Source organism: Pinus tabuliformis, chromosome 7 (assembly GCF_031772625.1).
Source record: "Pinus tabuliformis cultivar Carrire ecotype Pingquan chromosome 7, CPIR1, whole genome shotgun sequence".
Lineage (NCBI taxonomy): Eukaryota > Viridiplantae > Streptophyta > Pinopsida > Pinales > Pinaceae > Pinus > Pinus tabuliformis.
The window spans coordinates 1,255,341,433-1,255,413,521 of NC_142293.1; the positions used below are offsets into that span (position 1 = coordinate 1,255,341,433).

The window sequence follows — 72,089 nt, forward strand, 5'->3', positions numbered from 1 at the left end:
TTCTTACATGCTGGCATCTATGGAAATGGCGGAATGGATGCATCTTCCAGGGCTGCTCTCAGCCTCTCAATTCTGTTTTGACTTCAATATCGGCGTCCATGCCTTCTCAGGACTAGGCGGGCTCCTCTCTATGCTCAAATTTTGCTTTTCACTCCAATATGTAATCTACGGGCTCTGATCAAAGAGTCTCCATTACAGCTGTTTTTTCCACTGCTGTTTTTGCACTGATCATTTAACAGATTTGGGAAAATCGATATGTCTTTATTTCCACTGCTGTTTTATACTGATCATTTAACAGATTCCATCTTAGGGAAAATCGATATGTTTTTTTCCCTTCTCCAAATGCTGTTGCTTTTTTGGACATTCTCCGAACAGCAGATGTATCTCTGAATGTATCTCTGATATTTATATATCCTTAATATAAATCATACTGCTTTTTCTCTCTGAAAAAAAAACAATTAGAGCCCTCCATGTTGTACATATTATCAAATTATTGGCAAACAAAATTTACAAATCTGATATACAATGAATATGTAGTTGTTTGTCATTTTGCTTGTCTTTGTATTATATCTCAAATGAGTAATATCACGCTCCACGTTGTGGAGAAATAAATCTCTGATCAAGCACAAACTCTTATCATGAGCATTCAAGCACAAACTCTTAAGACAAGTTCCTAACGGTAAATGCATCTATTTAAAAAGCAATTGAACAAATTACTGGAGAATTGTAAATGTATAAATATATTTTTTTATGGTAATTGTGAATCAGTAATTTCGGAGTTTTGGAAGGCTCTTTTGGGTAAGGATTCTTGCAAGTAAAACTAGAATCTAATCACAAGCAATGTCGTTATTTATTTTAATATCAAAATATTTAAATTTTTTGTTATTATTTATTTCAATATTAAGATATTTAAATTTTCTCATCAAAATTATAAAAATTAATCTTAAGGTTTTTCAAATGGTTTAATTTTTTGCTACAACACATCTCTCCATAATAATAGGGAATTAAACTATTCAAATTTTCCTTCCCAAATTATAAAAGTTACTTATCAAATTAAAGTTATTCAATTTTTTATCACACAAACTAACCTGTCTACACAGAATAAAATCCAAATAATAAAGAATTAAAATCCCTGGCTACTAAATAATAAGGAATTAAACGTTATGCTTTAACAGAGATAATTACAGGTCAAGAGAAAGCAATAAAGGACAAATAAATCAGAGAATCCAACGATAGAGAAGTAAGTATTATTTTGCCGGAATTTATACAAAATAATGCAATTCAATGTATTTGTGAACAGTAAATTAGAACAATTTGTCAAAGGATTTTAGATTAAGTGACCTGTTAAATTAAGTGTCCTGTCAACAATTGGTTTTCTTAATGCAATTCAATGTATTTGTGAACAGTAAATTAGAACAATTTGTCACAGGATTTTAGATTAAGTGACCTGTTAAATTAAGTGTCCTGTCAACAATTGGTTTTCTTAACTCAGTGGATTTTAGATTAAGTGGTTTAAACCTGTTGTAACTAACTTAATTGTAATAATAGTTATACGTAGTAATAAGGAATATTTCAAAGTTTTCAACATTTTAAAATTTAGAGTATAAAATGCCCATAGAGGATGGCAGGAGCAAAGCCACTTTTTTTGCAATAACAGATAAAATGACATATACAAGACTGTGATCATACATGTGGGCATGGTACTAATCGTGTCTGTAATTTTTAGAGTAGCACATACATAACCTGGGTGGTTGGGAGGGTTTAATGATAACTTTCTCATTGGGTTCAGTTGTACAACATGGCTATGTTGTAATATCTTGAAAAGGGTTTTATGTACGTCTTTCATAAGCGGGGGTTTCCTCATTACTGAAGAAACAAAACAAAAACAAAACAGGATAGATGGATACTTACCATTCCAAGAATAAAGGTATTTGTGCATTTTGATTATCATTTATATTTTTTTAATGAGATTTTGTTTCTTTTATTTTGGAATTGAGTGAAATAGATTGGAGTGAGATTGTAATTTTTTATATTTTTAAAAATTTATAAATAAATTTAATGTTTTGAAATTTCAGTTATAAAATTTAAATTTATAATTAGCGTATAAGAAGTAGATTAATTAGTGATGGATTTGTTATAAGGTATTATATAAATTATGACATTCTTTTTTTAAGTTTCTTGTGGGTTAAGTTAGTAAAAAAAAATGTTAATGACATTTTAAGTTTATAGACAATTCAATTGGTGATAGCCTGGTGAAGTATTATATAAATCATGAAACTTAAGGTTCAAATATGGATTGGAGAGGTAACACTTTTATGAGGCATGGAAGGCTTGGTGGGATTCATCAAGTGATGAGGTTTTTACAAATGTTCCTCCACTCATTTGTTGAGGGGTTTGGCTAGTGAGAAACAAAGCTACATTTAGGAACTCTCCATCAACTCCTAATCTCATTACAACAGAATTGGAGCAACTTTTTCTCTCTTACATGTAAAGGAATGTGTCTATGTACCTTGCATCATATTTGAAGAAGATATTAATCGACAAATTCCCTAGTCATACTTTGTCGGAGCTTCATCTGAAGACGACATTTGTGGGCATGGTCTCATTCTTTTCTTCAATGATCAACATTATCTGAAATCAAAAATCGATTTAGGAAGGGGATCCAACAATTTTGTAAAACTTCTCTCTTTAAAACTTCTTTTGTGTTGGGCTCTAGAATATGATTGTCACTCTCTTCAATTCTTTGGGGATTCTTTAAATGTTATAAATTGGTTTAATGAATCTCAAAGTTGTCAAAACCACACACTGTTTTGTAACAGTGCCTGGTTGATTTTCCATGTAAATAAAATAAAACCAAGGTTATGGAACATGTATTCCAAGTTGGATGGTGGACAAAACATTATAGTGGGCATCACTTGTCATTAATAATGGTTATCAAAATTGGCAAAGACAAGAGGCAATAATTAGCATTTTATAATGAAAATAAAGGAAAATAGAAGAAAAGGAAGGTGAAGAGGCAGAGATTTGCATGCAAGGGAAATTAGAGGGAAAATGAAGGAAAATGAAGAAAGTAGAGGCATCAATGATAAAAATGCTTCAAAGAAATAGTTCACAGCTTTTGGCTTAGATTTTGTTGGTTTAGCTCTCTTACAGTTTTGTGGTGGAGCTCTAGTTCATTCTCTTACACTTTCATTCTCTCATACTTTTGCACGCTTAGAGAGTTCTTGGAGCACTTTGGGATTCACTTGGATTTGGAGAAAGAAGGCAAAGGAAAGCAAGGAGCGTAAGGAAATAGTTGGATCAGCAATTATAGCTAGATTGCTTTGCAGGTAATAGGATCATGTGTGTTCCTTGTTAATTTTTGGATGCATGATATATACATGTGATTCATTAGTTATGCATTGTTATCGGCATGGAGATTTGTTTTGGTTGATAGTGGTTTTAGCCTTGCCTTGCCATTTCCTAGGTAGTCATAGTGTTGTGGGTTTTTCCACTTATTTTTTTCTAATTAGTGCTCAGATTCCCGAAGGTTGTGGGTTGGAACAAATGCTCTGGAAGCCTTGGAACAGTTTGGGTAGAGTTATTAATTCCTAGAACCGTAGGTTGGGACAAATGCTAGAGAGCCCTTGATGGGTTGAGTTACTAGTCCCTGGAGCGGCGGTTGGAACAAACGCTCCGAAGCCCTGGAAGGTTGTGGGTTGAGTTACTAGTTCCTGGAGGCCTAGACAACTTGGGTAGAGACTGATATGGTTGATGTTAGTGATTCCAAACGTAGAGGTGGAATCATTGTGGTTTAGGGTTGAAGTGGTTTGGCCTCTAGAAGCCATGGTTAGTTTTTTCTTGGTTTATTCCATGAAATACCGCATTCATGCTTGGAATATGGCATGAGGGTGATTGGTTGAAATAGATATTTGGTTCAACCCAATCTATGGTTGGGTGGTACGTGAATGTCCCTGACTTAGTTGGCATTTTCATATGTGAATAAAAATTATTTTAATATTATGATTTATGCATACTTGCATTGGTTATGATGTTAGTATTATAATTGATTTGTCATAGTTTATATGTTGGTTATTTTTTGGTTATAAGTTGGTTATATGATGTAATATATCTATGGCTCTTGACATGTTTTGATAAGTTATTGATTGTTTGATGAATGCATGGACTAACAAGTGCTATTGTAGCTAGCTAGAGAGAGCTTAGAGCCTTCTTGGTGATTCTCAGATGACGACTATCAGTTTATGATCAAATATGCATTCTTGACCTGTAGCTTACATGTATGATGAAATGTTTGTTATGGATTAGGCAGTCCAGGTCCAGTTCTTGCTTCAATTTTGAATGTTTGGCATTGTCGTCATGTTAATTATGATTCCAGAAAGTTATAGGCAATTTTGGGTAGTGGTCTGGAGGCTAGCCTGGAAAAAGTGGCTCAAATCTTAGAACCGTTGGCACTGAAATAGGGATTTTAGGTCATAACCGCATGGAAGCAGGCTTTTGTGTGTGGTTGGGGCCTCGTAACTACACTATTTTCTCGTTGTGCATGCGATTGGGGTGCTAGGTCAGAGAAAAAGGTTCGAGCTCAAGGATTGATCACCTGGGGTGGTTGTTGAACTACTGAGTGACATGTACTCCCTATAGGATGTCAATAAGTGTTTAGTTATAGGCCCCACTTCCTTAACTGGAACTTGGAGGTCAAGACATGTCATAGTGACATTCATCTCATGTTTGCCCTGGAGAGTCTTATAAAAGTGGGTAACTATGGGAGGAGTCGTTTACATGCTTCTAATTCTCAAGCTTTTAATAATATTTCCTGATGTGACATCTATAGGGAAAGGAACTCTAGACCAGATATTCTATCCAAGGAAAGCTTCAAACAGGTTATGGGAAATTGACAAGTGACTGAACATGTAGATGGGGCAGATTATAATTTCCAGCATTAGTCTTTCACCAATTTTTAATGGCTTTTTCTGATCACTCTTCTATATTAGCCCCGACTATTTTGGTTTCTTTTGGATTAGACTTCCTATATGCATTAGACTTAGATATTTTCTATTGTCAAAATTTATTTTGTGTGATCAACAAGATATACAAAACCACTTTATGATTTCAGGATGTTAGGAAAAACAATTATTTTCTATTTTCAAAATTTATTTTGTGTGATCAACAAGATATACAAAACCGTTTTATGATTTCAGGATGTTAGGAAAAACAATTATGTTGTGGGATATAGATTTGGTTTTTACTCTAGCGAGTTCATTTTGAGTTCTTCAAAGAATTTATTTGTGGGACAGATTCTCCAAATGCATGTATTGATGTAACTTTTTATTTTCCTTAATATAAAGTTGTGATTTTTCTTAGGAACAAAATAAATAAATGAATAAAACTATATTAAAGGAAAATGTTGTACTTATAATTCTTAATTCTAATGCAATTTAACTTCTATTCTCTTATTATTGAAGTTCACAAATTCTATTATTGAAGTTGGTAAATTTTGTTAACTATTTTTAGTATTGAATTTTATTTTATTTTAAATTGATTAAGCTTAGGTTGGGATTAGCCCTTCTATTAGATGGAAGAAAGATCTATCCACGGTCTATTTATAGTGAAATGTTATCCAAAAGATTGTGTGAAATTGGGTTGAGCTTGGCTACCTCTTGGAATAACCAAATATACCAAAAAAATATCACTTAACCTATCTTAAAATTAAACCTAATAAATTAGAAAACAAACTATACTCCCAACCACTATAATTACTATCTCAAAACTTATAACAAAAATATTATTATTATAATAACACTTATTATATTTTAAAATATATATTTATATAAAAAAACAAATATTAAAAATAATGTTTAATTTACATCCATACACCTCACTAAATAACTAACCAATATCATTGATTTCATTAACTTAATGCCCTACTCCAATTGACAAGTCCAACCTGTGTTACTGTTTGCTTTATTGCTATTAATAATGGATAAATAAATTAATTATAACATCGAAATATATCATCTAATTAAATATATAATATTTAATTATATTTATAAAAAAAATATGGCCATTAATATAACATTTACTATCTTTGAAATATATATCTATATAAAAAGTATATGTTATAGATAGTTTATATCCATTACCCGTAGATTTTCAATATTGAACTATCAACCAATACCATTGGTTTCATCAACTTCAATGCCGTACTCCAATTTGCAAGTTCAATCTGTTTTGACTGTGTGTCTTAGTGCCGCTTAAATAGGAGTTGAACCGATCTTTGTATTACTACAGTTAGTTGATTTAATAACATTATAATATATCCTTATTTAATTATATGAAGTTGTATATTAAAAACAATTTTTACTTAATATCTGTAAATTTGACCTGACGATGAATCATATTGGTTAGTTCGAAAAGCGTCGACAAAATTATATCTCTATGTAATTTTGGCCAAAAATTCTTCTCAAAAATAATAATCAACCAACTAATACTATTGATTTCACCAACTTCAATGCCTCACTCCAATTTACAAATCCAATATGTGTTACTCTGTGTCTTATTGCTACTTTAGCCACAGTTGAACCAGTCTGTGTGTTACTACAGTTCGCTTTTGGTTTGTTGAATCAAAATTAAAATCTACTAAAATTTAAAAAAATAAATCAATAAAATTATAACTAGAAAGTGTGATGTGCTAAAAATTTTAATGTTAGAAGTTAGAACCCAGAAATTTATGTTAAAACCTAGCAATTTAATGTTGCATCAAACTTTTTTTAGCCCACAGAAATTTAACATTGCATCAAAATTTAGCACTCAGGAATAGCACCAATTTGCTTAACTTAGGTATCCTTACTGCTATTTGTCTGATAGGTTAGCTCATCTAAATGATCAGAAAGCTTTCGAGATTTTTCTTGAAAAGTTAAATTTTTTTGTATTTAATTATTTTATCATAAATAATGGATTTTTCTTTGAATGAAATTTTATGATTTGGTATTCTCTATTTTCTCTGATTATTTAATAGCAAGTTATTATGGAAATTCTGTTTATGAAAATATGTGAGATTATTATATTTCTTGGTATGAACTTTTATGATTTGGTAATTTAATAGCAAGTTATTATGGAAATTCTGTTTATGAAAATATGTGAGATTATTATATTTCTTGGTATGAACTTTTATGATTTGGTATTATCTATTTTCTTTTATTATTTAATAGCAAAGTTAATATGGAAATTCTGTTTATGAAAATATGTGAGATTATTATATTTCTTCCATGAACCTTGAGTGTGTACTCTCTATTTTCATTTTAATATTATATTTCTTCATGGGGAAGTAAATTTGTATTCTTTGCTTTGCTTCTCCTTTAAGAGATTTGGTGTCGGCACTCAACAAGTTAGTGAGGGTTTGAGTAACATAATGAACTGCTGTGATCAAAGCGATGAGAAGGCAAAACGGGGCAGAGTGCAAAGTCAATTAAATTTTTATGATGAAAAGTTTTTGGATTTTTGTTAATTTGAAATTTTCCGGTTGTCAATTATCACGTCGATGACTTTCCATTCTGTTGCACGTTATGTCGGCGGAAGGTTTTGTTTTCCTATATTCAACCTCATCTATATTTTAATGAATACTTCAAATAAATGAAGTTTTAATGTAGTCAATCCCAATTAACAATTTTGAATTTGAATTTGGAATTCACATTACATAATATTAAAAATATATTTTAGAAAACAGTTTTTTGGATTAATTACATTATAAGGATTGGATCAATTTTTTGAACCAACTAATGTGGTTTATTCTTTTGGATGCATCATTGTTCTATGTTTACTTCACCAATGGCTAACACTGAACAATGAAGCATCCATGCTATTTATTCTCTTAGATCGTCTGATTTCTCACTTTGTCCTCAGGATGAACCCCATTAGTTGGTTTGAAACGTAGACTCAATCATTACAACGTGATTAATCCAAAACACTGTTTTCTAAATTATAGATAACAAAAGTCTTAGATCTAACATTAAAAATATATTATATCAAATAATAATATGCAAGGCTATTTTTTACTACGGTTTATTATAAAAAATAATAATAAAAATAATTGAAGTTATAGTAATTAACATTATAAAAAATAATATTACTAAAGAAAAAAATTAATAAAATATTTTTAAATTAATTTTATAACTATAAATATTATTATGAAACTTATTTAAAATATATTATAATTAATATTTTTTAAATATTTCTAATATTATAAATGAAAAATAATTGTTAGCATTATTTTATTATGAAATTAAAAGATCTCTTTATTATGAAATTTGTATAATTTATATAATGTATAATTTAATTAATTTCTAGAAAATATAAAGAAATTTAATTAATATATAATTTAATTAATTTTTAGAAGATATAAAGAAAAGTATAATATAATTTTATAGTGAAATTTTTATTTTTCATTGTAAAATAAAAATAATAAATTATATTACTTTATCATTTTAATCAAATTTTATTAAAATAAATTAATTTAGAAATATAAATTGATTTAATTTAGAAATATAAATTGATTTAAAGTGGTTTTTATTTTGGGTTAAATTTATAATAATAATAATTTGAATCATATATTAAATTTTGATTGATTTATGATTTTAGTTAAATTTTATTAATATAATTTGATTTAAAATTAGTTTTATTTTTTATTAAATTTAAAATAAAATAATAAAATATTTGAAATTATAATTATATGTTTGACAAAGGGAAAAACCTAAGGGGTCTATGGCAGAGGGGTATGTATCATATGAGTCTTTCTATTATTCCAATGAGGAAAGAATTCAAACGGTAATACGGTGCATTTGGTCATTACCTGTGTGTTGAAGAGGATGCGTTAAACACAAGGATTGGGTGCACCAACTCGGTAATTATATTATCTTTCTGCATAATTTTAACTTCATACCACACCTTTGAATTGTAACATCTATATATATTTTTTTATTTTTAATTATGTTCAGGTTATTAGACACATGAAAGTGTGTTTTTTCACCTTTTTATAGGTGTATTTGTTCCCATCTATGTGGGCATATGGACATCATTTTCGCATGGAGGATATCGATGATGGATGCATGACACAATATTGTGAAGTGGAAGTCTAGTTTGACCAATCTAGTCATGCTAGCCACCACAATCAATACCTAACGTAAGGGACATTAGGTTACATTGGAAAGATACAAGAGCTCATTCAAGTGGACTTCTCTTCATTCCAATGTGTTATTTTTGGGTGCAAGTGGTGGGACACCTTTGATTGGAATAATGTAAAGGAAGATTGCAATAATGGGCTTATATCTATCAACTCTAGAAAGATGTAGCACAAATTTAGGGAGCCTTGTGTTTTCCCAAAACACTGCAACCATGTGGTTTTTTACCCAAATGTGTTGGATAAGGATTGGTGGTTTGTATTAAGACACGACCCTAAATCAAAACATATTTTTGAGAAAAACAATGTTATCATGACAAGTGTTTTTTACCCAAATGTATTGGATAGGGATTGGTGGTTTGTATTAAGACACGACCCTAGATCAAAACATATTTTTGAGAAAAACAGTGTTACCGTGTCAAGCGAGGAAGATAATCAGGGTGATGACAATGGACACTTATATTTACTTGTGTTATTTCATCATTTATACTATTGTTGTATGTTTTTGTTATCATTGTTTATCTAATTATATTATTTTTGTATTCATATTGTTGACATTTTATAATTGGTAAGATTCACAAACATTTTTACACGTTTTTTGCAGTGGAAACATTTTTATAGTACCTAAAACTAAGTATTTCCAATTGTGTGCATTATCTATGATAATAAGGATTCAAGGTATAGTACCTAAAACTAAGTATTTCCGATTGTGTGCATTATCTATGATAATAAGGATTCAAGGTAGCAACCCTTCTCAAATAGGAACACAAATTTGTGATAATGATTAAGAAGCATTTGTTTGACTTTCAAATAGACTTGGTGATGCATTTTTGTCTCCTAGTTACGTTATGTGAAATAAATATCTATTTTTTAAGTATTTATAACAAAATTATTTAAAGTATACATGTCTTTATCATTATGAACATGATGTAATATTAGCTACTAGAAATTTGAGAAACATGAATTTTAGTGACTATCTCGTGATATATATGTGTAAAAATTAATATTTTCTGAATTGTTCATTAAGAAATAATCAAATATATTATTTGTCAAAAGTTTAAATTTAATTTATTATCATTTTTGTGTTATTTAACTCATATTTATTATTAAAAAAAAAAAAAAGTTAAATTTAAATCATAACAATAACAAATAAACAACCAAAATAGCATCAAAATGTTATATCTTTATTACTAGAAAAATAATTCACTTGCCTCTTTAAGGTAGAACTTCCAATAAAGCAAATTTTCAACTACAAGTAACTTCACATGAAGAATTATGATGTTACATTTCTTTATCCTTATCTTTAGATAGTGAAATTTCTAATTTAAATTGGTAAGAGTTACTATAAATATTAAATTTAAATTACTTGAAAATCTCATAACTTTAGCAATGAACTAAATTTAAAAAAAAAAACAAAAAACAAAAATCTAAATCTAAATTAATTATGCCGAGAGGAGCTCTACAGCTGAGTATGATAGAGATGTTGTCACGTAAGTTACAATTAAAAATAGTAAAATAATAATTTAAATTAACAAATTAAAAATAGTAATAACAAAAGAAATTAATGTCAACCATAATTACAATACTTCAATTTGCACCTTAATCTTATATAACTTTATATATAGATATAAATTAATGGAAAGTAAACTTTGATTATGAGGAAGAAATGTAATGAGTAAAAAAGTATAATTTACTTTTTACTACAATGAAGAAATGTAATTTTTTCAGGGGACAAGAAATAGTATTATTGATATTACATTATGTGTAATTCATTCTATGTTCCATTTACATGTGATATTTAAAACAAAAATATATTTATAACAAAAAATATTTTATTGACAACCATAAGTAAAATATTTCAATGTCCATATTAAATAACATAATTTTATAGATACTTTATATAGAGAAAAGTAAAGTAATTTAAATTGAAATTTTTCTTATATTTTCACTTTAGTGAGAAAGATTGAGAGAATTCTTATTCCATTAATAGTTTCTTTCTAATTCAATGTATGAGGGATATTTGTAAAATTTTCAATGTTTAATATGGATTTGATATGTAATATTTTACAAAATATTAATAATAAAAATAATTAAATGTAATTTTACAATCATAGTTTCAATCATACTTAACTTTGTAACTTATAGAAATATCTTTGCATTTTTTTAAGTAAGTCATTTAAAATAAAAGGATGAGAAGATAAAAGAGGAGGATGCAAGGAATAAGTTCATCCTACTAAGGACCATGGCAGAACCCTAGGGTTTATTGTTTTTGGCAGAACTGCGGCACTGCAACCGCGAGAGATAATGGTGGAGGCAGCATGGGTACGCTCGCAGTTCTGACCGCGGTCTTTTTCATGCATCATTTTTTAATGGTCCCTGCTCTCTACTGTCGAGCCGGTCGGCGGTTTCCTTTTGTTTCATTCGCGTGACTGTGCCGTGGGTTTTGGACACATCCGGTTCTACGACTGTTTACCCCCGTTCAACACTGCCTGCTCCCCCCTGGTCACGACTGACAAGCTTGTAACCGGCTAAAATGGTGGAAGAGGACCTCGTGGACTACGAGGAGGACCCCATGCCGGAACAGGAAATATGGGCGCACAATTCCACATCGGTCGAGGGCCCCTTGCAGGACAAGCTGGATCGGTCGACAGCTGCCAAACAGACGAAGACACACTCGCCTATCTCCGGGAAGCGCCAACACCCTGCGGTAAATGTAGCGGACCTTCCGGGCTTGGAATGTCCCCCCCTTTCCCCGGCTACTCTGAACCTCCTCGGCTCCTGCTTACAGGCCTCCCCTACTTTCGACTCCCCCTCGCCTTACCATCTGCAGCAACCCCCTCCTCCTCCCCCGCAGCTCCCTCTGCCTATGTACCCTCCCTCCATCTCCCTGGCTCAGGCTGGCCCGTCAAACCCCTCGCGACCGACGCATGCTTTTTCTCACCCGGGTGAGTGCAGTCTCAATCCCCTCTCCCCGATTCGATCTGGTTGTTTTAGCACACCTATCCATAACCCTAGACCCTCTATTTCGGCGCAGCACAGCTCTTCAGAACCATGCAGGAACCTTCTGAAAGAATACCCTACGGGACGGCGCTCGGAAAAACTGAAAAGGGGTCGGTGTCTCAGAGCGGTCGACACTGATATCAACCTGACCTTTGGAGAGGACGTCCAAATGGCAGACGCAATGGATACGGCGAGAAAAGTCCTGGTAGGCCGTGTTCGAGGCAGAAACTACTCGGTGGAGAGATTGCGTCAATGGACGGTGGAGATATGGGGTTCCTTGCTGAAAGAACTCCCTGTAATTCGGGTGCTAGCCAGAGGATGGTTCGCCCTCCGCTTTCATAGGGAGGAATACACGGAATGGATCTTGTCACGTTACTGGCACATTGAGCTCGCACCTGTTCTGTTGAAACGTTGGGATCCTCTTTTCGATCCTGAACGCGAGCAACTCGGCGCTGGACCCATCTGGGTCAGACTTCCCGGACTACCTATGCAGTTTTGGACTCCACAGGTTTTCAAACGTATCGGAGATGCCCTGGGGACTTACCTGGAACATGACAAGTCTTTTGAAAAAACGGGAATCATGACAATGGCAAGGATTTTGGTTCACCTTGACACCAGGGCTGGGCTGGAGGAAAAAATCACTCTCCACAGGAGGCATTTCTCTCGCAAACAACTTCTGGACTATGAAGGAGTCCCGTTTCGCTGTAGGAGGTGCCACAAAGTGGGTCACCTATTCAAGGATTGCCCTCTAAATTCTTCGGTGACCACGGAAAACTCAAAGGGGATGAAGCATCAGGCCTCTGTGGAGCAGAACAAGGGTGAACAGGAACGTGGAGGGGAACCGGCTGAAACCGCGGCGGAGACTTCAAAGAAGACTGGGAGCCGGCGAAAAGCTCCACCATCTCCTCCCAGAACACGCTCCAAATCTGCAGCGGAAGCTACTCCTCTGCCGGGTAATGAGTCTATCCCCATATCCGCTGCTCTTTTTTCAGATGTTATGTTAAATGTATTGCATACATCTCTGCATTCCCCCTCATCTGCATTTTGCACTATTCCTTCCATCCCCTGTTCTTTATCAGTGCCCCCACCCACTTTTTCCACCACTCCCACCTCCCACCGGGATTTCTCCACACCCCCTTCTCACAATTCCTCCTCTTCTAGGCAAGATCCCCATCCCTACAACCTCCGCTCCAGACTTCGATCTAAAAACACGCACCTTGGGTTGGGCCGATCCCCAGGAAAGACCAAGCTCCACAAACCTGCCAGAGGGCGCCCATCAAAGATCAAATCTACCATCAAGTCTGCGGTGGCGGATGTTGCAAGGGGCCGACAGCATACCATTGAGAGGGCGCTTAGAGCATTGGAGCCCACTGCCCATGGTCCCTCATGATTTGGCTCTCCTACAATTGTCGGGGACTAGCCAACCCCAAAAAGAAATTGGCTCTCAAAAGATTGTTAAAGGATACATTCTGTGACATACTCTTCCTTCAAGAAACTCTTGGCTCTTCTGAAGATACTATCTGAACCCTTCACTCTATCCTGCCGGCTGGACATTTCAGGGGATGGATGCCATAGGCAGATCTGGTGGACTCGCAATTGGCATCAACCCTAAAACAGTTAAGCATATATCCACCTGGGGGGGCATGGGGTTCATGGGCATGGACATTTTCGTAGGGGAGCTGGGACTACAATTAAAAGTGATTAACATATATGCTCCTAATCGGAACAGAATGGAATTTTGGCACCATTTGTTGGAACATGATCTTGTCACAAACTCCACCATCATAGGGGGGATCTAAATTTTTCATTGGGCATGGAAGAATCCTGGGGACACCAAGCTCAAATCAATCCTATTTCTGATCAGATGTGTACTCTACTGGATTCCTGCAATTTAGTTGACGTTCCTATGAATAAGAAGCTGCCCACCTGGCACAATAGGCGGACTGGGGAGGCTGCCCTGGGCCGAAGATTGGATCGGTTCTTGATTCATGAAAACCTCATCCGTTACCTCCCCCTGTATCGACAATGGGTGGGAACTGGGGGCTCTTCTGATCATCTACCCATTTTTCTACAAATTACCGGACCATCAAGAAAGCCGCACTCCCCCTTCAAATTCTTTGCTGGGCATCTAAAAGATCCTGAATACATCAACATGGTGACTGAGTTCTGGAGAGCTCAACCCCCCCTGAGGGAACAGAGGTCGGCTGCGGACTTCTGTTACCGGCTAAATAAACTCAGGACAATGACAGAGGAGTGGTCTAAGAGGAAGAAGACGAGAGATGATCAGAATCTTGCTGATATTGAATTACAGATTGCACAGTTAATGGATGATCAGGGGCTAGGGTTCCTAACAGAGGAGACTAAAATGAATCTAGTTACGTTGGAGAACCATAAAAATAAGATGCTTCTGGAAAAAGAAGAACAATGGAGATTGAAAAGTAGAGCCACCTGGCTCCAAGCGGGTGATGGTAATACGAAATTCTTCCACAACTTTGCAAATGGAAGAAAGGCCACCAATACTATCTGGCAGATGCCCTGTGAGTCTGGGGGTTGGGCCTCTACTCACCCACAATTAGCCAGATTGGGGATTACACATTTCAAGAGGCAATTCACTGCACCGGCAGCCATCAACCTCCCGGATATCATCAATTTAGCTGGCCACTTTCCAAGGTTTGTGGATCAGGAAGAGGCAGAAGACTTAAATCAACCGGTCACTCTGGAAGAATTGGAAGGAACTCTCAAGTGGTTCAAAAAGGATAAGAGTCCTGGCCCTGATGGCTGGCCAGTGGAGTTCTATTTGGCATTTCTGGAGCTTCTGGGAGGGGATCTACTTGCTGTCATCGAAGAAAGTAGAACATCGGGACACATCCACCCCCTCATCAACTTCACTTACTTGGCCTTGATCCCTAAGACTGATTTGCCTTCCTCTTTTAATGACTTCAGGCCTATATCCCTTTGCAACTGTCTGTACAAAATCATCTCTAAAATCATCGCCAACCGCATCAAGCCCATACTATCCAATCATATCTCTCAAGAGAAATTTGCCTTCCTCCACCATAGACATATACAGGATGCCATCGGTACAGCCCAGGAAGCCTGTTATAGACATTTTTGTGCCTTACAGCATGAAGCATGAAATGTCCATAATCTAAGGGATCCAAAGTCCCTAAACATGTTGTTCCTACCCCTAGAGGAACAAGGTCAGCAAACCACAGCACTAAATATCAGTTCTCCACCTGAAAACACTCAAAAACAAGCAAATTCTGGATCATGTCAACTGCTCCACTGAGCATCTGCGCTGAATGTCAAGTGCTCCACTCTATACCTGCGCTGAATGTCAACTACAAAGAAGGCCACCTGCGCTGAGCGTACTTGGACAAGTGGCGCAGTCATTCCTCAAGGTGTCAGCGCCCAGGAAGCTTCCAAAATGACACTTGAATCAAGGAATTCGCCTGGTGATGAGTAAGAGGGTCTAGATCTCCAAGTGGAAGCAAGAACCTCCAAGTGGACTCAAGAACTGAAGAATAACTGAAGTGAGAGAGGACACTAGTCAACTCTCAAACTGACTCATCCTTTCTCCAAAAATCTTATATATAGATCTCTCTCATGAGGTCTAGGGGGGCTGGAATCTTGTGAATGTAAGGAAGTGCTGTTGGTTTGAGTTTAGAGCTATTGGGTGATTTGCTTTGAAGGAGGTGAAGAGGAGATTTCTTTCTGCTGGGAAGGTGATGCTGGATTGGGCCTCTTATGGTTGTATCACTTCCTGAACTTTACTTCTTCCATTAATAAAGCATTTGAGGTTCTTCTATATGCATGTGTCTCAATGATGTATTGTCATACTTGTGTATTTGATTTATTCTAATCCTTGAATCAATTATGAATGTATGCTTCTTGTAGTTTCCCTCTCTTGCCATTTTGCAGGATCTTGGTGTAGCTGGGCCAGTGAAAGAGCAAGGAGCTGGGAGCAAGCAGCAAGGAGAGAAGATTGGATCAACCATTAGCGAAAGATATCGGTTAGTGGATCTCTTTCTCCCTTATTTTACTTTCATAAAGAAGAAATCTTAGATAGCTTTGCTTCGATTGTTGTTGAGGTACTATCACCCTTAGAGTGGGATAGGGTCATTCCGTATTGGATACTTTTCCCAACAACAAATTGGCGACTCCGCTGGGGAGCATATCTTGTTGGTTGTTTGTGTTTTTGCTATTCATTTCCTAAACACAGGGAGTACCGAATCGAACTGCATTTGGATCTTTCAAATGCAAAGTAGAGGGCAGCTACTCTAGCTCAGTTTCTGGGCATGTTTATGATTTGAAGAGCTGATCCACAAGGACTCTGAACAGCTCTTAGTGATAGCTTTTCATCCTCCTAATTACCCTTTTGTGTGTACTTGATTGATAGCTTTTGATTTGGCCAAAAACTGTGAATTTTTTAGCAATCTGTGACCCGGAAACCAAGAGAAACGAAAGTTTCTCTCTTCATTGCAGGCACTGTGAAGGCAGTCTACATTTCATCGCAGGTCTCGAAGGGGCTACCTGCGCTGAATGTCAAACTGACAGTGTACTACCTGCGCTGAACCAGTTTTGCCTTGTGCAACTGGGGTTCCCTGCTGTTTATTGCCCTGTTTTCATCCTTGTTTTTGCAGCCTGTTATCAGTCAATGTACCTATCTGAAACCACCTTCCCTTGCCACTATTCCGCCTCGATTGTATAAAGAAACTGTATTTGTTCTTTGTGTATTTCTTATATCATTTGCAGTTTCCCATAACGAAAAGTGAACTAGTCTTGTTGTGACCTCTTAGATCTAGACCTGTGATAAGTGTCGTATTGATCTTAAGAGTTAGTTTGTTTGCTGTTCATAGCTGATTGAGCTTTTGCTTTCGTCATATGGTTTGAATTTATGTATTTCTAGTGTTGAAACAAGTAAATCTTAAGGTGTCTTTTGATTTTGGACAAAGCTTGTTTCCTTTCACTTGAAATTGAATTCAAAATTATACAACAGCTTTCTTTTTGTAATACATCAACATTAAGAAAGAGAAAAGAAATACCTGCATTGTGCATGTGCATTTTGACAGCTTGTATGTTGATTTAGGGAAAAGTGCATTAGTGTGTTCTCTATGATCTGTGTGAAAAGATGATGTCTTTCTTTTCCCTCAGTAGTTAAGATTTTCAAAGTTGAAAGATTGAAAAGCTTGCTTATCATCTTAGACTGCATTTAGGAAGTTGTATTATACATCTCGTGGTGATCCATAAAGGCAAACTGCTAAACAAGATCAACTTAAAATGAATTGAATTTACATAACAACGCTTTGAAACATAACGCAAACACATAGAGGTCTAAGCTAGAGACGTGTTCCGGCGTCGTTAAACGTGATATCTTAGCGTTGAGTGGTTGGGTGATTCCTCCACGGTGAAGCGATAAGTATCAATACGGACTTGTGCTCCCACGTACCGTCGCGTATATATTGGGAGACCCCTATAGGAACAAAGCCTTTATCCATAGGAAGCCGTGTCGGCCGCCCTACTGATCGCAATGCAGTGAACACAGCATTCACGAAGATCGACCACCCGTACCGTAAAACGTATTCTGTGGTTTTGCGAAAGGTTTGGCACACCCTCTGCCTAGATCTCCAGAGCAGTTTCTTTTGGCCTTTTTCAAACTCTATAACTGAAAAAGTCCATCCGAGCATTTGTCACTTCGGGCTCGTTAAAACATCGAAGGAGACTAGAGTCATCTTTAGCTTTTTCTCGACTCTTAAAAAGTGAAAAAGCAAGTTGTGTCTAAAGCGTCGTTATAAAATTTATTTTAAACGGAACATAATCACCTCCTATTCCTGCGTTGATCTGTAGGTTGAGAACATGGAACGCCCCAACCAAGGAATTCCCCATGATGGAAATCCTAGTCCTTTCTCCTCTTGGGGAGAAATTAGTGCGCCCCACATGGCCACATTGTCGCTTCCAGGACTGACAATTGGCCTGCCAATTTGGCTATTCTCAACCAATGTAGTTCAGAACACCATGGTTCCTGAACAGTCGAGTCAACAGTTAGATCAGTCTAGAGCTGCCCACCAGCCTTCTACTTCCTATAACTCTTCCTCCAATCCCTCGTCTTCGCAAGGTAGAGCCGGCAAAAGCCAAGCTCCCATGGAGAAGAAGGAGAAGAAGAAGAGAGAGAAGAAGAAGAAGGAGCCTAAGGCGACTAGGGGCAAGCAAAAGACATCTGACAAAAATCCACACACGGCACAGACCAGGCCTAAATCGCCATGTGTCATATGTAGAGGAGACCACTTCCATAGAGATTGTCCCTGTATTCCCCGGATACTAAGGGACTGGTCCCCTCATTTGCACAATTCGGGAGCATCAACCTCTGATAGCCATGTTGAATGCTTACCGTCAACCAGCGAAAGTGAAGGTTCAAGACAAAGAGGGGGAGTAAGATCCCCCTGCAGATTGTGTGAAGGCGATCACGCCATCCACCGTTGTCCCTTCTTAGACGAAGCGAAGAGAGTTTTGGAAGATCGTCCGGTTTCACCGTTGAGACTTCCTCCTGGATACAAAAAACTCGTGCCAAGTCCTTCGTTGGTTGAGAATACAGCTGGCCCGCTCAAGTGGTCGGCTGAAGCATCAGTCACTGAAAATGAACCTACTGAATCCAGACCGAACGAAAGTCCAAAGGTCGAAACGGCAGTTGACCCGGTTCTCCCTTTAGAAGTTTCATCTTCAAATGACACCGTCAGTGAAGACTCATCTTCAAATGACACCCTCACTGAAGAGAATAAGGATGACACCATCCAGATTCTTTTCATCAACACAGACTCTGATGAGCATCAGGGCAATGCGCCCATTCCTTTATCGCAGGAAGGAACATCGTCAGGGTCATATCCGGCCGTATATTCGGTCCCACCACCAAGCAACCTGGTTGTATCCTTTGATTGGAATCAACTAGGCAGACCCTGGTTGCCAGCCAGTATACCATTCAGAATCATAGTCCAAATATACAGAATGGTAATGGCTGGCACTATCATTGATGAAGGGGCATCTGTGAGTATCCTTTCCTCTATTGCTTGGAAAGCACTGGGTTCCCCGGCGCTTTTGCCTGAGATAAGAAATCTCTCGAGTTTCGATAAAGGAACCAGTCGACCATTAGGGATCATCCCCAATGTGCCTATAACATTGAAAGGGAAGACCGTTCAAATGAACGTGATGGTCGTTCAAGGACCCTTGGATTATAACCTACTCCTTGGACGAGACTATATATATTGCATGGGAGCAATAGTCTCCTCACTCTTTAGAGTAATGTGATTTCCACACGAAGGAAGAATGGTCAAGCTCGTAGACCAACTTTCATTTTCGGGATCACGCATCGCAAATAGTCACATACCAACCTTGAATGGTCTATTCAATCAAGAAATGTCTCCACCCCCAGTCCTTCTTCCCGATGAGTGCGAGTGATTCGGAAAGATGGGACTGGAACCCAGGGGGCATGCATCCTGGTCTGCTTTAGGCAGAGAAAACCTTGGGTATAAGGTAGAATTTCCGCGAGAGAATATGACTAGTCCGTACCCCGTCCATGGTTGGAAGAGGGGTTGTTCTGGAATAAGATTCTTTTGTCAAAGTTACGTGTTTGACAACAGTCATTCACCCTTGTCTATTTCGGTAGACATTGTCGAGGAAGTGTTTTGTTTGAAAGATTAACGAGACAATCTTTGGGTAACCTGAAAGAGGTAAGCCTCTCTCAATTAAAACAAATGTTTTGGCGGAGGGTAAGTAGAGGTAACCTTGAAACTCTGTTTTATACCTGGGGGCATGCAACCTTTTGGAGTGCAAGCAAGGGGCGACTATTTATTTTTTAAATTTTTAGGTCCTCCCTTTAAACCTGTAGGTCTAACCCTTTAAACTCGTAGGATTAGCCGTTTCCGAGCTTGCATAAAAAAAGGACGAGAGGGAGCATAGCTTTGGTAAGGCGCAAGCTCTATAAAAAATGGGATCTTTCAGGAGACATTCTTATCTTATGACTGGTATATCGAGCAGTTTTAGCATAAAGTTCATGCTCGTTAAAAAATAAACGCAAGATCCGAGCAGTTTTAACGCGATCTTCATGCTCGTTAAAAAATAAATAAAAGCAGTGAGCAATGTTTCCCCCAGAGTTTAAGCTCATTTTTAAATAAAAAATGAACCTATTTTCCGGTAAATAACCTCTGTGATCGTAAATTTATCAGCCATAAAAGCCTTGGTCGTGTTTGCACCTGCCACCTCCACCGTCATTTGGCCGATCGTTCACCTCCATATGATTGTTTACCCATTTTGAGGAACAGCTGCGAAGAGTGATTTCACCTAGCCATCCTTGTGACACTGCCGTGATTGGAAAATTCCAACCTGTACCTGGAATCTGCTGCTATCCCTGTTTATCACTCGTTCCTCAAAAGACGAGTCTTCTTTGAGCTCTTTTCATCTAACTCGTAAAATATGAAAAGTTTGCCGAGTTTTGGCCTTCCAGCTCGTTAAAATGACCGGAAGAGCTATCCCTCCTCTAGATTTTAATCTTTTTGGACCTGAGGGATTATTTCACAAAAAGGTCGAGCGCTTGTTTTATTCGGCTCGTTAAAGTTATCGAAAACTCATCCCTTCTGTATTGTTTTACACTTTTTCGGACTTAAGGGATTAGATGACGAAAAAGGAATTTTGGAGTTAACTTTCTGTACCTTTTCAGACTCTCTAAAAATGAAAAGGACCGAGTTTTCCTTGTCGTTAGACTCGTTAAAATGATTAAATAGCGACAAACTTGTCTTTAGACGAGAACGAGTTTCCCTATCACTAGGCTCGTTAAAACATAGCGATGGGCTTGCCCGAAGGGCAGGTTATAGAACAAGCATATGTTATCCTCCTCAAGCTTGACAAAAATAAAGAGGTACTGGTCAGAAATGACTGGGGAAAAATTGGGAGAACCTCAAAGCTTTAATGGTAGCAAGTCGCTCTTGAACATGACACTTTTCCTCCGTACCACATCGGGTTGGGTTGTTTCATTCACCAGTCTCATCACCATGGTCTCGCCAAACCATCCATTTGGGGTAATGCTACCGATCCATCGCATCAGTGTCGTTATATGTTCAAGAGATGTCGTTCAGAAAGAGTCAACCGTGTCCCATCCACTGCCATGCATTATCCTTCATCCATCCATGACCGCCTCCCTGAATCATATGTCACAGATTGTTTTCACCTCCACTAAAATCATTAGCTCCGTCCCGTGTCACTGATGTGGGATTCATTAAGGCCCTCCTTTGACGGATCGCTTCTTGTCGACTTCAGCTCATTATCCAAGAAGTTGATCTAGGAACAACCCCCTCAGTACTTTGAAGCTTGCATGCCTCAATGGCAAGTTTCTCACTTCCGGCGACAGGTATACATCAATGACCTTCGACCGAAAGATTTTGCGTGGTGTTCGACGCCAAGTCCTTTATTCACACCACGTAAATTGTACTGCAGTACCTTGAGGGTCATCATCATTATCGATGATTCCTCTCACGCTTGTTAACGGTTTACATCATTGACCGGTAATCAAGCGATGTCTTTCCATGTTCGACTTCAGCGCAATTCTCACATGGATCGACTTGTACTTAGAGTGAAGATCGAACGAGTTTGAAGACCCCGGATCTAGTTTCATCCATCCGGGCTGCGATATATATTCAGGAAATATAAAGACATTTGACATGTACATCATTGCAGCACATGATCATCCTACTCAAAGGATGATAATTTCAGCAGAGAATTATCAGTCTACCATCAGACGATCGTCTGTTCTATGTACCAAAATGAATTTATAAAGCTGAGCATGGGAATGCCCACCTCAGCTAGATCATGAAAGCAGAATGAAAAATAATGTATTGTATTGTATTTTATTATAGGTCACCTCTCAGTGATTGAATGAACTTCGGATCCTCCGGATAAAGCATTTCACCTGATAAACGACCTCATACTTTAGGGGGCAACTGTTATAGACATTTTTGTGCCTTACAGCATGAAGCATGAAATGTCCATAATCTAAGGGATCCAAAGTCCCTAAACATGTTGTTCCTACCCCTAGAGGAACAAGGTCAGCAAACCACAGCACTAAATATCAGTTCTCCACCTGAAAACACTCAAAAACAAGCAAATTCTGGATCATGTCAACTGCTCCACTGAGCATCTGCGCTGAATGTCAAGTGCTCCACTCTGTACCTGCGCTAAATGTCAACTACAAAGAAGGCCACCTGCGCTGAGCGTACTTGGACAAGTGGCGCAGTCATTCCTCAAGGTGTCAGCGCCCAGGAAGCTTCCAAAATGACACTTGAATCAAGGAATTCGCCTGGTGATGAGTAAGAGGGTCTAGATCTCCAAGTGGAAGCAAGAACCTCCAAGTGGACTCAAGAACTGAAGAATAACTGAAGTGAGAGAGGACACTAGTCAGCTCTCAAACTGACTCATCCTTTCTCCAAAAATCCTATATATAGATCTCTCTCATGAGGTCTAGGGGGGCTGGAATCTTGTGAATGTAAGGAAGTGCTGTTGGTTTGAGTTTAGAGCTATTGGGTGATTTGCTTTGAAGGAGGTGAAGAGGAGATTTCTTTCTGCTGGGAAGGTGATGCTGGATTGGGCCTCTTATGGTTGTATCACTTCCTGAACTTTACTTCTTCCATTAATAAAGCATTTGAGGTTCTTCTATATGCATGTGTCTCAATGATGTATTGTCATACTTGTGTATTTGATTTATTCTAATCCTTGAATCAATTATGAATGTATGCTTCTTGTAGTTTCCCTCTCTTGCCATTTTGCAGGATCTTGGTGTAGTTGGGCCAGTGAAAGAGCAAGGAGCTGGGAGCAAGCAGCAAGGAGAGAAGATTGGATCAACCATTAGCGAAAGATATCGGTTAGTGGATCTCTTTCTCCCCTATTTTACTTTCATAAAGAAGAAATCTTAGATAGCTTTGCTTCGATTGTTGCTGAGGTACTATCACCCTTAGAGTGGGATAGGGTCATTCCGTATTGGATACTTTTCCCAACAACAAAGCCTCCACTCCATCAAACTCAGAAATCTCAAGGGACTCACTCTTAAAATTGATCTGGCAAAGGCCTTTGACAAAGTAAATTGGTTATACATCAAGATGATTATTACTCATTTGGGGTTTCCCCCAGCACTCATCAGCTGGATCATGGGATGCATCTCCTCTGTCTCTTTTTCTATTCTCATAAATGGTTCGGCATCGCCCTCCTTCAATATTGATAGGGGGATCAGGCAGGGATGCCCTTTATCACCACTTCTTTTCTTACTAGTCATGGAAGGACTGAGCAGACTTATAGCTACAGAAAAAAGAAGGGGGGGCCTACAAGGCCTAAAAATCATGGAACAATTCTACCTGACACATCTACTTTTTGTAGATGACATATTGATCTTCCTGAATGTTGAGATTGCAACAAGATGATGGAGCTTAGTGAAAAGAGTCGCCTTCACTAAGTGGGCCCGCAGGCAAATTATGGCGCAAGTTCTATTTTTGATCACAGTGTGGATGATCACAGTGTGGGTGACCACAGTGTGAGTGATCACAGTGTGGATGATCACAGTGTGGGTGACCACAGTGTGAGTGATCACAGTGTGAGTGATCACAATGTGGGTGACCAAAGTGTGGGTGACCACAGTGTGGGTGATCAAAGTCTATTTTTAAATTGGCTGTCAAAAATAGAAAAGTCAAATATTATTGTCTCATAATAATATTTGGACTATAAACTTGATCTTATTCTCTTGGAGCACTTCAGTTTGAGCTACAGATGTGGCCCATGCAGCTATCAGAAGGAAGTACGCTTTTCTTATGAGTCAGTTGAGTTGTTGCATGCATGACTTCAGTTAGAACTCAATCAGTTGAGTTTGGTGGAGTTGATTGTGGAGTTGATGGAGTTGTGTTCAGTTTGACTTGGTTAAACTAGTTGTAGTTAGTCTAACTACAAATAGACTAATGATGAGTTGTTAAACTAATTATTAACTCATAATACAACTATAGAATACATCATTTAACTCAGTTGCATGTCAGTGCATGTTCAGTTCAACAGGGACAGGTGTTAGAGAATCAGATTGCTATCAGTTGTGACTATAGTTGTGCATCAGATCTTGCACAATCAAGGGAATGAGTATGCCAGTGAGTTTGCTCATGTATTTGCCCAATTTGTAGCTTCTGCTCACGTCTTACACATTGTGAGTGATTCTTTGGAGGTGAAATACGAGTTTGGTAGACCATTCTCATTCATTCTTGAGCAGGTATTGAGCAGTGGAGGCAGACAAGCAGTGGAATAGATTTGGAGATCAGATCTTAGCTGTATTGTGTGTAACAGGTGGAGCTGGTACTGGATTGCCTGTGATAAGCATTGTACTTTGTAATGTTACATGGTCTCAATCATTAATATACAGATAGTGTGGGGTTTTTAGCAAGATGCTTTCCCTGGGTTACATACTGTGTTAATGTGTGAATGCTCTTGATGTTTTATTGTTATTGATGCTGCTGTTAGCCTCCTGTTGCAACAGGGTTTCATTTTTCATGATTGAAATTTTTACATGCCAAATATGTCATACTTTGCAGGCTGCAGTGTTCCATATTTCCACAGGATGCCATGAAGTGTGCTAGTTCAAAGGCACTGCTGTATTCCAATTTTGATGAGTTGTTCCAATTTTGAAGAATTTTCATTTAAGGGAGGTCCAAACAGTCTAATCTTGGTCTCCCTAGGTTTCAATTTCCTGTTTTAGAATATAGAGAATGCATCTGACCAAACAGTTTAATCTTGGCAGATCTGTAGATAGGTAGAGAATCAAAGGGACCCAACTGCTTAATCTGGGCCCTGGCAGAAATAAGTATAGATCTAGATAGGAAGCATTCAAAAAGAAAAAAAATTGTAAATCTGGGTCTGCAAGTCTAAGTGCACCCAAACCAAAAAGAAGAAAAAATGTTAGGTGTGTAGGCTGGGTAGGTAGCTGTGAGGTTGCAGAGTGATTCATGATCAATTCTTGTGTTTCTAAGTATATATCTTTCTAGATCACAGTTATCAGGCAATTTTCATCCGGTGGAGCTCAAGCTAGACATCACTAACTTCCCCTTCTTCTAATTCCCTAAGTCACTTACTAATTTCCCCAAAGAGATCAAGATCTGCTTGATCCCTCTTAGTTTCATCATTTTCCATGTCATTTGTCTTGGTGAAGATATGCTTCACTCAAGGATTTCTCATCTATGAGTCACTTTTCCCTCGAAAATTAGCCTAAGGTCCCCCACCTTAGCGCCTGCTTATCATTTCCATATTAACTACTAACTCTAGTATATAACTCCCTATCAGTTTTCCCCCTTCCCCTACTAAAAAAATGTATATAAAACTCCCCTATGTAAATATCCCCCTGGCAATATAGCCATATTTCTTCTAAGTCCGGGGAAAAATAGTCCATCTGGGGCTATTTTTAGCCCATCCGTGTCATAGCAGGAGTTAGATGACACCTGGTCATGCTAATAACCTCCCCCCCTAGCCCTAAAAACCCTCAAAAAACCCACACTTCGTCCTTATCCTAAGTTTTTGTGCATAAATACATTAACCCGTGCTCATTAAACCCTGTAACCCACTTTCCCTAAGTCTAAAAACCCCCGCCGCGCTACATTTAAATCGGAATATTCCCACGGATATCCCCGTCCACTAACTCGCCGTCGCCCCGTCCCTCCCACCAGCCATCCGATCATCCTGCGCCCAGATCAACGACTGGCGGGCCTTCCCGTCTCCCAACATGCTCGAAGGTTAGCGTCCGGGAGATGGGCGGTATTGCCGCCGTACTCCCACCATGCGTCGCCTTCTGGGCTGTGGCGGAGCCCCTCCCTCCAAAATCGCCAAGGCGCTAAGGCGGTGCGCCCAAAACCATTTACCACTCCTGCGCAATGACGTCACCTGCCTGCGTCACCCCCCTGCCCAGTCACCATGACATGTCATCCGCCTGCGTGGCCCTCCTGCCACTGTACCGCCGAGTCACCCTGCCACCGTGTCACCTGTCGTACTACCACGTCACCTCCGTACGTGATGACGTCATCATGCTGACGTCATCCCGCCACGTCATCTTGCTGACGTCACCCGCCGTACAACGTCCCGTCATGCTGACGTCATCATCAGTTTTAGCGCGAAGGGCGAAAATCGCACTCCGGAGCCCCGGAATCAGTTTCTGAGGCAGTTTTTGATGAGCGATTTGCGCCTATCGCTCATCGCTAGATAAAATAGGCTGAAATGGGGAATCTTTAGGGAATCTTTTCATCATGCAGCCCCCAGCAAGCCCGAAAGGCGCTGAATGACCCGTTTTTCTTCGCGAAGCATTCAGGAAGGAGCCGAAGACAGTTTTAAGGAAGACAGAGCCGAACAGCGGCCATTAAATGCTGATTTAACGCATAACACATCAGAACAGCATCCCAATTTATTTTCAAAGAGTATCAGAGAAGGAAGAAGAGCCAAAGAGTATCAGTCAAGATTTTTAGGGGCTCGAAGCACTTGAGCATTGATGAACCCCCTCAGCAAAGTCAAATTAAGAGGCGTAAGCCCATCCTTGCCCTCAAATCACAGTTAAAGCTTTAAATGCAGACAGACAGCAAAGCAGCAGAAACCCATACACATTTATTGCTGAAAACACTGCACCAAGCCACTGAGGACAACATAATTTATTCAGTTTTGATACGGCCGCCCTCAGCGCAGCCCGAGATATTTTCATGCATTTATTTCTGATAGAATTAGGTCAATTAATCATTTTTTATGACCTGTTTAGGTCAAGATGTAATAAAAGCAGGTGTAGAGAGTTTTTCCCCTATATATACCATCCTCTACACTGTTTTAAGGGTTGGTCAATTGAGAATTTTCACTAGAGACTCGCATTGTATACCTGAGTTTTTCTATAATCAAAGATTGCTGAAAGCTTGGAGAGCAAACTGTTTGTTGTAAAGGAATGTTTTGAAGACCTGAAGATGGAATCCTTGTGCTGCAGCCTGAAACAATAATTGCATCTTACCTCTGTTTTGTTGTTTACCACTGTCTAAATAGCAGGAAGAAAGAATAGCTTAGAATTTGTTTAAATACACTCTATGCTCAATTTCTGATATTTTTGTATGTTTTCCTCTGAATGAATTGGTTATGAATATGAATTCCTCCTGGCTCATATTTACCCCGATTCACCTGTGTTTGCCAATTATCTAGGGATTCTTTACTGCCCCTAGGTAGAGCTCTGTTACCTCCATCTGTTAAGCTAATTGAGAGATTCTTAACTGCCTCTCATTACTTAGCATTCTTTCCATCATTAATACCTGAAACATTGTTTCATGCGCAGCTATCTTGCTCCATTTTTCCCTTATTGTGACCGAAGAAATGCACCAGCAATCCTCCTCCTCGACTCCACGCCCAATGGTTTGAAACACTTAGACTGTGCTATGCCTCTCTACCTGAAACATCAAGTTTCCCACCAAAACAGAACAAAAAACCCCTGAACTCAATAGCTAGCCTAAGATCAATTTCAACAAAGCTAAATCCCAAAGAGAGAGCCCTCTCTGATTGCAGGTGGGCTAGAACCTGCAATCCAAAGTTGGTTTGTGGTTACCTCGGCCGTATCCCTTACTCCAACCTGGGGACAACCTGAGTGATAACATAATGGCGACTCCACTGGGGAACATCCTCAGTTAATTTCACGAAGAAGGTTGGAAAGATCCCCTAAACAGGTCAATTTTCTAATTGTTGTATATTTCTTAAAACTACAGATGAAGCCTGAATGTCAGCCAGGAAGCCTTTGAAACTGTTTCTGTTTTACATTAGCAGAAGTAAATAAAAGCTGCTTCAGTCAATCTTCATGCTAGTTTTAAGATATACACAGCCATTCCAAAATCTGATCTGTCCCTTGTTAATTACAAAAATATTCCCACAAAAATACCCAAAAAACAATTTGGAAGTTGGCTCCCAAGAAGAATCCACGATATACAAGGTCAAATCTCGATCCAAACCCTCCAGCTGTTTTTGAAAACCCTAACATAATCCCGAAAATCCTTAGGAAGCAAGAAAGACAGGAAAATTTCGCTGATTTAAGTTCTGAAATAGCTTACCCTAGTTGTATTCTGACTCCTGTCAAGGTTTTGTTTCGTTCGACCCCTGTTTCCCCTAGTTCATCATCTACATCGCGAAGTACCCCTTCCACACCTTCATTCACTACACATACTACCACTACTATTGTTTCCAGCATTCCAGTTACTCCTGTGATCCCCGTTACTCCAGTTGTTCCATTAATCCCCGTTGTTCCACTTATCCCTGCCAATATGGCTAATAGATATGCACCCCTGCAATTACCTGCTAATGTTGGGGCTTTACCTCAAGAGTACCAATCGAAAATTACATATTTTGATTCCACTGGTCCTTTTACTGCCATTCAGCATACTAAAAAGATGCAAGACTATTTTGAAAACTACGAAATAGATGATGATAGCGTGAGAATGAGAATCTTTGTTCAGATTCTGACAGGTGATGTAAGAACTTGGTTCAGATCACTTGCTGCAAATTCAATAACCACCCCAGATGAGATTTACCAATCCTTTACCAACAGATGGGAGAAAAAGAAAGACCCCTTGCACATACTAGCTGAATATGGTACGATTAAACGAGGTCCTCAAGAGACTATTTTGGAGTACTGTGCAAGATTCAATAATGTTTACAACGCAATACCACACAACCTAAGGCCTCCCCCTGATCTGGCCTTGTACAAATTTTCGGATGGTTTTGACCCTGATATGGCATGTCAGTTAAAAGAAAGAGCTCCTCAGACCCTTGCAAACATGCAAAACGTTGCTGTCAGTGTTGAGGCTAACTTAATTGCCAAGAGAAATAGAGCTAGAATGGAAAGAAGAACCACCTTTAAGGAAGAACCCTCAGCCTTTGATCAAAAGCTTGATGCTATTATCAATGGCCTACAAAGGCTAGGAGAAAGAGTAGAAAATGTCGAGAGAAAAGCATCATGGGAAGGACAACAGTCCAATACCATAAGGAATCCAAATTTTAGGAAAACGCAGAACACAAATGCTGGTAGGTCTAGCCAAGACCATGACATAAGACCCCCTTTTCAAGATAACTATGTTGAAGGATCTACTTCTAGTGAACCCATAGAGGACACTCACATGAACCTGATGGATCTAAAGGGTGAGCACCAAACTGTCCTGTCCCAAGAAAACCAAAATGAACTCGATTACAATCAGTTTCAAACTAAATCTAGTGAGTCTTTTGATTTTAAACAAGGATATGATACTGTTGTGTATGAAGTACACAAACAATATAAGCTGAGAACTAGGACCATTGACATTTCAGAACCTAGTAAAACAAAGGATGGCAAACAACCCAACAAGACCAAAGGCAAGGCTGTCATAACAGAACCCGTTGATACAAATGTTCCAAACCCACATCAAGTGATTGTAGAAGACATAACAGAAATACACCCTTCCAAATATCAGCCTTTGCCACCTTCTTCCTCGAAACAAAGCTCGAACAGTGTTCCAAAAAACTTTCCTGAAACTAAAAAACCGCAAGCTATCAGTCCTCATAACGCTGATAAACAAGAGCAAATCGCAGATAATTTAAATGAAAAGGAAAAAACTGCCTTTATCAACACCAAGACTCCATTGGAAAAACCATTTAATTTAGAGGCAGAAATAGCTAAGTTGAAAATATCCATCCCCCTCTCAGAACTTGCCAAACACGATGTATATAGGCAACAAATTCAAAGGTCACTTCAAATTCCAGAAAACAAGGACGATGTAAATGTTTTGGATGATTCCCCTAAACTGCTGTTTGGTCCAAAAGTTAATGGAAAGTCAACATATGGACCTATTCCACCCTTCTACGTCAGTTTGCATATACATGACAAAGTTTTGCACAATGCTATGTTTGACTCAGGGGCATCGCACAATCTAATGCCCAAAGCAGTTATGGAAAAACTGAACCTTGACGTTACAAGACCTTACAAAGACTTGTACTCATTTGACTCAAGTCAAGTAAAATGTCTAGGCCTCATCAAAGATATGTGTGTCTCCTTAGTTCAATATCCAAATAAGACCATCCTCATGGATGTGGTAGTTGCTGACATTCCACCAAAGTACGGTATGCTCCTATCAAGATCATGGGGAGCAAAGCTTCAAGGATCCCTTCAATTAGACCTTTCCTATGCCACCATTTCAGTCTTTGGGCAACCAAAGAGACTGTACAGAGAAACGCTCATGAAATATGTGGTAAGTAGTGAGAGCAAGCCAGAAAATTTTCCCATTTACTCAATCCATTCCGATATGGATTCCTTTATTTTGTTTAATGACGACACAAATTCTCCAACCAAGAATGAGCCCTTGGCCCAAGAACAACAAGCACAAATCAATGAAGAATCGGTTGCACACACTGATGAAACCATCACAACAATTATTGCAACCAGCATGCAAGAAGAACCTCCCCAAACAGAAATTTCAAATCTGCCCAATCCTAAGTTGATTGACACTTTAGGCATCAACCACAAGCAAGAAATCACTTGGTATTTAGATTTTGATGGCTCTGTTAACAAGTTAGGAGCAGGGGCAGGCGTCTGGATTCACAACACATATAACAACCATGCAGAAGGTCATGCCTACAGGCTGAATTTTAAATGCACAAATAACATGGCAGAGTATGAGGCTCTGCTTTTAGGTCTTAAACTGCTCAAAGCTCTAGGAGCTGCAAAGGTGTCTATTTTAGGAGATTCTGACTTAATCATACAGCAGATGAAAGGTAATTTTGTAACCAATGACAATAGAATGAGAGCCTATAGGACTGCTGCCACTAATATACTCAATGCATTCACTGAATTCAAGCTTGACAAGATTTCCAGAAATCACAATATTCATGCGCACAGCCTAGCCACCTTTGCTAGTACATGCAAGCTTCCTTTTGACCCAAACCATCACTTCACAGCTGAAATAAAACATAGGCCCGCTGTCCCAAATAACATCATAGATTGGCAGGTGTTCGAAAATGACGGCCAGATCAATAATTTTCTTACCCTTGAGCATGAGTTTTCAAATATTAACATTGACATGGATGCTATGAAAGACTCCCAACACCAAACAAATGAAAATCAGCAAGATGTAACAGCTGCAACAGCCAAACAGATCCTGAAACCAACTATTTTTGACAAAGAAAACATAGAACAGCTGAAACAAATGCATTTGGAAGACATTGCCAAAGCAGAGGCAGAGATCATTGACTTAAAGGATAATTTTCTGCCTGCTGGCCTAACCCCACTAGAAGATATGTTTGATGCTAATGACGTTCCTAGAAAGCCAAAATTGCAACCCATTAACACTGATATAGAGGAACACAACATTGGGATGACAGAAAATCCAAAAATGATCAAACTATCCAAAAATCTACCACCTGATCAAAAGCCCAAATACATTGATTTGTTCAAAGAGTTCCAAGATGTATTTGCTTGGAGCTATGAGGATTTGAAATCCTATGACACCTCGGTGATCCAACACACAATCCCCTTAAAACCGAACCAGAAACCCTTCAAGCAGAAACTTAGAAGAATCAACCCTATGCTTCTTCCCCAATTGAGAAGGAAGTAAAGAGGATGTTTGAAGCAGGCATCATAGCACCCATCAGATTTTCTGAATGGGTGTCCAATCTTGTTCCTACGAGAAAAAGACAGGTGAAATCAGACTTTGTGTAGATCTCATAAATTTAAACCAAGTCTCTCTAAAACACCATTACCCTTTGCCTAAAATGGACCACATCCTGCAAAGAGTAGTGGGGTCATCTAGAATCTCTTTGCTAGATGGTTTTTCAGGTTTCAACCAAATACTTGTTCACCCGGACGACCAAGACAAAACAGCTTTTACCACACCCTGGGGAACATTTAAGTATGTGAAGATGCCATTTGGTCTTAAAAACGCTGGTGCAACTTTTCAACGAGCAATGGATATTGCATTCGCTAAAGAAATACATGATTTCCTAGTTGTCTACCTTGATGACTTAACCCCATTTTCCAAATCTGACGAAGAACACCTCAAGCATCTTAGGCAAATTTTTATGACATGTAGGAAGTATGGCATTTCCTTGAACCCCAAGAAGTCTCTATTTGGCCTCGAAGAAGGCAAGTTACTTGGCCACATTATATCAAAAGATGGGATCAGAATTGACCCTGAAAGAATCCAAGCCATCCTCCAAATTCCATATCCAAGAAACATAAAAGAGCTACAAGCGTTCCTTGGGAAAATCAACTTCCTAAGAAGATTTATCCCAAATCTAGCTGAATTAATAAGACTGTTAAGCAACATGTTAAAAAAGGATGCCAAGGTAAGATGGTCCCTGGAAACCAAGCAAGCATTCGAAAGTATCAAATCGGCATTGACACAAACCCCTGTACTCACCAGCCCACAGTTTGACAAAGATTTTATCATATTTTCGTTTGCATCTGATCACACAATAGCCGTTGTCCTTTTGCAGAAGGATGAACAGGGAGCTGAAAAACCGATTGCATTTTTCAGCCGAGCCTTAAGAGACGCCCCTTTGAAATACCCAATCATGGAAAAGCAGGCCTACGCACTGGTTAAGGCCATCAAGGATTTCAGAGTGTACATCCTATATTCACACGTGATTGCCTATGTCCCACACGCAGCTGTAAAAGACATATTGACCCAAGAAGGATTAGAAGGCAAAAGAGGCAAGTGGATTGCAAGCATCCTTGAGTATGACATAGAAATAAAACCAACCAAGCTGATAAAGGGACAAGGTTTAGCTAAACTGATGTCCGAAACAAATTTTCAAGCCTTAGACATTAACCAGCTGGACAATGAACCGGAGCTGGCGACTCCACAGATCAGTGAAATATTTCTCCAATGCCCTTGGTACACTGATATTTGCTTTGTATTGTTAAACCTGTGTGCTCCCCCAGGATTGTCCAGAACCAAGAAAAGATTTTTGAAAATGAAGGCTTTAAAGTTTTGTGTTATAGATGGTGCGTTATTTTGGAGAAATCATGAAGGTATATTGCTTCATTGTTTAACCATGAATGAAACTAACAATGTCATGAAAGAATTCCATGCATGTGACTGTGGAGGACATCTATATTGGAATTCCACTACTGATAAAATTCTAAGGGCTGGTTTCTATTGGCCCTCTCTTTTTGCAGATGTAAAGAAGTTTGCCATGTCATGTCACAAATGCCAAATTTTTTAGGGCAAGAGAAAGTTGTTACCCCTGCCCCTTAAACCCATCTCAACCGAACAACCTTTTCAACAATCGGGTCTTGACTTCATTGGAGAAATCCATCCCTCTTCCTCAGGCCAGCACAAATGGATCCTAACAGCCACTGACTATTTCACCAAGTGGGTTGAAGCCATTCCCTGCAGACAAGCCAATGACACCATCATTATCCAATTCCTTGAGTGAAATATCCTGTCTAGATTTGGCTGCCCTGAGAAAATCATCACTGACAATGCCGCTGCCTTTAAGTCCAAAAAGATGATCAATTTTTTCCACAGATTTCATATTACTTTGGGCCACTCTACAGCATATTACCCTCAAGGTAATGGCTTGGCCGAATCATCTAACAAAAACCTCATCAACATCATAAAGAAAGTAATAGAAGAAAACAAGAAGAACTGGCACAAAAAGCTGGTAAATGCCCTATGGGCAGACAGACTCTCGAGCAAAAGATCCATTGGGATGAGCCCTTATGAGCTAGTATATGGCATGGAGGCTAGATTTCCTTCATCCTTGGGCATTCCTACTATCAAATTGTTACAAGAAATTCAGGCTGAACCAAATGACATTCAAAGAAGAATCAATCAGACCATTCATCTTCAGCAAACCAGAGAACAAGTTTATGACAGAGCTCAAATTTTGCAAGAAAAGCTCAAAAAGATGTTTGATAAGAGAGCTAAGGCTGAGGATTTCAATATTGGTGACAAAGTTCTAAGATGGGACTCAAGAAGGGAAGACAAGGGCAAACATGCCAAGTTTGATTTTTTATGGAGAGGTCCATTGGTTATTTCTGCTGTTCAGGGAAATAACACATATTTTCTCAGATCTATAGAGGACAGCACTGCTGAAGAAGGCCCTGTCAATGGCCGTATGCTGAAACATTACCATGACCCCTTTTAAGGGACACAATGCAGCTTTGTATATATCTTTGTACAGTGTTGTGTGTATATATCAGCACTCTGTTTTTATTTTTGTATAAGCAGGCCGATTGTTTAAGGAAAAGCAGTAAATTTGTGAAAGACACAGTTTTTAAAGCTCTGTTTCTACACCAGTTTTCAGCAAAGTATCAAGAGAAAAAACTGTCACATTACAAGCAATTCATGGTAGAAAAGAACTATTTGCAGTCATTGTGCATAATTATCAAGCACGCAGAAGAAAGCAGGCGATGCTGCACAGTTCACAGTAATTCAGTTGAGGAGGAGGTTGTTCATAGTTCAAAGTTTTACATTTTTAGCAGCCAGAACAAATGTTTCCAGTCTACAGCAACATACAGAAGATCAAGGCAGTCTAACCTGCTGTTCTTGACTTTTCACAAGGAAAAGCCATCCCCAAGTGGAGCCACTGTTAGCCTCCTGTTGCAACAGGGTTTCATTTTTCATGATTGACATTTTTACATGCCAAATATGTCATACTTTGCAGGCTGCAGTGTTCCATATTTCCACAGGATGCCATGAAGTGTGCTAGTTCAAAGGCACTGCTGTATTCCAATTTTGATGAGTTGTTCCAATTTTGAAGAATTTTCATTTAAGGGAGGTCCAAACAGTCTAATCTTGGTCTCCCTGGGTTTCAATTTCCTGTTTTAGAATATATAGAATGCATCTGACCAAACAGTTTAATCTTGGCAGATCTGTAGATAGGTAGAGAATCAAAGGGACCCAACTGCTTAATCTGGGCCCTGGCAGAAATAAGTGTAGATCTAGATAGGAAGCATTCAAAAAGAAAAAAAATTGTAAATCTGGGTCTGCAAGTCTAAGTGCACCCAAACCAAAAAGAAGAAAAAATGTTAGGTGTGTAGGCTGGGTAGGTAGCTGTGAGGTTGCAGAGTGATTCATGATCAATTCTTGTGTTTCTAAGTATATATCTTTCCAGATCACAGTTATCAGGCAATTTTCATCCGGTGGAGCTCAAGCTGGACATCACTAACTTCCCCTTCTTCTAATTCCCCAAGTCACTTACTAATTTCCCCAAAGAGGTCAAGATCTGCTTGATCCCTCTTAGTTTCATCATTTTCCATGTCATTTGTCTTGGTGAAGATCTGCTTCACTCAAGGATTTCTCATCTATGAGTCACTTTTCCCTCGAAAATTAGCCTAAGGTCCCCCACCTTAGCGCCTGCTTATCATTTCCATATTAACTACTAACTCTAGTATATAACTCCCTATCAGTTTTCCCCTTCCCCTACTAAAAAAATGTATATAAAACTCCCCTATGTAAATATCCCCCCTGGCAATATAGCCATATTTCTTCTAAGTCCGAGGAAAAATAGTCCATCTGGGGCTATTTTTAGCCCATCCGTGTCATAGCAGGAGTTAGATGACACCTGGTCATGCTAATAACCTCCCCCCCTAGCCCTAAAAACCCTCAAAAAACCCACACTTCGCCCTTATCCTAAGTTTTTGTGCATAAATACACTAACCCGCGCTCATTAAACCCTGTAACCCACTTTCCCTAAGTCTAAAAACCCCCGCTGCGCTACATTTAAATCGGAATATTCCCGCGGATATCCTCGTCCACTAACCCGCCGTCGCCCCGTCCCTCCCGCCAGCCGTCCGATCATCCTGTGTCTAGATCAATGACTGGCGGTCCTTCCCGTCTCCCAACGTGCCCGAAGGTTAGCGTCCCGGAGATGGGCAGTATTGCCGCCGTACTCCCGCCACGCGTCGCCTTCTGGGCTGTGGCGGAGCCCCTCCCTCCAAAATCGCCAAGACGCTAAGGCGGTGCACCCAAAACCATTTACCACTCCTGCGCAATGACGTCACCTGCCTGCATCACCCCCCTGCCCAGTCACCATGACATGTCATCTGCCTGCGTGGCCCTCCTGCCACTGTACCACCGAGTTATCCTGCCACGTGCCCTGCCACCGTGTCACCTGCCGTACTGCCACATCACCTCCGTACATGATGACATCATCATGCTGACGTCATCCTGCCACGTCATCTTGCTGACGTCATCGCTGACGTCACCCACCGTACAACGTCCTGTCATGCTGACGTCATCATCAGTTTTAGCGCGAAGGGCGAAAATCGCACTCCGGAGCCCCGAAATCAGTTTCTGAGGCAGTTTTTGATGAGCGATTTGCGCCTCGCTCATCGCTGGATAAAATAGGCCGAAATGGGGAATCTTTAGGGAATCTTTTCATCATGCAGCCCCCAGCAAGCCCGAAAGGCGCCGAATGACCCGTTTTTCTTCGCGAAGCATTCAGGAAGGAGCCGAAGACAGTTTTAAGGAAGACAGAGCCGAACAGCGGCCATTAAATGTTGATTTAACGCATAGCACATCAGAACAGCATCCCAATTTATTGTCAAAGAGTATCAGAGAAGGAAGAAGAGCCAAAGAGTATCAGTCAAGATTTTTAGGGGCTCGAAGCACCTGAGCATTGATGAACCCCCTCAGCAAAGTCAAATTAAGAGGCGTAAGCCCATCCTTGCCCTCAAATCACAGTTAAAGCTTTAAATGCAAACAGACAGCAAAGCAGCAGAAACCCATACACATTTATTGCTGAAAACACTGCACCAAGCCACCGAGGACAACATAATTTATTCAGTTTTGATACGGTCGCCCTCAGCGCAGCCCGAGATATTTTCATGCATTTATTTTTGATAGAATTAGGTCAATTAATCATTTTTTATGACCTGTTTAGGTCAAGATGTAATAAAAGCAGGTGTAGAGAGTTTTTCCCTTATATATACCATCCTCTACACTGTTTTAAGGGTTGGTCAATTGAGAATTTTCACTAGAGACTCGCATTGTATACCTGAGTTTTTCTATAATCAAAGATTGTTGAAAGCTTGGAGAGCAAACTGTTTGTTGTAAATGAATGTTTTGAAGACCTGAAGATGGAATCCTTGTGCTGCAGCCTGAAACAATAAGTGCATCTTACCTCTGTTTTGTTGTTTACCACTGTCTAAATAGCAGGAAGAAAGAATAGCTTAGAATTTGTTTAAATACACTCTATGCTCAATTTCTGCTATTTCTGTATGTTTTCCTCTGAATGAATTGGTTATGAATATGAATTCCTCCTGGCTCATATTTACCCCGATTCACCTGTGTTTGCCAATTATCTAGGGATTCTTTACTGCCCCTAGGTAGAGCTCTGTTACCTCCATCTGTTAAGTTGATTGAGAGATTCTTAACTGCCTCTCATTACTTAGCATTCTTTCCATCATTAATACCTGAAACATTGTTTCATGCGCAGCTATCTTGCTCCATTTTCCCCTTATTGTGACCGAAGAAATGCATCAGCAGTCCTCCTCCTCGACTCCACGCCCAATGGTTTGAAACACTCAGACTGTGCTATGCCTCTCTACCTGAAACATCAATTTTCCCACCAAAACAGAACAAAAAACCCCTGAACTCAATAGCTAGCCTAAGATCAATTTCAACAAAGCTAAATCCCAAAGAGAGAGCCCTCTCTGATTGCAGGTGGGCTAGAACCTGCAATCCAAAGTTGGTTTGTGGTTACCTCGCCGTATCCCTTACTCCAACCTGGGGACAACCTGAGTGATAACAGCTGCTATATTGATGATCAACGTAGAGGAGCTTATGTATTGTGTATGTATTCCACAATAGTACATGATCAGGATAATCTCTGTGAATATGTGTTAAATTATTCAAAATTTCTACATGGTATCAGAGCTGTTGATCATCAGATCTACTATTCAGGAAGTGTTTACATTCTATTTCTTCAGGCAGAGTCTGTAATCAGGCCAGGTAGCCTCTAGATTCATACTTCCTTTGGAAGGTGAGATATCTGGTGAATGCCCATACAGTCAATCTCTGTACGAGAAATATTGTGTTCTCACGAATCTTAGATCCGAGGCGGTTGAGTTGGTTGCTGGTGGAATTCGAATTTGCAGCAGTGTTTTCTTGGTAACAACGCAGCAATGTCTTTCAACGGATTGCGATTGGAGTATGCTCTTGAGGGAAGCTCAAACTATATTGCATGGAAGGACATGATGGAGGCAGTATTGGATGATAATGGGCTGAAGGAGTTCATATATACGGATATCCCAAAGCCTACTGATGCTGCTGAGGCGGAAGTTTGGCAAAAGAAGACCGCAAAATGTCGAAGGATTCTGTTGGAGGGCGTGAAGGATCACATTGTGTCCAGCCTCCATGGAAAGGCTACTCCATATTTGATGTGGAAATCATTAACAGAATTATTCCAAAGCAAGAGCGATCAGAGGAAGCTGGCGCTCAAAGATAAACTCAGAAACATCAAATGCGAGAAGGGTGACAGTATTCCCAAGTATCTCACGAAGTTCACTCAGTGTCGAGATGAGCTGGGAAGTGTGGGGGTTATTGTCAATGATGAGGACTTGGTGAGCTTGGCTCTCCTTGGTCTTCCGAAGAGTTGGCATTCCTATCAGGACTCTATCAATGGTCGGGAGAAATTGCCAGGATGGGAAAGACTATGGTCAGATCTTGTACAGGAGGAGATCAGGCGGAGTACCAGGGACGGATCTTCATCAAAGGGAGCTGATGAAGAGAATTGTGCTTTGGCTGCCAAAGCAAAGAAAGGGAAGAGCAAGAAAGCTTCTCAGTCTGGTGCGAAAGGAAAGAAGCAGGATATGTCCAAGGTGAAGTGTTTTCACTGTCACCAGCACGGACACTATGCCACTAATTGTCCGCAGAAGAAGAAGAACAAGCAGGCTGCTGGATCTTCAACAGGAGAGGCTCTAGCCTCACAGTTTGAGCTTGATTTTTCATTGATCGCATGCTTGGTTTCAAGTGTGATGGGATCAGTGTGGTTCTTGGACAGTGGTGCGTCTTTTCACATGACGGGAGATAGAGATTTGTTCTCTGATCTGGAGGACAAAGATCTTGGAGTGCACATCGAGATGGGCGATGATGGTAGATACAGTGCGACCAGTATCGGTACCATTTCCTTTGAGAGGGAGTCTGGTAAACCCTTCATATTGAAGGAAGTCATGCATGTTCCAGGATTGACGAAGAATCTCATCTCAGTGGCAATGTTAGAAGACAAGGGGTATGATGTTGTTTTCAGCGAGGGAAAGGCTTTCCTGCGCAGCAAGACAACTGGTGAGACCCGGAAGATAGGGGTTCGAGTTAGGAACCTTTATCAGTTGCATGTAGATGGATGCGCAGCAATGGCGGGCAAGGCAGAAGGATTGGTGAGCCGGGATGATGGCGAGTTGTGGCACAGGAGATTGGGTCACCTTCACCATGGAGCCTTGAAGATACTACAGCAAATCACTACAGGGCTTCCTAAAGGCACACTTGCGCAGTCAGATCAGTGCAAGGGGTGTACTTTGGGGAAGTTTGTGAAAGCCACCTTTCACGAGAAGGATAGTCGTGCCACGACGATCCTTGAGAGAATTCACACAGACATGTGTGGACCTTTCTCAGTTGCTTCGACAGCAAAACACAGGTATTATGTGATTTTTGTTGATGATTTCTCTCGTAAGTGTTGGATCTTCTTCATGCAGAAGAAGAGTGAGACATATTCAAAGTTCTGTGAATTCAAAGCACTGGTCGAGAAGGAGTCGGGGAAGAAGGTGAAGGCTCTTAGGAGCGATAATGGTGGTGAATACATCTCGGACGAGTTCAAGGATTTCTGCAAGGTAGAAGGGATTCGTAGAGAGCTCATAGCTCCCCATAACCCACAGCAGAACGAGGTAGCTGAGCGGAAGAACAGAACGATTGTGGGTGCTGCACGGGCAATGTTGCATGATCAGGGCCTACCCCTTCACTTGTGGGCGGAAGCATGCAATACAGTAGTTTATGTGCAGAACCGTTGTCCTCATAGGATACTTGGCATGAGTACACCTGAGGAGACTTATTCTAGTAAGAAGCCTGATCTTTCTCATTTGAGGATTTTTGGTGCTAACGTTTACATGCATGTGACGAAGGATGCCAGGAAGAAGTTGGAGCCGATCGCAGAGGTTGGTATATTTGTGGGGTATACTGATACGCCCCACAACTATCATGTGTATTTGCCAAACAATGGTAAAATTGTTGTGCGACGGGATATAAAATTTCAGGAGGAGAAAGCCATGAAGTGTTCGCTTGAGAGGGAGCTACACTTGCATGCAGATGAGGAGCTATTAATTCCTAAGGATGAGCTTCAGGACATGGATCAGCCACTGGACAAGGTTCATGGAGTGGAAGAGACCACTCATGCAGCGCCAACCATCAGAGGGCGAAAGCGCTTGACAGAAGCTAAGCGACTGGCTCAAGATGCAGAGAAAGTTGTAGGACCACCTACAGCCCAACGCAGGCAGAGACAGTCACCTGATCGGTACACTGGATACATGGCTCTGATGAGCAAGTGTGTTGTGACTGAGCCATCCTCTTTCGAGGAAGCTGTGGAGGATCCCGCATGGGTAGACACCATGGTGGAAGAGTATGATTCTATTGTCAGAAACAGTGCATGGGAGATTGTTCCTAGACCGGAAGGGAAATCAGTGGTGGGTTCGAGATGGATCTACAAGGTCAAGCAGGCAGCTGACGGGAGTGTGGAGAAGTACAAGGCAAGATTTGTTGCCCGAGGCTTTTCACAGATAGAGGGGATTGATTATGAGGAGACCTTTGCACCTGTCGCAAGGTATTCTTCCATACGGACGATTCTTTCTCTCTCAGCGCAAATGGGATGGAACATTCATCAGATGGATGTGAAGACTGCTTTCCTCAATGGAGTCATTGAGGAGGAGGTGTACATTAAGCAGCCTGAAGGCTTTGAGGTCTTCAGTAGCGAGTCGCATGTGTGCAGGCTCAAGAGAGCGCTGTATGGGTTGAAGCAAGCACCACGTGCTTGGTACACACGGATAGACAGCTATTTCACAGGTCTTAGATTCTCCAAGAGCGAGGCGGATCCTAACCTATACCAGATTATGGTGGAGGGTAAGTTTCTTATCATTGTACTGTATGTTGATGATTTGATTCTAACAGGTGATGAGCTGTTGATACTGTCATGCAAGAAGGATATTGCCACAGAGTTTGAGATGAAGGACTTGGGCCTCCTTCACTATTTCCTAGGATTGGAAATATGGCAGCGCAGTGGTGGACTGTTTGTTTCTCAGGGCAAGTATGCTCGGGAGATACTGGAGAAGTTCAACATGCATGGCTGCAAGCCTGTTGATACTCCTCTTCCTGGAGGTTGGAGGAAGGAGGATGCCACTTCGGAAGAAGAAGTGGATGCCACTGTTTATCGACAGTTTGTGGGGTCGTTGATGTATTTGGTCAATACATGACCTTATATATGCTATGCAGTTAACCAGCTTTCACAAGCTACGGTTAAGCCTACCAAGCTCTTCTGGAAGGCAGGCAAGCATGTATTGCACTACTTGAGAGGCACATTGGGATATGGTTTGTGGTACAGACAGGACGATGAGGTGAAGCTATGTGGCTTCACGGATGCAGATTGGGCAGGGAGCCCAACGAACAGAAAGAGCACATCAGGAGGGGTCTTCAGTATTGGATCGACATCAGTTTCTTGGTACAGCAGGAAGCAGAGATCCGTGGCACTCAGTTCAGCGGAGGCCGAGTATATGGCAGCAAGTTTGGCTGCATGCGAGGCTATATGGATGAGGAAGATCCTTGTTGGTTTGTTCGGTTCTCATTTGGATCCTACTGTGATTTACTGTGATAACCAGAGTTGCATTAAACTCTCGGCTAATCCTGTATTTCATGATAGATCTAAGCATATTGACATCAGGTACCATCATATCAGAGCTTGTGTGCAACGGAGGATCATGTTGCTTTCATAAATTCCAACGGAGGATCAGGATGCTGATATTCTGACGAAGGCTCTCACCAGGAGCAAATTCGAGTACCACCGAGGTAGGATAGGGGTTGCTGATAATCCATATCTTGTCGAGAGGGAGTGTTGAGATTGCAACAAGATGATGGAGCTTAGTGAAAAGAGTCGCCTTCACTAAGTGGGCCCGCAGGCAAATTATGGCGCAAGTTCTATTTTTTATCACAGTGTGGATGATCACAGTGTGGGTGACCACAGTGTGAGTGATCACAATGTGGGTGACCAAAGTGTGGGTGACCACAGTGTGGGTGATCAAAGTCTATTTTTAGACTGGCTGTCAAAAATAGAAAAGTCAAATATTATTGTCTCATAATAATATTTGGACTATAAACTTGATCTTATTCTCTTGGAGCACTTCAGTTTGAGCTACAGATGTGGCCCATGCAACTGTCAGAAGGAAGTACGCTTTTCTTATGAGTCAGTTGAGTTGTTGCATGCATGACTTCAGTTAGAACTCAATTAGTTGAGTTTGGTGGAGTTGATTGTGGAGTTGATGGAGTTGTGTTCAGTTTGACTTGGTTAAACTAGTTGTAGTTAGTCTAACTACAAATAGACTAATGATGAGTTGTTAAACTAATTATTAACTCATAATACAACTATAGAATACATCAGTTAACTCAGTTGCATGTCAGTGCATGTTCAGTTCAGCAGGGACAGGTGTTAGAGAATCAGATTGCTATCAGTTGTGACTATAGTTGTGCATCAGATCTTGCACAATCAAGGGATTGAGTATGCCAGTGAGTTTGCTCATGTATTTGCCCAGTTTGTAGCTTCTGCTCACGTCTTACACATTGTGAGTGATTCTTTGGAGGTGAAATACGAGTTTGGTAGACCATTCTCATTCATTCTTGAGCAGGTATTGAGCAGTGGAGGCAGGCAAGCAGTGGAATAGATTTGGAGATCAGATCTTAGCTGTATTGTGTGTAACAGGTGGAGTTGGTACTGGATTGCTTGTGATAAGCATTGTACTTTGTAATGTTACATGGTCTCAATCATTAATATACATATAGTTTGGGGTTTTTAGCGAGATGCTTTCCCCGGGTTACATACTGTGTTAATGTGTGAATGCTCTTGATGTTTTATTGTTATTGATGCTGCTATATTGATGATCAACGTAGAGGAGCTTATGTATTGTGCATGTATTCCGCAATAGTACATGATCAGGATAATCTCTGTGAATATGTGATAAATTATTCAAAATTTCTACACTGAATGGCAGTGTCCGGGACTCGACTTCTTTGAATGAGATTCTAAACCTTTTCTGCAGAGCCACGGGAATGGAGATCAACAGAGAAAAATCCACCATCTCTCTATCTGAATGCACCCTACAGGAATCTCAGTTGGCCACTCAATATTTTCCCTTTCAGGCTACTGATTTGATGGGGGGATTAAAATATTTGGGCTTCAGACTAAAACCAGATGGTTACAAGATTGCAAACTGGACCTGGCTCATTACAAAAGTGGAGAAGAGAATTGGTTGTTGGTGTCACAAGTTCCTGTCTAGGGCAGGCAGACTTGTCCTTATCAAAACAGTCCTTGAAGCCACCCCGGTGTACTGGATGTCACTCGCCTGGATTCCTAGAGGAATACTTCACAGAATACAACAAATCTGTTGTAGATTCCTCTGGAATGGTAGTAAGGAGGGCAGACCGTTTGCCTGGGTTAAATGGACAAGAATTGCTACACCGAAGCAGTGGGGAGGCTGGGGACTTAAACTTCTTCCGGCTTTTGCTCAAGCCTTGGCAGCCAAACAGAGTTGGCTCCTCCTCAAACAAAACAGCCTCTGGGTTGAGGTTATTCAACATAAATACATCTGGCCGTTGACTATCATAGACTGGATCAGAAGCCCATCTTGGCACAGGAAAGGCATATCGGTGATTTGGAGAGCCATTCTAAATTCTATTTCTATCATTAAGGATGGCTTAATATGGAAGATTGGCAATGGAGCTTCTGTTCGTATTGGCATTGATCCTTGGATTGGATGTGGTAACTCACATATACTACCTGATGGACTGATTCAGCTCCTAAACAACAGAGGTATCAAGTATCTGGGACAGATTGGGGATCAGCATAATACCACTTTCCATACTCAAGCATGGCTGACTGATCCGCACTGGCACATTCCAGATGAATGGAGTAGAAGTTGGCATCTCTACCTACAGGCTCTCACAGAAACACATGTTAGATTACAGAATGTTGAAGATGAACTCATCTGGGCTCACTCAAAAACTGGGCAATACACACCGAAACAGGGGTATAACATAATCATAGCAGACAAGAAGCCGGAGATCACAAGAAGCTGGTGGATTAGCCTATGGAAATTACAAGCTCCTCCACGTACCAGGTTGTTGATGTGGAATATTTTAGAAGATAAGGTTCCCACGGGCTCCTATCTGAAAAGGCGGGCTTTCATGGGGCCTACCCGATGTGTACTCTGCCTCCAAGAAGAAGAAACAACCCAGCATCTTTTTCTCACCTGCACTACCACCAGAAGCATATGGACTCAAGTCCTTAGATCTCTTAATATGACCAGAAACTGGCAGGGGGTTGATATTATTTCGGCTTGGGAGAACTGGTGGAGTACATCAGCTGTCACAAAATCAAGAAACCTGCCTCTCCTCGTATCATGGTATATTTGGCTCAAAAGAAATAAAAAGATATTTGATGACACTTTGGTAAACTGGAATCTCCTCCCCCCACAGATTTGTGCAGCATACGAAGAGCTTCCAAATGATGACAGTCAAAAGAGACCAAGGATTATACATCAGGAACAGATCAACAAAGCTATCCCGTGGGCCTACTATGACGGGGCTGCCCAACAACACGGCTGTGGGGGCGGCATCTGCCTCTACCTTTCTGAAACACATTTCTACCAGATAAGCTTGGGACTGGGGCCTGGCACTAACAACCACGCTGAATTGATTACACTCCGCCACCTGCTATACTTTGCTATCCTGAAACAATGCAGAAATATACAAATTTTTGGCGATTCAAAGATAGTGACTGATTGGTTTAACAATACAGCTATTTGCACTGCATACTCTCTGAGATCTATATTGGAAGAAATTGTTTTTTTCAAAACTTTCTTTGATCAGATTTCTGTTTCTCACATCTACAGGGAAAGAAATGAAACTGCTGACAGGCTATCAAAAGAAGCGACGCATCGTCCTCTAGGGGAATGGATGATCGCAGAACATTCTCCAGCAGGGATCTATCATTATTTCCACAGACCATACATAGAAGAGGGATTACTGAGGGGCAATAGCCTCTAATTTACAGCTATATGAATCTGAATCTTTTTAGTTTTTGCTCTGTACAAAGCGAATCAGCTTATGATTGACAACCCCTGCGTGGGTTATTTTTGGTTTTTATACATAGCGGATATATGCATCAGAACAGTACACCCCCCTGGGTTACTTGAATATTTATTTTTTTATTTTTGACAGTGGACTTCATTGCCACGTTTACAGCATATGCCTTTGGGCATCCACAGCATGTAATTTCTATTTTATGAAATTATGAATTTTCTTTCCCCAAAAAAAAAAAAAAAATGGCTCGTTTAAAATGAAATTTCATATGTAAATGCTTCATATAAGTTCACCAATACATAATCTATAATAAATATTATTTCGTAAAAATAAGCATCATGATGATAACTATCAAACAATCATAAAACCATCATCTAATTATATAAACCTCTAGCACATATAAACATCATTAGCTAGCACACAAATCTAATAATCTAACAAGGCATGATCGTCATGATAACATCTAACAAAACACAAACATTGTAATCTAACATCATCACCTCACACATCCTCAAATTAATATAAATCTCGTGTCAAATAATTGTTATCATGCACATACACATCTATCTGCAAGCACATTAAATGAACATATCTAACATGACCTAACAATATACACATCAACAACAACATATAAATTATATACATAAACATGAACAAAAAAATGCATCAATTCAAATAACTACATCAAGTCAAATAAGTGCAATCAAATATCTGATAAAACAAACATAGTGCCAACCTAGTATTCAGTAGAAGACGATGGATGGTAAACTACTGCATGATCAATGTCTGTTGAACTCAGCTGAGGTGGAGGAGGAGGTGGTTGGTCTGCAGTAGAAGACGATGGATGGCCAATTGTTGTGCCCTCGGCGCAGTCTAGGGAACTATGAGGTGGAGGAGGAAGTGGGTGTTCTGCTCTATCAGGAGAAACATAAGGCATATCCTCTAGATCTAAGATCTCATTATCAAGCGACTGACAAGGAGGTGTACTACCAGAAGTATAGCTGACACCTTGATGGCCATGATCTGATGGGGTGGTACTACCAGAAGCATCATGATCACCACATCATCATGATCATGATCATCACCCTGATCATAATCATCACCACCCTCATTTGATGTATCTACCGATGCATGATGTTGGCATGCATCCCTCATTATTGTCAATACCCTACTAGCTTCGATAATATGCCACATAAGAGACATCATCTCACACAGACAACCCCTGTACAGACCCATGAGCATAGGATCCATGGTGATTTCTCAATCCCTCGTAGGGAGGACTCCCACATCAAACAAAACTCTGGCCAATATGTATCAGTAGTCCATCTGAAGTCATTGACCAACCCTACAACCTCGAATGCCCACACCCCCCTGAGGATGTGCCTCACCCTCTTGGGCCTCGCCCATCTCCTCATCTCCTCTGACATTTAGTGGGGGGGGATGCATGTCCCCATCGAATGTTTCGATGTTTACAAAATATATAGTACATAAAAATAATTAGACAATTTCATTAAACAAATTAATAAAACAAGTTAAGGAACATGCTATAACAATTTTATTCTAATTCATTAAAACAAGAAAATTAAACTAGATTAATTTAAAGAAAACACTAATATTACCTCTATCATCTGGAGGCTCAGTCGTTGTGAAGAGGATGTTGGGACACCCTCTCCAATCAATCCTCGCATACGGAAACATCAACGTGACAAACACATGGTCATCCTCACTAGCCAATAGCGTCAGTGCCTTGCGAGAAACCCTAGTCGAATACTCCGGCAGGCCCCTCTTGGGCATCATCTGCCCCCACATGCGCATTTGGACCTCAGTGATTGGCTTAGGAGGGTGACGGTCAAATGTAGGCCTCATCTCTGGAAACCTCTCAAAAAATAAACAAAAAAGCTTGGAAGCGAAAGGGAAGGTCTCCCTCCCATGTCTCAACACACGACATCTATCTAAAGCCATGCAAAACTACCTCAAAAAAATGGCAGACCATCTGATGCAACATGGCACCTGAATCAAAGAATCAACATAATACAAAAGAGGGAAACTAATGCACTTCCCATCACTACTAGAGTGTGAAATCGTGGTGACTAATAATGAGAGGCACCTAACCTCCTCTACAGCAAAAGAAGAAATTCGTAGTTGTCCACCACGGACCTAAAAATATGATGGATGGACCACATGAGGCCCGACATATCTCAAAGTGTATGCAAGCTAACTCTTAGTTGCAACCCCAAGGGGGACATCAGGGAACTAAGGAAAACTCTCCCTTCTACTGGACAGCTTAGTGATAAATAATATATCCTCCTCAGTGGGCCTATACCACGCCTTAGGAACAGCACAGAAAGCTTGCTCCTAGACACTCTCTCGGCGGATCAGATGCACCAATAAGATAGAATGTGCCTTGAAGGATGTAGCCTCCTCATAGTACTTGAGGAGGATTACATTCCTCAAGAGTGCTTGGGTCGCTGCAGTAATAGGGTGAGGGTATAAATCCCTCTCCCTCTCTCTGGCCTACCATGTTCGGACCATATTGTATGGGTTTGTCTGTTGCTCTTGCTCCTGCTGGTGCTCCCTCTACTGATGTCTCTGCTACATGATTGACATATAAAATACATCATCCTCATACATAAAATACATTTTTTTATTAAATGAAACATGTATTTATAAATATGGAAATATAACTTTCAATTAAAACTTGCGCACAGAAATGCACATGGATAACATTTTCGCACCGGTATGGAACGTTTAGGTTATCGAACACATTGAGCTATGGCTATATTTTTAAATATTAAGTTTGTGGTGCGTTTGGTAAATATAAACACGTCGGGTGTGATACACCGACGTAAAATCTATCGCATCATTCCTAGTGCACTTTCATTTACAAAACGCATTGTAATAATGGTGGTGTATTATGTTCACACACTGAATTGCAGTGCATCCTGTAATTTTACAGGGTGCACCGCTATCGGTGCAAGGCGAACGTATCGAACGCACCGCACGATGAATATTTTATTTTTTTAAAACATTGACAAATTTAGCCTAATTTACAATTCTAATCCGCCAAAAAAATAAATTACAAAGAAACATGTACATTACCTGGACATTTGGTCGTTGGGGAGGCATTGTGGACACACAATGGAGAAACACAAAGTTTAGAACTATTTGGAAAAATTGAAAACTCAAACAGTGAGCATGGTACAGAAGGATGGTGAGCACGAGAAGCACTGACCTCGGGGATCTTGCATGTGGAAAGAGTGGCACCAGTGCATCAGATCTCTTCTACACTATAGATTATAAAAATGAAAATTACGGTTGGGAGGGCTTTTTTATTTAAACCTCCTCCTATGTGTTTCTCCAAATGCATCGGTGCGTGATATATCCAAAAGCACTAGATTTTTTTAATTAAAAAATATCGCGGTGCTTTTCTCGAGATGCCCCCAGGTGTTCCTCTACAAGTACTGCACTAGTGTTGTGTTTTTACTATAGCACCGTTTTTTTTAGAAATTAAAAACTGCCTAGCGGTGCTCTTTAGAAGATGCCCCGGGGTGTTTTGTTAATATTACCACACTGAGGCTTCAATGGAAAATAGTATGAATTTCTCTAAAATTTAAAACTATAGTGGTGCTCCTTACGGGTATGCATCAGGTATGCATAAGCACGAGTGCGTTATGTTATTTAGTGCACCGTGTTTTTTTTTTTTTTTTATAAAAATAAATTTTCGATGGTGCACCATGTTATATGCAGCATCAGTGCTTGTATGGATAGTAAAGCACCAGTGCATTTGTAGATTTTAGATGCACCATCCAAAAAATATCTGCTAAAACATCTATCCGCCCACCTCTGCTAGTGACCTCCACTACAAATAGATTTTTGGGCTATTTTTATAGGGGGTTCTGCAAAAACATTCGCTAGGTCTTTTCCTTGTAGTGGTTTGGCCACCTAGGGTGGTTTTTCAGCCCCTAAGTGACTCGTAGCCCCTATAGGATGTCAGTAGGTGGTTAATTGTCGGCTCCACTTCCTTAAATGGATCTAAGAGATCAATTCATATCATAGTAACTCTTTGTCTCATGTTTACTTTGGTAAATCAATGAAACTGAGAAAATGTGAGAAGGATAATTACAATGTCATCTATTAATTATGAGATTCCTTAAGATTTTTTTTTTTGAATTCAATTAGGAGCATCCTCGTATATTTGATGTTGGAATCATTATTCATCTTAATTTATCTCACTACTTCCACATTTTATATGTGTTAGGAAATTGTACAAACACAAAAGTTGTGTTCACTGGGATATTTATTCTTGGTTACAGAAAACGGAAAGAATAGCCTAGAGTCCATCAATCTTCAACATTTTCTCACTCTAATTATCCAATACATTCAATCCATGGAAAAGTTTCTTTCACGCGTGTTTTTAAAGAACTCAACCAAATTGTCAACAAGTTTTCCAAGGAAGCCTTGGAAGTTTTATTTTTTGTAGTTGAATATGTGGAGGATCAAGAGGTTAAAACCATGTCCTTTTAATTTTAATATTCTTATGCAATCTATTTAAATCTTGTTTTTAATCAAATTTATGGATGTCAAGATTGGCTTTTGCATAAGCGTGATTTTCTTCCTTCTATTTTGTAAGATAGCAACAAGTTATTATGTGCAATATAGTGTTTTAAGTATTTCTATCTAATCATTCTGGTTATGATCCTCTTTAGTAGATCGTGGACAATATGTTTCTTTTTTACAATGTAAAACTTATAAAAAATTTTGCACCGCAAATGGAGAAGATATTTGTTAATTTTTTGTAATTTTATTTATATCCAAAAGATATTTGTTAATTTTTTATAATTTTATTTATATTATGTACAAATTTCACATCTATATATAAAGAAATATTTGTATTTTTCATTCTACTAAAACCTTCATATAATCTACTCATATAATTTATGTGTGTCGGGTAATTTTCATTTACATGTTTTATGATTTTTTTATTAAGTCAAGAAGTGTGTCGTATCTATTTTGAAATATGGCTTCAAGAATATTAATTTATCAATAATTATTAAATAAATTGTAGGAATTTAATATTAGTAAGGTTGATTTATCTTAAAGGTAGCTATGCCAATTTTAGTTTTTAGTTTAATTTACAACAAAAAATATGGCTAACATGGAATATATATATTTCATATATATATATATATATATGAAATATTAAGATTTTGAATATAAATCATCATTATTTTAATTCTATCAAGAAATATGGTTAACATGCGAGGTAGTCAAAGACCAAATTAGACAATGGACAATGGACTGGATAATCTGTTGAAGAGGCTTGGCAATGTTGGTTGTCTTTCCCCTCATCTCGTGTTTCCAAAAAACTCCCCTTGATAATCTATTAGGGGATTTCGATTGCAAGGAATCTCTCTATCTTCAAGGATGAGTTCTCTTCCCCCATAAACATTGTTGTGGAAATAATTACTATCCTCGGTGATTATCCATGGGATAAAGATGTTCGCAAAGTGCAAGTTATTGAAGTTAAACATCTTGATAATTCGCTCCCATGGGCCTATTTTGACAGGGCATCGTGTAATTTAGGGAAAAAAGGAGGGGGTGGATTCATTTTATATATTTTTTATTCCCAATCTTATCATTTCTCCATGGGTCTTGGTCGGGAACAATCAACAAAGGTGATTCCATGCTCCTAGTTAATTGGATGAATTGTATAAAATCTTGCCACAATATTGATCTTGCTCTTTAAGAAGCACTTCATCTAAAAAAAACTCATATACTTCTTTTTCGTGCCATCGTCTTTACAGGGAACACAACCAGGATGTTGACAGAGTTGACAAAGTAGCACTAGATCTCAAAAATGGATTGTGGCAGATTAGAGAGGAACAAGATGCTACTAGTCACTCTTTTTCTCATAGGCCATTCCAGGATCCACATGTTGAGCCGAAGAAGGGCCCACTATACACAACACTTTATATTATTATGTTATTTCTCAAACACTATTTTTGATGTATTATTCATAATTTGATATGGTTATATATATATATATATATATATATATATATATATATATATATATATATATATATATATATACAGATTTGTTGTCCCTTGGCAGGTTTCTTTTATATATTCAAAGTGATTCTCTGACAATATAGGACCATCAACCTGCTTATTGTGCTCTAAAGACATGCCACTTTTTTGATATTATATCTATACATACTCTGTGTGTCTAAAAATATATATATTTTATTTTTTTAATCAAAATTATGGTTTTCTTAAGAAAAAATTAAAATAAAATAAAACTATCATTATTTTAATTTATATAATAAAATAATTTATAATTATTATATATATATATATATATATATATATATATATATATATAAGAGATAAAAATTCTCTACACGACTGGAATTCCCCTCTTAAAAAGTTTTATGAATCTCCAAATGTCATGGATAACTTTGAAGCCTTGCTCACAACGAAAGAATTTTTCTCATTAGAAGACATTGATTTTGGGGTTAATTGCTTGGCAAATGGGAAAGCTAAGGACATTGAAGGTTACCAAGCGGAAATCTTAAAAATTGGAGGTCCTGTCCTCATCCCCCACATTCACAAGCTTTTCAATCAAGCGGTCAAGCAAGGGTTCCCTAAACCATGGACTCAAAGCCTCATTATCCCTATTTTTAAAAGTGGGGATACAAATAACCCCTCTAATTATTGGACAATTATGATCAACCCTCTCCTAGCCAAGTTATATGGTATTATTTTGGAAAGGAAGTTGAGCATATGGCTTGAAAGTGAAGGTAAGTGGGCTAAAGGCCAAGTGGGTTTTAGAAAGCAGCACTCAACAACAGACCACCTCGTTATGCTTAAGATCATTGTGGAGGAATGCCGCAATGATAAATCCAATCTCTTTTGTTGCTTTGTGCACTTTAAAAAGGCTTTCAATACAGTTCCTAGAAACAACCTTTGGAACAGATTAGAAGAGCTAAAGGTTCCTTTTGAGTTGAGAGCTACCGCTATAAGGTTATATGAGAATGTAATTGCCAATTTAAAGAGCAATGAGGGGTGGTTGAAAGATATTAAGTGTAATATCGGATTTAAACAAGGTTTCCCCTCTCCCCTACCCTATTTGGCATTTACATCGACAAGCTAGAAGGATGTTTAGAGGAAGCAGGATGTGCTGGCCGATCTTAGTTGGGATAGTCATCATCCTTCTTCTCTACGCTGACGATATTGTTCTTCTCGCAAGGTGCCCATCTGTTCTTGATAAGCAACTTATACTTTTTAAGGATTTCTACTCTACCATGGGTATGATTATTAACACTGACAAAACAAAAGTTATGATTATCAAATCCTGGAGAATCCTGGAGAAATATTGAGCAAATCCAGAAGCATTTTATAACGTATAACCTCAAAATTAAAAGCAACACACCCTATCCTATTCTCCTTATAGAAGTGGTCTTTCCCCTATCAAGAGCCTAGCTATGACTAGGCTTCTATTGTACAAGCACAAACTCAATAACGTAGGAGACCATAGACTTCCTAAGCTAGCTTTAAATTCCAGCCAAAACCACCTAAGGCTCAAACGAGGTTGGTAGAAAGACACCAGGGCCTGTTTAAACCATTGGGAGATCGACGAGAATGTTGCATTGCAAAACATTAATAACATTAAAAATATTGTTACTTCTAAGTTCAAAGAAAAAATGTGGTGTGAGAAAGATTTAGCAACTAAAAGAAAATTAAGATATTATAAGGAGGTCATCAACCCCACCCTAGAAGATCAAAAGTATCTCTCTATTTTAACTAGCTCAAAGAAGAAAATGAAACGGGTTGTTGGGCAGTTCCTAAAACACCATGGATGGAAAGGTTCTGCCATCTTTGTGAGAATACGAACATCAAGGATGAAAATCACTTCCTCTTAGAGTGCCCCGCGTACAACCACATTAGATCTCAATTTCAAAATCTTTGTTGCAATATTGACCTTCCTAGCCTTTTACGTTGTCAAAATTACAGTGAGCTCGGGAGGCTTCTCTCCAAGCTTTTTGAGCATAGGAATAAAACCTTAAATCAAACTAAATAATTCGTTTCTTTAGATCCGATAGACCAAAGTTTGGTCTCAGCCAACGTTAACCACCATCATCATCATCATATATATATAAACAAATATTGTTACTATCAAATTTTATATAGTTATTAATTAAATTAAAACATATAATTTTAAAATATTATAGTTGTTAAAATAAATAATCATTATTTAAATTAATTTTAATATATATGTTCAATATTTTTAAATACCATAGTTGTTAATATAATAACTATTATTTAAATTAATATAATATATATAAGTTCAATTCGATATGATGATGACAATTTTTGTTGTAATGCCTATATATTATTATTATTATTCAATTTTTATAATTGTATTAATAAAAATAATATATAAATTATCATTATTTATATTTATTTTAATATTACAAATATATTATGAATTTTTAATGAAAAAGGTATGTATAATTTTATTAATAAAAATAAAATTATAATATAAAAAAATTAACGAAATTAACTTATTTTTATTTTAGTTTTGTTTTAATTAAGCTACAATTTAACACATAACCATTGTTGTTTCTTTCTTCATGTCTTTTTTGATGGTAGCTATGGAATGTTTAAATACATGCAAAATAAGTGAACCAAAGTTGTGGGTCATTGTCCTAACATTTGGTGTAAAGTAAAGTAAAATTTTCTTGTTCACTTGGTGTAAAAGTCTCAGTTACTCATTTTATTAATCACAATTTGTAAGGATACATATAGAAGTCCTCCATTTATAACAATGGATTGTCGGTTAAAGATAACTGTGACAATTAAGGAAATACAAATCTCTACTTGAGCTTACAACTCACTATATCTTGTTGATTAATAATATGTCTAACTCCACTATTGACAAAGTGAAAAAAAGTGTGGAGCATAAGTGCTCTTCTCGATATTCAAAATTTGTGAAATAGATTACATAGAAGACATCAATAATAAATGACTGAGCTGGAACTCAATTGAACTTGACTAAACTATAACTAACTATGACATGTGGATGGACAGTTTTGACACCTAGAAAGTGGTTGGAATTAGATTCTCCAACACTCCCCTTAATGACAACCACAAAAATTTAAATTAAGATGCATGTTGGTCTATGTCTCAACTAGGCTTAAAATTTAAAAAAATTGACATCATGTATTTCTTTTCTTTTTATTTTCTTCTAGATCCTATATCCTCTAAATTGTTTCAGTTTTTCTTTTTGTTGTATTCTTCAAACCTTAGTTTCTTCATTTACTGGTGCAGGTTTCCATTGTTCTAGGTTGTGCATGCATATCATCTATCTCTTCAAAAATATGTTTGTATGTGGATTGTTGCCACATATCATCTTTTGTAGTGTGTTTTTCATCATCAATCTGTTGCAACATAAGATGAGAATAAAATTTTATCTCTTCAAAACTCCAATACCTGAAAATTTCATTGATGTGTTCATCATGCATGTTGTCTTCAACATTCATTTCTGCAGCTTCTATGTAGACCTCATATAGACATGGTGTTGCAAGCCATGCTTCAAGGAAATTTAACTCTTCTTCATAATCGTCTTATTTACCTGCACATTGGAAATCAATGGTAAGTGTAAAAACATTTGCAGAACCACATTGGTTTTGTTCCTTCTACTCTACAATGAGAGTTTTCTCCTGTTGTGCTTCCTTCTCTGCCTCTGCTTCTATCTTTGTTTTCTCTTTGTGGGCTTCCTCATTTGCCTCTGCCTCTATCTATGTCTATTTCTTTGCCTTTGTCGTTGTCTCTTCCACTTCTATACTAACATGTGTTGTTGTAAACAGGTTGTCATCCACTGAGTCAAGTGATTTTTTCTTACTAAATAGCATCATGTCTATATGATGTTTTTGTTGCATCATTTGCAACCATTCATCTTTAGCCAATAATTCTTCATCAAAATTTACATTAACAATATTAATTGTTGGATTAACCATAGCATTCACTGCTCCAATGGCAGCTTCACTGTCATCAGCAAGCTCTGTTGTTGGATTCACCAAATTTTCATTAGCAAGCTCTGTTGCTAGAATCACCAAGTTGTCATCAGCAAGCTTTGTTGTTGGAATCACCAAATTTTCATCCACTTGTAGTTGTGCATAGTGGGATTCACGAGCATCTAAGTGCTCCTTCTCTGCTTCTTCTGCAAATTATTCACAAATAGTCATCCACTTGTGGCTGATCAAAGTGGGATTCAACAAAATTTTCAATACTCCCCCTTGCACTAAAACACCTCTCAAGGGTATCCCAATCCTCCTTGGCTTTCTTGGCATCTGAAATGAGCGGAAGAATGTTGTCATCTACACATTCTCTTATGCATTTCAATGCGAAGCCATTTTGTTGCCTTTTAGCTTCCATGTCTTTCAAATAAATCTCTAACACCTCTTCTTATCGCTTTGACCTTCTCAACCTCTTCTCTATGTTGCTCTCAAAGAGTCTTACGCAGCATATGCTTTGATACCATGACAAAGTGAAAAATATGTGGAGCAGAAATGTTCTTCTCAATATTCAAAATCAGTTAAATAGATTACATAGAAGACATCAATAATAAATCACTGAAATGGAACTCAACTGAACTAGACTAAACTCTAACTAACTGTGACATGTAGATGGACAGTTTTGACACCTATCAAGTGGTTGGAATTAGATTCTCCAACAACCATATATATCATTTCAATTAAATTCAACATAACATAAGAAAAAAACTTCATCCAATAAACCACTTTACCAAATATTATGATTATGATTGTTTACTCATGCTTTGTCACTTCGTTTGCATACTCCATATCTTTCATGATCATCACTTCATTCAAATCCACACAGAGTTTTTCCTTTTTATGGTGTTGAACATGTTCAAATATTGCAAAACAATAATATCGTCACTTCATTCAATCCACACAGGGTTTTTATTTTTTATTTTTTTTTACCATGTTCTCATATTGCAAAACAAAAAGAAAGTATTGGATAAATTACATTCATGGTCTTTGGAGGAAAATAAATCCCAATCATGATTAAATAAAAAATATGTATAAAAAAAGAAATTACTTGCCAATTTCTTTTGTTTACAAGTAATGATGTTATCAAGCAATTTGAGCTTTGAAAATATTGGCATGCCATAGGCCTTTTGTCAACTATCCATTACCATTTCAATGAAAGCCATTTTGGTGTTTTGCATATGCCCAAAGTTACAGGAGGAAAGTATAAATATTTAAGCAACTGTGTAAACATAATTGGAAACGAATATCTTTTTGGCAAATATGAAGAGGTTTTCCGTTACACCAAAACCCGGAGGTTTTGGTAAACGTTCCAAATCAGTGACTAGGTTCCCAGGGTGGAAATTACGGATTCCATAAAGGTATTCTTCCAACAATCCCCCTCAAACACAACTCAGGGGAATCAAACCTGGGTCTAGGCTCTGATACCATGAAGAGATTTTCTGCTACACCAAAACCCACAGGGTTTTGGTAAACGTTCCAAACCAGTAACTAAGATCCCTAGGGTGGAAATTACGGATTCCATAAAAGTGCGATGATTCTTCCAAGAAAAATGATTTTGTGGTTAACCATAAACAATAAACAGCTAATGCCCTCCATGTTGTCCCTATAAACAGCTAATGCCTTTCATGTTGTCCATATTGTCAAATAAAAGCTATTTTGGTGCTTTTCATCTACCCAAGAGTAAAGTACCAATATTCAATCAACTGTGTAAATATAATTGGAAGAGAATCTTCTTCGTTTTTCCTTTTTATTTATAATTTTATAGTTAATCATACACACAAGTACAACCCTCCATGTTGTACATATTATCAAATTATTGGCAGACAAACTAATTGTGAATCAGTAATTTCGGAGTTTTGGAAGGCTCTTTTGGGTATGGATACTTGCAAGTAAAACTAGAATCTAATCACAAGCAATGTCATTATTTATTTTAATATCAAAATATTTAAATTTTTTGTTATTATTTATTTCAATATTAAGATATTTAAATTTTCTTATCAAAGTTATAAAAATTAATCATCAGGTTTTTCAGATTGTTTAATTTTTTTTTGCTGCAACACATCTCTCCATAATCATAACTCCATAATCATAAGGAATTAAACTATTCAAATTTTCCTTCTCAAATTATAAAAATTACTTATCAAAATTTTAAAGTTATTCAATTTTTATCACACAAACTAACCTGTCTAGACAGGATAAAATCCAAATAATAAAGAATTAAAATCCCTGCATATTAAATAATAAGGAATTAAACGTTATGCTTTAACATAGATAATTACAGATCAAGAGAAAGCAAAAAAGGACAAATAAATCAGAGAATCCAACGATAGAGAAGTAAGTATTAATTTGCCGGAATTTATACAAAATGATGCAATTCAATGTATTTGTGAACAGTAAATTAGAACAATTTGTCAAAGGATTTTAGATTAAGTGACCTGTTAGATTAAGTGTCCTGTCAACAATTGGTTTTCTTAACTCAGTGGATTTTAGATTAAGTGGTTTAAACCTGCTGTAACTAACTTAATTGTAATAATAGTTATACGTAATAACAAGGAATATTGCAATGTCTCCAACATTTTAAAATTTAGAGTTTAAAATGCCCATAGATGATGGCAGGAGCAAAGTCACCTTTTTTTCTATAACAGATAAAATGACATATACAAGACTATGATCACACATGTGGGCACGGTACTAATCGTGTTAGTATTTTTTAGAGTAGCACATATATAACATAACAGGATAGTTATGTTAATGATGTATAGTCTCAGTGCTTGGGAGGGTTTAATGATAACTTTCTCACTAAGGTTCAATTGTATGACATGGCTATGTTGTAATATCTTGTAAAGGGTTTTATGTATAGCTTTCATAAGTGGGGGTTTCCTCATCACTGAAGAAAAAAAACAAAAACAAAAACAAAACAGGATAGATGGATACATACCATTTCAAGGATAAGGGTATTTGTGCATTTTGCTTATCATTTATATTTTTTTAATGAGATTTTGTTTCTTTATTTTGGAATTGAGTGAAATAGATTGGGGTGAGATTGTAAATTTTTATATTTTTAAAAATTTATAAATAAATTTAATGTTTTGAAATTTCAATTATAAAATTTAAATTTATAATTAGTGTATAAGAAGTAGATTAATTAGTGATGGATTTGTTATAAAGTATTATATAAATTATGACATTCAAATTTTAAGTTTCTTATGGGTTAAGTTAGTAAAAGAAAAAAAGTTAATGACATTTTAAGTTTATAGACAATTCAATTGGTTATAGCCTGGTGAAGTATTATATAAATTATGAAACTTAAGGTTCAAATATGGATTGGAGAGGCAACACTTTTATGATGCATGGAAAACTTGGTGGGATTCATCAAGTGATGCGGTTTTTACAAATGTTCCTCCACTCATTTGTTGAGGGGTTTGGCTAGTGAGAAACAAAGCTACATTTAGGAACTCTCTATCAACTCCTAATCTCATTACAACAGAAATTGGAGCAACTTTTTCTCTCTTACATGTAAAGGAATGTGTCTATGTACCTTGCATCATATTTGAAGAAGATATTAATCGACAAATTCCCTAGTCATACTTTGTTGGAGCTTCATCTAAAGACAACATTTGTGGGCATGGTCTCATTCTTTTCTTCAATGATCAACATTATCTGAAATCAAAAATCAATTTAGGAAGGGGATCCAACAATTTTGTAGAACTTCTCTCTTTAAAACTTCTTTTGTGTTGGGCTCTGGAATATGATTGTCACTCTCTTCAATTCTTTGGGGATTCTTTAAATGTTATAAATTGGTTTAAAGAATCTCAAAGTTGTCAAAACCACAGACTGTTTTGTAACAACGCCTGGTTGATTTTCCATGTAAATAAAATAAAACCAAGGTTATGGGACATGTATTCCAAGCTAGATGGTGGACAAAACATTATAGTGGGTATTACTTGTGATTAATAATGGTTATGAAAATTGGCAAAGACAAGAGGCAATAATTGGCATTTTAATAATGAAAATAAAGGAAAATAGAAGAAAATGAAGGTGAAGAGGCACAGATTTGCATGCAAGGGAAATTAGAGGGAAAATGAAGGAAAATGAAGAAAGTAGAGGCATCAATGATAAAAATGCTTCAAAGAAATAGTTCACAGCTTTTGGCTTATATTTTGTTGGTTTAGATCTTTGATAGTTTTGTGGTGGAGCTCTAGTTCATTCTCTCATACTTTTGCACACTTAGAGAATTCTTGGAGCACTTTGGGATGCACTTGGATTTGGAGAAAGAAGGCAAAGGAAAGCAAGGAGCACAAGGAAATAGTTGGATCAGAAATTATAGCTAGATTTCTTTGCAGGTAATAAGATGCATGTGTGTTTCCTTCCTAATTTTTGGATGCATGATATATACATGTGAATCATTGGTTATGTATTGTTATCGGCATGGAGATTTGTGTGGGTTGATCGTGGTTTTAGCCTTGCCTTGCCATTTCCTAGGTAGTCATGGTGTTGTGGGTTTTTCCACTTATTTTTTTCTAATTAGTGCTCAGATTCCCAAAGGTTGTGGGTTGGAACAAACGCTCTGGAAGCCTTGGAACAGTTTGGGTAGAGGCATTAATTCCTAGAGCCGTAGGTTGGGACAAATGCTCGAGAGCCCTTGATGGGTTGAGTTACTAGTCCCTGGAGCGACGGTTGGAACAAACGCTCCGAAGCCCTAGAAGGTTGTGGGTTGAGTTACTAGTTCCTCGAGCCCTAGACAACTTGGGTAGAGACTAATCTGGTTGATGTTAGTGATTTCCAGACGTAGAGGTGGAATCATTGTGGTTTAGGGTTGAGGTGGTTTGGCCTCTAGAAGCCATGGTTGGTTTTTTCTTGGTTTATTCCATGAAATACCGCATTCATGCTTGGAATATGGTGTGAGGGTGATTGGTTGAAATAGGGATTTGGTTCAACCCAATCTATCGTTGGGTGGTACGTGAAAGTCCCTAACTTAGTTGGCATTTTCATATGTGAATAAGAATTATTTTACTATTATGATTTATGCATACTAGCATTGGTTATGATGTTGGTATTATAATTGATTTGTCATGGTTTATATGTTGGTTATTTTTTGGTTATATGTTGGTTATATGATGTAATATATATATGGCTCTTGACATGTTTTGATAAGTTATTGATTGTTTAATGAACGCAAAGACTAACAAGTGCTATTGCAGCTAGCTAGAGAGGGCTTAGAGCCTTCTTGATGATTCTCAGATGAAGACTATTAGTTTATGATCAAATATGCATTCATGACCTGTAGCTTACATGTATGACGAAATGCTTGCTATGGATTAAGCAGTCCAGGTCCAATTCTTGCTTCAAGTTTGAATGTTTGGCATTGTCGTCATGTTAATTATGATTCTAGAAAGTTATAGGCAATTCTGGGTAGTGGTCTGGAGGCTAACCTAAAAAAGTGGCTCAAATCTTAGAACCATTGGCACTGAAATAGGGATTTTAGGTCATAACCGCATGGAAGCAGGCTTTTGTGTGTGGTTGGGTCCTCGTAACTGCACTATTTTCTCGTTGTGCATGCGTTTGGGGTGCTAGGTCAGAGGAAAAGGTTCCAGCTCAAGGATTGGTCACCTGGGGTGGTTGTTCAACTACTGAGTGAGATGTAGTCCCTATACGATGTCAACAAGTGTTTAGTTATAGGCCCCACTTCCTTAATTGGAACTTGGAGGTCGAGCCATGTCATAGTGACATTCATCTCATGTTTACCCTGGAGAGTCTTATAAAAGTGGGTAAATGTGGGAGGAGTCGTTTACATGCTTCTAATTCTAATTCCAGTTAAAACAAGATTTTAATAATATTTCCTGATGTGACATCTATAGGGAAAGGAACTCTGGAGTAGATATTCTATCCAAGGAAAGCTTCAGACGGGTTATGGGAAATTGGCAAGTCATTGAACATGTAGATGGGGCAGATATAATTTCCAGCATCAGTCTTTCACCAATGTTTAATGGCTTTTTCTAATCACTCTTCTATATTAGTCCCGACTATTTTGGTTTCTTTTGGATCAGACTTCCTATATGCCTTAGACTTAGATATTTTCTATTGTCAAAATTTATTTTGTGTGATCAACAAGATATACAAAACCACTTTATGATTTCTGGATGTTAGGAAAAACAATTATTTTCTATTGTCAAAATTTATTTTGTGTGATCAACAAGATATACAAAACCGTTTTATGATTTCACGATGTTAGGAAAAACAATTATGTTGCGGGATATAGGGTTGGTTTTTACTCTAGCGAGTTCATTTTGAGTTCTACAAAGAATTTATTTGTGGGACAGATTCTCCAAATGCATGTACTGATGTAAATTTTTATTTCCTTAATATAAAGTTGTGATTTTTCTTAGGAACAAAATAAATAAATGAATAAAACTATATTAAAGGAAAATGTTGTACTTATAATTCTTAATTCTAATGCAATTTAACTTCTATTCTCTTATCATTGAAGTTCACAAATTCTATTATTGAAGTTGGTAAATTTTATTAACTATTTTTAGTATTGAATTTTATTTTATTTTAATTTGATTAAGCTTAGGTTGGGATTAGCCCTTCTATTAGATGGAAGAAAGATCTATCCACAGTCTATTTATAGTGAAATGTTATCAAAAAAATTGTGTGAAATTGGATTGAACTTGGCTACCTCTTGGAATAACCAAATATACCAAAAAATTATCACTTAACCTATCTTAAAATTACACCCTAATAAATTAAAGAACAAACTATACTTCCAACCACTATAATTACTATCTCAAAACTTATAACAAAAATATTATTATTATTATAACACTTATTATATTTTAAAATATATATTTATATAAAAAAAAAAAAAACAAATATTAGAAATACTTTGTACTTCACATCCATACACCTCACTAAATAACTAACCAATATCATTGATTTCATTAACTTAATGCCTTACTCCAATTAACAAGTCCAACCTGTGTCACTGTTGGCCTTATTGCTATTAATAATGGATAAATAAATTAATTATAACATCGAAATATATCATTTAATTAAATATATAATATTAAATTATATTTATAATAAAAATATGGCCATTAATATAACATTTACTATCTTTGAAATATATATCTATATAAAACGTATATGTTATAGATAGTTTCTATCCATTACCCGTAGATTTTAAATATTGAACTATCAACCAATACCATTGGTTTCATCAACTTCAATGCCGTACTCCAATTTGCAAGTTCAATCTGTTTGACTGTGTGTCTTAGTGCTGCTTAAATAGGAGTTGAACCGATCTTTGTAATACTACAGTCAGTTGATTTGCTAACATTATAATATATATTTATTTAATTTTATGGAAGTTGTATATCAAAAACAATTTTTACTTAATATTTGTAAATTTGTCCTGATGAAGAACTACACTGGTCGGTTCGATACACGTAGATAAAATTATCTCTATGTGATTTTGGTCAAAAATTCTTCTCAAAAATAATACTCAATCAACTAATACTATTGATTTCACCAACTTCAATGCCTCCAATTTACAAATCCAATATGTGTTACTCTGTGTCTTATTGCTACTTTAGCAACAGTTGAACCACTCTGTGTATTACTACAGTTCGCTTCAGGTTTGTTGAGTCAAAATTAAAATCTACTAAAATTTTAAAAAAATATATCAATAAAATTATAACTAGAAAGTGTGATGTGCTAAAATTTTAATGTTAGAAGTTAGAACCCAGAAATTTATGTTAAAACCTAACAATTTAATGTTGCATCAAACTTTTTTAGCTCACAGAAATTTACCATTGCATCAAAATTTAGCACTCAGGAATAGCACCAATTTGCTTAACTTAGGTATCCTTACTGCTATTTGTCTGATAGGATAGCTCATCTAAATGATTAGGAAGCTTTCGAGATTTTTCTTGTATTTGTCTGATAGGATAGCTCATCTAAATGATTAGGAAGCTTTCGAGATTTTTCTTGAAAAGTTAAATTTTTTTGTATTTAATTATTTTATCATAAATAATGGATTTTTCTTCGAATGAAATTTTATGATTTGGTATTCTTTATTTTCTTTTATTATTTAATAGCAAGTTATTATGGAAATTCTGTTTATGAAAATATGTGAGATTATTATATTTCTTGGTATGAACTTTTATGATTTGGTATTATCTATTTTCTTTTATTATTTAATAGCAAAGTTAATATGGAAATTCTGTTTATGAAAATATGTGAGATTATTATATTTCTTCCATGAACCTTGAGTGTGTACTCTCTATTTTCATTTTAATATTATATTTCTTCATGGGGAAGCAAATTTGTATTCTTTGCTTTGCTTCTCCTTTAAGAGATCTGGTGTCGGCACTCAACAAGTTAGTGAGGGTTTGAGTAACATAATGAACTGCTGTGATCAAAGCGATGAGAAGGCAAAACGCGGCAGAGTGCAAAGTCAATTAAATTTTTATGATGAAAAGTTTTTTTGGATTTTTGTTAATTGGAAATTTTCCGTTTGTCAATTATCACGTCGATGACTTTCCATTCTGTTGCACATTATGTCGGCGGAAGGTTTTGTTTTCCTATATTCAACCTCATCTATATTTTAATGAATACTTCAAATAAATGACGTTTTAATGTAGTCAATCCAAGTTAACAATTTTGAATTTTGAATTTTGAATTTGGAATTCATATTACACAATATTAAAATCTATTTTAGAAAACAGTCTTTTGGATTAATCACATTATAAGGATTGGGTCAACTTTTTGAACTAACTAATATGGTTTATTCTTTTGAATGCATCATTGTTCTATGTTTACTTCACCAATGGCTAACACTGAACAATGATGCATCCATGCTATTTATTCTCTCAGATCGTCTGATTTCTCACCTTGTCCTCAGGATAAACCCCATTAGTTGGTTCCATAGACTCAATCATTACAACGTGATTAATCCGAAAAACTGTTTTCTAAATTATAGATCAAGAAGTCTTAGATCTAACATTAAAAATATATATTATATCAAATAATAATATGCAAGGCTATTCTTTACTACCGTTTCTTATAAAAATAATTAAAGTTATTGTAATTAAGATTTTAAGAAAATACTATTACTAAGAAAAAAATTAATAAAATATTTTTAAATTACCCCGGAAGTGATGATTGATGCTATGTGATTCGTTCTCCACATTTCACTAGTTTCAATCCCACTTCTTCACCCCTGTGAGCATTAGTCAGTTACGACTACCTCTCATGGAAATGGTCATACGTTTGAATGACTTACTTAACGCAGTTGAATCCCAAAAATGATATCTAATATAATGCACTGCGTAAATCCCCCATACTTAAACTATAAATATTATTATGAAACTTATTTAAAATATATTATAATTAATATTTTTAAATATTTTTAATATTATAAATGAAAGATGATTGTTAGCATTATTTTGTTATGAAATTAAAAGATACTTTATTATGAAATTTGTATAATTTATATAATGTATAATTTAATTAATTTCTAGAAAATATAAAGAAATTTAATTAATATATAATTTAATTAATTTTTAGAAAATATAAAGAAAAATATAATGTAATTTTATAGTGAACTTTTTATTTTCCATTGTAAAATAAAAATAATAAATTATATTATTTTATAATTTTAATCAAATTTTATTAAGATAAATTAATTTAGAAATATACTTTGATTTAAAGTGGTTTTTATTTTAAATAATAATTTGAATCATATATTAAATTTTGATTGATTTATGATTTTAATTAAATTTTATTAATATAATTTTATTTAAAATTAGTTTTATTTTTTATTAAATTTAAAATAAAATAATAAAATATTTAAAATTATAATTATATGTAAGATTTTATTTAATTTTTTATTTTAAATACAATCGCAAAAAACACTATTAAAAAGTTAAACCTATGATAATTTATGAGCATTTGAATTTGCCCGCCCTCTTAAAAGTATACTAAAACAATACCAATTAATACTTAAAATCAATGAAAATATTTTAAAAAATAGCTTCCTTAACATCCGAATGTCCCTTCTCCTTTCCCTATATAGATAACATAGACCATCTCCAATAAATATATACCTTGATGTTGATCATACCACCTTCTCCTTTCCCTATATAGATAACATAGAACATCTCCAATAAATATGTACCTTAATGTCGATTATGCCATTCTAGTCTCTTTTAAAATATATATATGAAAATTTTGAAAAAATCGAAAACAATTAAATAAACCAATATTTAATTTAATTATCTAAATTTATTAATTATAAATGATAAAACCAAACGCAATGTAAATCATATTTTTTTTAATTAAATGAACGCGTAGTTTAATGAGGTGGAGAAGTTGTCTGAAAAGTTATGAGAATTCCAATTATATTTAGAGAAAATCAGATAAGGATTTTTGTAAATCTAAATTATAGTTGTTAAACTTCAAAATTTTAGGTGTCCTACACGTTTTCGATAGTGCTGAACCATTTCCACCATCAAAAACACGATTCAAACACTGCCTTTACAAAAAAATTTGAAATTTTCTTACCCGCATTCAGGCCATTTTTTGTCCTCCGAGCAATTCCTCCGCCTCATTAGACGACTCCTTAAATGAAAGATACCATCATGTTAAGAATAGTCCTTGCTCTGAAGAGAGTCATTTATGATATTAGTCATATAATTTATGAAAACGAATTATGGAAAAGCATAATGAAGTTGTCACATGCTTTAATGATATCATCATATTATTTGACCGCATGCAGTGACATACCAACCGTGATATCGTGTAACTGTCTCGCAATGGTCCATTAGCTGAGTCTAAGGGGAAATATATTTTAATGGATGAAAAATATTAAAAAGTACTTAGTATTGATTATGGTTTTAATCTGGCAAAGTGGTATCGCAGTGATAATTAATTAAAAAGGATATTTAGGGGTTAGAAAAGAAATTTAGAATTTTTATTTTTAATATAATTTTTATATCTGATTATTCAATTTTAAATAAAATAAAATTTATTTATTTATTTATATTTATTAATTAGAAAATAAAAAATAAAAATTAAATTTTATTTTTAAATATCTATTTTAATATTCAATTTTATAAAATATTTAATAAACTTTATAAATGGTTTTCAAAAATTTACAAATTGAAAAAAATAAATTTAAATAACAACCATTCCAATATAACCTAACTTTCAATACGTATAATAACATAAAACATCAAATATAAATCTCAAATATTGTCGTTGTTACCATTTGGTTTTTTCATGCAAGATAATACCAAACTCATCATGGCATATAACTTTTGGGTCGTAATGCGTGTTACAACAATATGAATGGTATCTTATTGATTAAATTTGTGTCATCATAGAAATAGATAAATCTTATTATTTAAAAATTAATTAATTACATACATATATATATTAAAAAATATTTAATGATTTGATTTTTTAGTATATATATATATATATATATATTGCATTAAATTAAAATATTGATTTTTTTTAAATTAGAGTTTTAAAATATAAAATATTTAGGAAAAACGTTTTTAATAAATGTTTACGAAAAAATTATATTTATTTAATTAACAAGTTCTGAATTGAAGTTTCAAATAATAAAAGACATAGCAAAACCAATCCATGGTATGACAAAGATTGTAAAAGTGTGAGGAGAGCAATTAAGGAAGCTGTTGATGAATCTCTTAAAAAGGACAAGATAAAAATATACAAAGCCCTAACTAAAAGGAAAAAGAGGCAATAAAGACAGGAGAATCTCTTACACCTCTCTAAGGTAGCTCCTAAGAGGCAGATTCTGACTAGGAAGACTAAAGATAATAATAAAATTGCTCTTCACGATTGGAATTCCTATCTTAAAAAGCTTTATGAATCTCCAAATGTCATGGATAATTTGGAAACCCTGCTCACAACGAAAGAAGTTTTCTCTTTAGAAGACATTAAGTTTGGGGTTAATCGCCTCGCTAATGGGAAAGCTAAGGACATTGAAGGTTACCAGGCGGAAATCTTAAAAATTGGAGGTCCTGTCCTCATCCCCCACATCCACAAGATTTTCAATCAAGCAGTCAAGCAAGGGTTCCCTAAACCTTGGACTGAGAGCCTCATTATCCCTATTTTTAAAAGTGGGCATACAAATAACCCCTCTAATTATCGGACAATTATGATCAGCCCTCTCTTAGCCAAGTTATATGGTAGTATTTTGGAAAAAAAGTAAAGCATATGGCTTGAAAGTGAAGGTAAGCGGGCTAAAGGCCAAGCAGGTTTCAGAAGGCATCACTCAACAACAGACCACCTCATTACGCTTAGGATCATTGCGGATGAATGTCGTAATGATAGATCCAATTTATTTTGTTGCTTTGTGGACTTTAGAAAGGCTTTCGATACGGTTCTTAGATACAACCTTTGGAATATATTAGAAGAGCTAAAGGTTCCTCTCGAGTTGAGAGTTGTCGCTATAAGGTTATACGAGATTGTAATTGCCAAGCTAAAGAGCAATGAGGGGCAGTCGAAAGATATTAAGTGTAACATTGGAGTTAAACAAGGTTGCCCCCTCTCCCCTACCCTATTTGGCATTTACATCGATAATCTCGAAGGCTATTTAGAGGAAGCAAGATGTGATGGCGCGATCTTAGCTGGGATAGTCGTCATCCTTCTTCTCTATGCTGACGATATTGTTCTTTTGGCAAGGTGCCCATCTGATCTTAATAAGCAACTCAGGCTTCTTAAGGATTTCTGCTCTACCATGGGTATGACTGTTAACACTGACAAAACAAAAGTTATGATTATCAAATCCAAGAAGGACACTTACGTTAATTTTATGTATGACAATAATAACTTGTAGGAAGTGTATTGTTACAAGTACCTGGGAATCTATATTCATCACAAGCTCAACTGGAACCATAGCATTGAGAAAAGGATTAATGGGGGGTGGAAAGCTTATTTTGGTCTTGAAAATAATTGTAAAACAACAAACCTCGTAATGTGGGATAAAAAGAAGTTCCTCTTTGAAACTTTAGTCACTCCTGTTATCTTATATGGCTGTGAGGTTTGGGGTTGCAGCATATCCAGAGAATCGTGGAGAAAGATTGAGCAAATCCAGAAGCGTTTTATAACTTATAACCTGAAAATTAAAAGTAATACACCCTATCCTATTCTCCTTATAGAAGGAGGTCTTTCCCCTATTGAGAACCTAGCTATGATTAGGTTTATGTTGTACAAGCACAAACTCAATAACATAGACGATCATAGACTTCCTAAGCTAGCTTTAAATTCCAGCCAAAACCACCTAAGGTTCAATCGGGGGTGGCATAAAGACACAAGGGCCTGGTTAAACTCTTGGGAGATCAACGAGAATGATGCATTGCAAAACATAAATAACATTAAAGATATTGTTACTTCTAAGTTCAAAGAAAAAAATGTGGTGTGAGAAAGATTTAGCGACTAAAAGAAAATTAAGTTATTATAAGAAGGTCATCAAACCCACCCTAGAAGATCAAAAGTATCTCTCTATTTTAACTAGCTCAAAGAAGAAAATTAATATAGCAAAGATTAGAACGAATTCTCATGAGCTCCATAGTGAAACAGGTTGTTGGGTGGTTCCTAAAACGCCATCGATGGAAAGGATCTACCATATATGTGAGAATAGGAACATCAAGGATGAAAACCACTTCCTCTTAGAGTGCCCCGCGTACAACCACATTAGATCTCAGTTTCACAATCTTTGTTACAATACTGACCTTCCTAGCCTTTTACAATGTCAAAATTATAGTGAGCTCGAGAGGCTTCTCTCCAAGCTTTTTGAGCATAGGAATAAAATCTTAAATGAAAATAAATAATTTGTTTCTTTAGGTCCGATAGACCAATGTTTGGTCTCAACAGACGTTAACCATCATCATCATCATCATCAATAGAATGATATATTTTATGAAAGAAAAAAAAAAATATTTTTTTACATTATTAATATAATTAGAATTTGTAATTTAATTTTTGTTGAGGTATGGGATCACTTTCTAACAATAACAATTTAGCGAAAGAATATGCACCACATCAAGGCATCATATAAAGGTTTAATGATAACAAAAGACCTATAAATTTCTTCATTGATTGTGATTGGTGATTTAAAGTTTATTATCCATTATATCTTGCTAATATCTTGCCTAAGGATAACAAGTCATCACCTTCCTTTTTAGCTCTATTACTTTTTGTCATGTGATAAGGGTTAATAACCATGAAGCTGGTGTAAAAGAAAATAAAGGATTTTAAATGAAGCTTGGCGAATTAAATACAAACGGGCAAGTTTCATTGTGCCCCTTGCTTGACCATGTATTTAAGAATTATAGTAAACAAGGGTCCTCAATGGCCCATTTATCTCTCTATCAATTAGGAAAAGTGGCAATTGCTCAAGCTCATATTCATGCAAGGGTGCCTTTAAAGTTTCTTCCGAGCTTTGGACATCGTCATTCATCTGTCATCCCTATCATGGCTACAATGCTTAGCAGTTATGGGATAATTATGCAAATGAGTGTGCACTTAAGGCAACAAATATGTAAAATCCCCTTCCACTCTAGGATAGATCTACATTGAGAAGCATGGTTAAGGAAGAAGTCAATTCATGGAAAGAGGAAGGACAATCGCCATTTCTTTCCTCCTCTATCAATCCTAGCTTCCTCAGGTTGGCTTGTGGTGGAATTGTACTACACTGATGTCGATGGGATTGGGGTTCCTCTATCAATCCTAACTTCCTTAAGTTTTTCTGTGATGGATTTGTGCTACACTGATGTGGATGGGATTGGGGTAATTATTTGGGTTAATCTGCATCATGTGGAGAAGTGGTTTAAGGACAAGACATTTTTTCCAAGTCATGTTCGAGGGTTATACTTCAAGTTCCAATTGTGCAGCAGCATGTGTGGTAGGAGAATTCCAATTCAGATATGGAAGTGTTTATATACGTTGTGTTTTGCCTACAGTTCATACCTCCTCGTGGAAATGAGACACATCAATTTTGATAACAAATTAGATCGATGCAGGTGGATGATGTATCCTCCCATGATAAATAAGGGTGGGTGCTGGCTTTTTAGTCATTCTTTCCTCCTTACAATGAGTTATTGAAATTTTTCCTCTAGGCCTACTTAACATGACAATCATTGGTCATGGAAATCTATGAATTATAAAGCATCTTAGTGACCTTTAGGAGGGTGAAACACTCTTACATCCCAATTTTTCTCTCTCTTAACTGAATTAAAAGGTGTTTTAATTAGGTTGTTCCTACTTTGCATTGCTTTATATGCTTTCATGTTTGGGTTATATGGGTATATGAATTATGATAGTTTATCTAATATGTTGGGTGGGGATTTCTTAAATTACCTTGGAGTCCATTTGAATTTTGGGGTGGTTGTTCTGCATTTTAGTAACTTCAATATAAACAATATATTTGCCAAATCGAAGTGTGTGTTGGCTTCAATGTCACTGGTTTGTTGGGAGTGAGGGGGGTCTATTTTTTTGTGATATTGGCACTGGCATAACCCTAGGTTACAATGAAATTGAACAGGTGTCCTTTGATATCTATCTTGAATTCATGAACCCAAATTGTGGTTCTAGAACAATGGATGCTTCACAGCATCATCAACTACAAAGATTGCAAGATGATATTCTTGTCCTTCGGATGAATCACAACCAAACAGTATCTTGTTTAAATTCTTTAATGAAATTTTTGATTGAACATCATACTCTAATAAAGAAATCAAGAGATGGAATCATTGACATTCAACAAAAAGTAGAGCATCTCTAGTTTAATCTAAGACAACAAAGTTCAAAATCCTTAGTCAGCACCTCAACCAGTTCTCCTCAACTCCATGTCCCAAATCTAAATGAACGAAGTGTTGAATATTAGCATGGGCTCTACTCCAAACATATATTTTTCTTAATATAAATTCTTGTTTCAATTTATAAAAACATAATAATATTATTACAATTAAATGGTAATTATAGTTATGCATTTAATTATGCTAGTTATTTAATTTAACTTGGATTGTAATTTTTTTAATTAAATAATATATCTATATATATACATAATTGAAGTTATTGGATGCTTTTTCTAAACGAAATGGATACCATTTATATTATAAAAGTTGGATGCATGGTCAAAGCCATTTACACGCTTCTATGATTTCAGAGACTTCAGTGTTCCAATATATCCATAGAATAATTTCCTTGCCTCTATGGGCTATTTGAACTACAATTTTACATTGATATCTTCCATAAATATTGCAAAACACCCCCAAAAATAGAGCATACTTGCAATACATAAAATACACATTAGAAATTTAAAAAGCCCTAGAGGGCCCAGCTTCTACAACAGCTACTAAATTTTCTTCAGGACCACAAGATGTGTCTTCTCCATGTACTTTATGATATTGAACCTTAGTCATTTTCTCTCCAATTCCT

At 37.2% G+C, this 72,089-nt stretch overlaps 1 protein-coding gene across 1 annotated transcript; it reads left to right on the forward strand.

Annotated features, from left to right (window-relative positions):
• The first annotated feature begins 13,982 nt into the window (after positions 1–13,982).
• LOC149251937 (uncharacterized) lies at positions 13,983–45,729 on the forward strand. The gene is made up of 3 exons (XM_089454031.1): positions 13,983–15,136; positions 43,449–45,297; positions 45,676–45,729. The coding sequence occupies exons 1-3, from the start codon at positions 13,983–13,985 to the stop codon at positions 45,727–45,729; spliced, it is 3,057 nt and encodes a 1,018-aa protein (XP_089310157.1).
• The last annotated feature ends 26,360 nt before the right edge of the window (positions 45,730–72,089 follow it).

What these genes read in the sequence shown, in the direction of transcription:
- LOC149251937 (XM_089454031.1), top strand. Translation starts at nt 13,983, where the DNA reads ATGGAAGAATCCTGGGGACACCAAGCTCAAATCAATCCTATTTCTGAT. An exon ending in ATATCCCTTTGCAACTGTCT is followed by an intron (nt 15,137 to 43,448) that starts GTACAAAATCAT and finishes ACTGAATGGCAG; the next exon opens with TGTCCGGGACTCGACTTCTT. An exon ending in GATCTATATTGGAAGAAATT is followed by an intron (nt 45,298 to 45,675) that starts GTTTTTTTCAAA and finishes TATTTTTGACAG; the next exon opens with TGGACTTCATTGCCACGTTT.